Here is a 72,089-nt window from a genome sequence, read left to right as displayed (position 1 = left end):
CTGTTGTTATCAGACACAAATATAAATGTGCCAAATTCTAAATGTTGCACACAGGAAATATTTCTAAACCCACAGGACATTAGGAAAGAAAATGGGGCACTCAACATGTTGGCTGGACTAAATAAATAAAGTTGAAGTCTTTAGAAGTCCAAGGAGCTTGGAAAGAAAAGCAACTGGAATTTTCTTAGGACATCTCACGTCTCATCCGAGAAACTTCTTCAGTTCTAGACCAAATTGTCATGATCTGAGTGAGTGGTGGGTGTGCCTTCAAGGCTGGCTGTGTTTTCCCAGGATGCACCTGGAGGCAGATCCCAGGAGAATCTGTTTCACCTGTGTCTCATCAGCTGCAATCAGTAGGCTGCATATAAACCCAGGTGTTGTCTTCTCTCCTTTGAGAGTCTGTCAGCTACTAATGGTGGTATCAGGCCACATACCTCAGGTGTTTTCTTTGGGTTCATGTGCATTTGTCTTAACTCATCTCCTTGTGTTCACAGTCCTGGTTTTACCACTCGCCCCGACAGTAGTCTGCTGCCTCCAGCACAACACCACATCAACCGTCTAGCCTCGCTGTCTGAATTTAGGATTCTCTTCACCTCAGCTGCCTGCCCTCCTGCTCTCCAGTCAGCTCTGGAAGTTCTCCACCTCAGGACAGACAAACTCACTGCACAGCCAGCTACTCACTCTGTTTGCGATTCCCTCCTCTAGCCGGAGAACATCCTCCACTGCAAAGAAGCAACCTCTTACTCTCAAACATGTCCCAGACTCTGGGACTCCACCACTAATCCTGTTTTCCCTGCTTTCTAGCCATTCTCTGCTCCAGCTCCGTGACAAGTCAGTTACTTCTCTTCAGTCCCAGTGTTCAGTCTACCTCACCCCATTCATTTCCCACACATTCTTAGTGTTGTAAATAGTGTGTTCAGTAAGGATTTGTGAATCTGATCGCTGTTCCTGCATTGGTGTCTGCACTTCTCAAGGTGGCCTTCGGGCCGTATGACACAAATGGTGGAGAGTCCCAGATTTTAAGATGTGAAAAAGGGTGTGGTTCATTATCAGCAGAGAGGTTTTGGGTGAAACCATTATGAGACCTTGCCTCACCCTATCATGTGACTTGCTGAGGTCAACTGAGACAAGATGTGAGTGGGTGTTAAGGTGCCTGGGTAGGGATCTCAAAACTGGATTATAAGTGGCAGACAGCTGGTGTTTTAGGCCACCCCCTCTGTTCAAAGATGGTCATTCACAGTGGACAAAAAAGGCTTGTTTCACTCCTTTTTTCAAACTATCTGCCTTCTCTGTCCAAAATGTGAACACTGGCACCCTTGAAAGAGTGACCCTCCTTCCGACACATCTTCACTCTAACATGGGCACACATTCAGTCGATTAGAAAAACTTTTTTTTCCCCTCAGGAAACATGCACACCACCAAAAGTTCTTGAAATACTCCTAAAATTGATGGATTTTGTGATATTGAAATATTGTTTTGCTGAAACTTTCCTGAAACATAGATGAGTTTAGACCTTTTGTGATATACAAAAACAAGATTTATGGTGTGCACATAGCTAATAATTACACCAGCTGCTTCTGTAAATGTGTCACGTGGTGAGAGGAGGACGACCCAAATGCAGACACTGAGGTGTGAGTGAGTTCGATCAGAAGGTGAGCCGTTTTTTTGGGCTGATAAAGAGTGATAAAGGTGTGGATACGAGGAAACCTGGAGACATGGCGTGAACATAAGAGATGACCTGACAATCACTGAATGATAGCTACACACAAATACACATGAGGGTGATGAGGAAGGAAGGAAACACAGCTGGGATAAATGAGCGTAATGGGAAGGAGGAGGAAGCAAACTGGACACACTGAATATGGGACGCAAGACTGTCAAAATAAAACAGGAGACAATGGAACGCAAGACTGACACACGAGCTTGACACAGGAGTGGAGGAGAGGCAGACGAGAGGGAGCGAGGGGACACGAGAGAGAGAGGATGAAAGAGAAACATGGATGAAACCCACTGAGGGGAACACGGGAACAGAAGATGGAAAGCAAGACACAAGGAAATTCACAAGAACACACATAAAGACAGACACACAGAGAGGGACGTAGAGGACAGAGACACAAGCAAACCCAATAAACAGGGAACTAAACAGAGAATAGAAACTCAGAAAGCTGGGTGAAAAGGACCCAGAACCATGGCAAAATGTGTGTTCTTACATTGTTTGGATAAATAAAGAAATTAGCAAGTAAATGAAAAAAATAAACATTCATAATAAACAATCAGTTTACAGAAACAACAAGTGTGATATGTCCTGTTTAATGACCAACCAGGCACATTAGCCATTATATTCTGTTTGCAACCTCTGGCTTAGTGCGTCTTTTCTTTTTATTAAAAGTAACAGTGGAACAAACGAGTTCTGTACGAGAGCTCTGCTGCTGACAAACACCATGTGCACTAGCTGCATGTTAGCTGCATGCTGTGTGCTTTTGGTGCCCATAACAACAACTGTGGTTTTCTTGTTGTCCCTGCTAGCATATGTTGGAGCTTAAACTAATAACGCTCAATCAGTCATTTCGTTTTATGTCCACAGCTGGACTTCACATGGAACAGTCTCTGAAAAACGTTGCTGCCTCACATTGGTGAACCGTCGTCCTCTCAAAGTTCTCATAGTTTGGTTTCATGGGAGGCTAAGTCAGCCTCTGATTGTTGCTGTTTGGTTTTACTGAAAACATGAGGCTGAGGAGTAGCAAAAGATTGGGAACACGTTCCTACAGCTCACCGTCATTTTAACAAACTCCTTTAACAAATTTCCTGATGTATTTATTCTGCTCTGGATATCTTCAGACATCAGCTCCTCTTTCCTCTGTTCTGACATTCTTTTAGTGGTAAACTAGACATCTGTCCATTTTATGTAAATGACCTCTGAATAACTGCAGAATATTTCCTCTTTCTAAAAACGTCTTCTTACTTCTGCGTAATGTGTCTGTACTTTAGTTCTTGGTATTCTTCCTCCCCTGATATCACCTTCTTCAATCTGCAAGTCAAACAGCACATGTTCTCAAGCTCGCTGTAAACAAAATGGCCCAGGGCAGATTCAATACCAAGCTTCTGCAATAGCAATAGCTTTAATATCTTTATTAAATGATCTGTGTTGCTGCTTAGGTGTAACAATTAAGTTTAACATTCAGGCATCCATGAAAACAGAATTTATGAAATTTAACGGAGTTAGAAGTTAGCAGGAAGTTAGCGTGCTAGTTTCTACCTAAACATGATATACCATGTTCTGACTGAGAGATTTCTGAAAAAAATAAAACGTACAGCTCTGCTATCACTTCCAACATAACCCATATGGAAAATATATGTATAAATCTTATAAATTTTGTATCTGTCTTGTGTGAAACTTGTATGAAAAGCACACAAGAGTGAAAATAGATATAAGATCCCTTGAAAAATTCTATAAATGAAACTGGTATGTTTTGGATACTTACTAAAACAATATATGAAAGTAATGAGAAAGTGGCCACTTTCATGAGTTAATCATATAAGCCTTATATGACTCACTATATAAAGTAGGCCAAATCTGATGCAAGTCTTTTATAAGTTTTTCCTATTTCTTTTCCATATGGGAAATGAAGACAGAACACTAAACAGCAGTGACTTTTGTAGGGTTACTGAAGTCTGACTAGCTGGTATATAATGATGTGCTACATGATTGCTAGCGACACAGCTATGTTAGCATAGAAACACAGTGAAGCTGTAAAAGTTAGCATGAGGGTTTCTGGTGGTCAGGGACAAATGCAATCGCATGGCAGGATGCTGTAAACAGATCAAACTTCAGTCAGGAGAATAACTGAGATAATCCATCCACAAAACGAGGTAAGTCATTAATATACTGCAACAACATGGGAATAGAGCAGCTGCGAGAGAATTCAGCATTAATTAATTAATTACAGTGTGATAATGGGGCCACATCCTGAGCATCAAATCCAATCTGTCTTTATTTATAAAGCACTTTAAAATACAGGATGAAAGTGCTGTACAGTAAATAAGTTAAGAACAATGGAATAAAACAAAACAGTAAAAAATAAAACATAATACATAAAAATTAAAACAGCCCTATATTTAAAAACAAGATAAAACAGCATTGAATCAACTAAAACAACTGAAGTAAAACTAAAACTAAAAACCAACATCTCACAAGGAGTGAAAGGCCAGGGTGAATAGATGGGTTTTCAGGAGTGATTTAAAAACAGGCAGAGAAGGGGCCTGTCTTATCTCTAAAGGCAGCTCGTTCCACAGTTTTGGAGCTGCTACAGCAAAAGCACGATCTCCTCTAAGTTTACGCTCAGTCAGATGCATTTAGGAGCAGCTGATCAGCTGACCTGAGAGAGCGGGTGGGTGTATAAGGCTGCAGCAGCTCAGAGAGATAAGATGGGGCTAGGCCAGAGCTTCCCAAAGTGTGGGGGGGTGCAGAGCCATTGCAGGCTGCGGGGGGGGGGGGGGGGGGGTATGAAAAGGGGAAAAAAACAAAATCCTTGGACACTGCTAGCACGGGGCGCCTACACAAACGCAAAGCAGGAGATGAAGCATCGCTGAATATGTTTCCAAACCAACTTTGTTCCAAGCCAAAGACTAGAAAATATGGTGAAGCATATCTTCCCTTTGGTTTCACCTGCACAAGTGCTGAGGTAGGTCTCCCCTGCAGGATTGGTTTCCCTTCGTCGGGAGCAGCGCTGGGCTGTTCAAATCACGGACAAACAGTGTCCCACATTCTTGATTTTTAGTTCACAAACACTTGTTGTAATGACTAACTACTCCTGACATTTTGGAGATGTTAGCTCTTTATACAGTAAAGTTAGAGTGCGATACAAAAAATATCAGGCTGATCCTGCCACGATTTGTTCCCCCGGTTCAAATCACGGAATAACAATATCCCACAGTTTATGTTTTTAATCCCATTTTGCACAGAGAAGCATTATTTGAATAATGTATTGATAGCAATGCTGAATATTATTACACAATAAAAAAACAACTACATGTAAAATTACACCGTAGGGGTGTATGTCTAAGGAGCTCAATGAGGTAGCTTGGAGCTATATCGTTAATAATTCGGAAGGTGAGCAGCAGGATTTTGAATTAAATGCGATACTTAACAGGAAGCCAATGCAGGTCGGCAAGGACAGGGGTGATAGAGGCATTACATCGGTCTTTCCATCACATTTGTGGCTTCTTCTCCGCTGCTTCTAAGTGGAAATTGGTACATTTAACTTCCCACGTGTGGGACTAATAAAGGTTATCTTATCTTACTACAATTATCTGACATCTTTAGTTGTTTTTTTACAGATGAAGATTTGTGCTCATGAAACACATGAAGTACAATTTTGTTTCTGTAGTTGATCAATCAGTTATTTGACTTGCATGAATTTAGCAACTATTATTATATGTTTAATCTTTAAAAGTACTTACTGTTGATATTATTTTCTGTAAATTGTTCAAAATCATAAATGTGTGAGAAGCACTCAATCAGGGGCGACTCCAGCATCAAACCTTTAGGAGGGCTCAGCTCAGTCTTAATGTCATGCTTTTAGTGTTGCCTTCAAAAGAAATGTAATTTTTGGATGACCTACAGCAGTGTCTAAGAATAACAGATTTTAATATAATACATCAGCTTTACGGTGGTCACTTTAGTTTAAAACCCGATGCAATGGCACAGTCATGTTGACCAGTAAATTTCAAAAACAGTTTAAGAAAAAGCAGATCAGAGGAGAAACCTGCACGGCATTGTTTCAGTCTCTTAACCACATAGAGGCCAGTCCACCAAATCATCAAGTATTTAAAGTACCATTATACAATACAGACAGTTCAAAATCCCCCTGCGACTCCACCTGCACAAGAAGCAAACTGGTAATAGAGCTGGTTTTAAATGACAGCTTTTGAATTCATGCAAACCCAAACACTTTGTTGAGCAGACTCAGCACAGAGACTCGTGTACACCAATTCAGAGAGTGGAGAACAGATTTGTAGTCTGTCACATCAGTATAGTAGCATTCATCCTGTTCAAGTTTACAGTGATGTGAATGCTGCTAAATGCTATTATTCACATTAATAGCAGAGTGCTACTGAAAAGCACACAACGCATCCATTTAATGCATGTAGATTGTGTGAAAAATCCACCTGATCTCTGTTAGTTCCAGTCTCTCTGTCCGCGCTTCCTCTTTGTACTGACAATCACACACAAACATTTTATATTCAACTACAAAAATAACGAAAAAAATATTCTTGTAATAATTATTTTAAGAGCATCGTTTGATAAGAGCATAGCACCCTGCTTAGTTATGAGCGATCACCATAGATGAATGTGGGCAAAGCAGAAGTGACGTATATGTAGCCAGGTGGACGGTCTTTATTATCGGACATGTCCCTGACTTTGACTTCATGTCCACTCTTACCTGTTTCTTATATGTGCTGAGTTCCTCCATCTTTCTCCCTCTCTGTCATCCCCTCTCAGTCTTTGTGCAGTCACCCAAAGGTTAATTATAAAAGTATATCAGAGTTTACAACCGAATAAAAGGCATAAACTGGTCCATATCAGTTTGCTGCTGCTGGCGAGGGTGTTGCTAGGATCTTGAAGCATACAGGGCTTACAACAGCCCTGAAGTCTTTTGAGTTTTCACTCAATAACAGCACCTTTTAAAGTTATTTGTTTTTATTCATTTAAACATATAGTAAAATTAATATAAAGTGGTAAATGTTATGCACTACCTAAAGTGTGAAGTCACAGAATGATACTATTTAGTGCAGTTTTTAATCATTACCAGTCTTCATCTTAGAGCTTGTGCTCTTATTGTGCCATGATGTCTCCTTTTAAACTGTGTGGATGTTCACCTCTTCTTCATCCTTCCTGTTCCTTTCACCAAACTGCTCACTCTTGTTCTCCTCTGATCTCACTTCCTGTTCTGGTTATAAGAAGAATGCAGTCAGCATGTGTCAAAGACACTCCCTTAGACTAGATATTTAACATTTTATTTATCAACTATTTTATGCACTAAATCAATTATTAAACAAATATCATATTGTAGAAATGCAAATAATAATGCACTAAGCAGTTTCATGCCACAAGAGCTAAATGGTCACTTCACTGTATTTATTTCCCACAAACTACTATACCTAGGATCTTCAGGTTTCCCTATATTTCATTAATCTGCAGCGACTGTAGAACATAAAGTATATTGACCTCTATTGTTTTCTTTATGACTTGGCCTGAATACACACACATACACATCTTTGAATAGCACAACAAATGAGGTAATTTCCCATGTGTTTTAATAGGTTTTAGTGATTTATGGGTTTTATGTATGTGTGTGTATTTTGGTCTTCAGTGTAAATTTATACAAACTGTAATTTTTTCAGATGAAAGATCCGTTATTTAATGTTGCTTTATGTTGACTCTATGGAGAATAAAGCCTTACATGAGTGTTGCTATTTTTAATTGCGGAGTGGAAGACCTACTGTACTTGTTGTTTAGTCTGTGATCTGAATGATGAATTTAACCAAACTGAAAGCAAAGGTTACAGCTGGGATATTCCACACATTTGAAAGACTCATTGTGTAACTCAGATGTTTATGAGCTTTGATCACTCCAGCATAATAATTATCATGTAACTGCAAGAAGACTTAATGAAACTGAAACAATGCACCCTAACACAGGCATTTGAACTGTAGGCTAATGAGTACATGAAGTGTACCTCTACAGCTGAAAAGAGTTTGACTCTATAATTTCTGGATCTACTGATTTGTTTCTGATGTATCTCTTCTTTTATTTAGCCTGTATTTGTATAGCGCTTTACACAACCAGTCATCCACCCATTCACACACTGGTGATGGCAAGCTACAGTTGTAGCCACAGCCACCCAGGGGCGCACTGACAGAGGCGAGGCTGCCGGACACTGGCGCCACCAGTAGGCAACGGGGGAAGTATCTTGCCCAAGGACACAACGACCGCGGCCGTACAAGCCGGGGCTCGAACCAGCAACCTTCCAGTTACAAGGCAAACTCCCAACTCTTGAGCCACGATCGCCCCATTATGAACAGAAAGATGATGAAATCCTCTTTATTTGAGAAAATGTCCTTAAACTATTTTCCTCCTTCTTACTGAGTTTCCGAGCTACCTCTTTGTTAAGTGAATAAACTATTTGAACAAGAAAGATATCATGGCATTTATGATGATACAGAGTGTGTGTGTGTGTGTGTGTGTGTGTGTGTGTGTGTGTGTGTGTGTGTGTGTGTGTGTGTGTGTGTGTGTGTGTGTGTACACGCTCGGCAGAGGGGAGGTCAAGACAGGAGCTGAGTTGACCTGGTACATCAAGTTTGGATTTCCCCAGTTGTTGGTAAACAAAAAAGATTTAAACTCAAAAGATTTTGAGTTCATGCACACTGGAAAAAAATTCTCTTCATCACAATCATTTGTTTAAAAATATGGCTGTTTTACTGATCTATGGTTATTATTAAAGAGGAAGGAAAGAAGAAGAGGAAGCCTGAGCCCAGGTTCTGTCCATTTTCATAACAAGTGACAGCACAGACATCTGAGCTTTTTCGTCATAAAGATTGTGATGTGAAGCATCAGCAGGTAAAGTGTCGTTAAAGTGTCACTTCAATGATGCTGCTGGCAGAAAGAAGTGTTGACACATACTAGCTTTGAATAAAAGGCTTAAAACACAAACAGTCTAATCCTGGGTGTTGCTTTTAAGCTTAAAGAATATAATAGGGTTATATAATAAGGTTTAACATTGAAGGAGATTTGTTCCATAGTCACAGTTATACTTGTATTTCCTTTACTTACATCCAACACTACTATGTTCTGTTTCAAAACCGGGCCCTATTTCAGGAAGCCGGTTTAGAAAACTCAGAGTGAAAAACGATACTCAGGGTTGAGTAACCCCGAACTGTCCAACTCGGAATATTCGGTTTCAGAAAGGCTGATAACAATTAGTTCAATCAACGCGGAGTTGCTTTAACCCCAAGTTAAGCGCGCGCACGAGGATACATAAAGCCCTGATTAGTGGAGCACAGATTAAGCGAGTCACCATGAAGACGGAGGTCAATGTATTTTACATTGAGGCCGAAATTCTGATGGCAGCATATGCCGATAACATGCAAATTTTGCAGAAAAAAAGTAACACAGCCTCAGCTGCAAAACAAAGGGAGCATGCATGGCAAAACATAGCCGACAGAGTCAATGCGTGAGTGTTAATTTAAACATTGATCTAGGGATTTCCACCCATTTAACATGTTATTTTATTATATTTTATTTTATTTTTTTATTTTATACATTTTATGTTGTGATGTGATGTGAGCGCAGGTGCAACCCAACAGGCCCCAAATGTTCCTGGCAGCAAGTAAAAATGAAATATAAAAATATAGTCCAAACAGGTGAGGTGTAATTGTATTATGAGCCATGGTGCTTGGTCTGTTTGTCCCATGTAAATCAATTGCAGTTAGAGGCTACATTAATTTTCTTTCTGTAAGCACTTATTGAAATTATCTGAGCACATTACAAGTAAATATTTGCTTACTTTGTATGCTCAAATGTGACCCGTTATGGCCACTAGAAAAAAAGCGGAGGCCCGAAAAACAGGTGGGGGTCCTCCACCACCACCACTCACAGAGCCTGGCCACTTGGCTTCGACATTTGTGATAATGTTGGCAGCATCACATATGATCTTCACAGTGCAGAGAACACAAATTAGCATCCATATAATGAAAAAAAGTGCAGGGAACTATGTACCTGCACATTAATGCTGTGGAAAGACTTCCTGTTCACAGAGTCTCCTTCATTTACTGAAGGAGCAATGATTGGAATGTGAGTGCCATCTGTACAGCCAATCACGCCTGGGAACCGTGAAAATAAATGTAAAATTTAAGTAGTAGTTCAAATATCACCACATCATGAATTAAGTTTTGTTCATCCTGCTACCTGCAATTTTGTAGAATACCTCTTTGATAAATCTTGTGGGTCTGTGACCGGGGAACACCACAGATGAGTACAGGAGACGTTTCAGTGCAACTGTAACATTCCTGACTGCCTGACAGACGGTAGCCTTGGAAACGTGCTCAGCATCACCAATATTATACAGAAAGCTCCCGTTTGCAAAAAACCGAAGTGCAATACAAATAATATCAGAATCAGAATCAGAAAGGGTTTTATTGCCAAATGTTGAGCAGGTTTACAACATTAGGAAATTGCTGCGGTGCTTCAGTGCAAACATACTGTCATAAATTACGCTTAAATAGACATGAAAATAAAAATAAGAATAAGAATTAAAAGTGCTAAGTAGATAGATATATACATGAGTGCAGGTGGTGATCAGTGCCAAACATGGAATGATGCAGTAAACACAGCGTAGGGTCATGTGATAGTGGTGGGAACAGTCATACGGTTATTGTTCATGTGTCCGACAGCAGAGGGGAAGAAACTGTTCTTATGGCGAGAGGTTCTGGTGCAAATGGACCGGAGCCTCCTGCCTGAGGGGAGCAGGTCAAACAGACTGTGTCCAGAATCCATGTACTGAGAGAATGTCCGCGATGTGTCACTTGAGCAATATTAGGCCTGAGGATGTTATTCAAATAAACTATAGATTGTGCTGAAAAACGGTAACGTTCACACAGAAAATCATCAGGAAATGATAAAATGTCCAAACGCGCTCTAATCACTCTCTCCCGGCAGAGAGCTCTGCGGAGAATTTGGGCTTCAACATCTACTGGCTCTTCAAGGAAGGGGCACTTCCTACAGTCAGGTTTCCGACAAAGAGGCGGAGAACGTCAGGGTTAGTTGAAGTTCAATTCAATTCAATTCAATTCAATTTTATTTATATAGCGCCAAATCACAACAAAAGTCGCCTCAAGGCGCTTCATAGATACAGAGAAAAACCCAACAATCATATGACCCCCTATGAGCAAGCACTTTGGCGACAGTGGGAAGGAAAAACTCCCTTTTAACAGGAAGAAACCTCCGGCAGAACCAGGCTCAGGGAGGGGCGGCCATCTGCTGCGACCGGTTGGGGTGAGAGAAGGAAGACAGGATAAAGACATGCTGTGGAAGAGAGACAGAGGTTAATAACAGATATGATTCAATGCAGAGAGGTCTATTAATACATAGTGAGTGAGAAAGGTGACTGGAAAGGAAAAACTCAATGCATCATGGGAATCCCCCGGCAGCCTACATCTATTGCAGCATAACAAAGGGAGGATTCAGGGTCACCTGGTCCAGCCCTAACTATATGCTTTAGAAAAAAGGAAAGTTTTAAGCCTAATCTTAAAAGTAGAGATAGTGTCTGTCTCCCGAATCCAAACTGGAAGCTGGTTCCACAGAAGAGGGGGCTGAAAACTGAAGGCTCTCCCTCCCATTCTACTTTTAAATACTCTAGGAACAACAAGTAGGCCTGCAGAGCGAGAGCGGAGCGCTCTAATAGGGTGATATGGTACTACAAGGTCATTGAGATAAGATGGGGCCTGATTATTTAAGACCTTGTATGTGAGGAGCAGGATTTTGAATTCAATTCTGGATTTAACAGGAAGCCAATGAAGGGAAGCCAAAACAGGAGAAATATGCTCTCTCTTTCTAGTCCCTGTCAGGACTCTTGCTGCAGCATTTTGGATTAGCTGAAGGCTTTTCAGTGAGTTTTTTGGACATCCTGATAATAATGAATTACAGTAGTCCAGCCTGGAAGTAATAAATGCATGAACTAGTTTTTCCGCGTCACTCTGAGACAGGATATTTCTAATTTTAGAGATGTTGCGCAAATGGAAGAAAGCAGTCTTACATATTTGTTTAATATGTGCGTTGAAGGACATGTCCTGGTCAAAAATGACTCCAAGGTTCCTCACCGCGTTACTGGAGGCCAAGGTAATGCCATCCAGAGTAAGAATCTGATTAGATACCATATTTCTAAGATTTTCAGGGCCGAGTACAATAACCTCAGTTTTATCTGAATTAAGAAGCAGAAAGTTAGCGGCCATCCAGGTCTTTATGTCTTTAAGACATTCCTGCAGTTTAACTAATTGGTGTGTGTTATCTGGCTTCATGGACAGATAGAGCTGGGTGTCATCTGCATAGCAGTGAAAATGTATGCTATGTCTTCTAATGATACTGCCTAAGGGAAGCATGTATAATGTAAACAGAATTGGTCCTAGCACTGAACCCTGTGGAACTCCATAATTAACCTCAGTGTGTGAAGAGGACTCTCCATTTACATGCACGAATTGGAGTCTATTAGATAGATATGATACAAACCACTGCAGCGCAGTACTTGTAATACCTACAGCATGTTCTAATCGCTCTAATAGGATATTATGATCAACAGTATCGAACGCTGCACTGAGGTCTAGCAGGACAAGCACAGAGATGAGTCCACTGTCAGAGGCCATAAGAAGATCATTTGTAACCTTCACTAAAGCTGTTTCTGTGCTGTGATGAGCTCTGAAACCTGACTGAAACTCTTCAAATAAACCATTCCTCTGCAGATGATCTGTTAGCTGTTTGACAACTACTCTTTCAAGGATTTTTGATATGAAAGGAAGGTTGGAGATTGGCCTATAATTAGCTAAGACTGCTGGGTCTAGAGATGGCTTTTTGAGTAAAGGTTTAACTACAGCCAGCTTGAAGGCCTGTGGTACATAGCCGATTATTAGAGATAGGTTGATCATATTTAAGATCGAAGAATTAATTAATGGCAGGACTTCTTTGAGCAGTTTTGTAGGAATGGGGTCTAAAAGACACGTTGATGGTTTGGAGGAAGTAATTATTGAAGTTAACTCAGAAAGATCAATTGGAGAAAAAGAGTCTAACTTAATATCAATGGTACTAAGAGTAGCTGTAGATAATATTACATCTGTGGGATGATTATTGGTAATTTTTTCTCTAATGATAAAAATTTTATTTGTGAAGAAGTTCATGAAGTCATTACTAGTTAACGTTAAAGGGATGGTTGGCTCAAAAGAGCTCTGACTTTTTGTCAGCCTGGCTACAGTGCTGAAGAGAAACCTAGGGTTGTTCTTATTTTCTTCAATCAGTGATGAATAGTAAGATGTTCTGGCTTTGCGGAGGGCTTTCTTATAAAGCAGCAAACTATTTCTCCAGGCTAAATGATGATCCTCTAGATTTGTGACACGCCATTTCCTCTCCAGATTACGAGTCATCTGCTTTAGGGTACGTGTTTCAGAATTATACCACGGAGTCAGGTACTTCTGATTTGAGGCCTTAGTTTTCACAGGAGCTACAGTATCCAGAGTCGTACGTAGTGAGGAGGTGAAATTATTAACAAGATAATCGACCTCTGTTGGGGTAGCGTTCAGATAGCTGCTTTGCTCTGTGTTGGTACAGGGCATTGGAGATGATAACAGTGGGTGGATTATATTCTTAAACTTAGTTACAGTGCTTTCAGAAAGACATCTACTTTGATAAAGTCTACTCTTCACCGCTGTGTAATCAATTATTGTAAAAGTAAATGTTATCAGGAAATGATCAGACAGGAGAGGGTTTTCAGGAAACACTGTTAAATGTTCAGGTTCGATGCCATATGTTAAAAAGTAAACCTGCTAGGGAGCAGGTTAGCTTCACGGAGTGTGTCGTCATAGTAACTCACTCAGGATTAATCTAAACTCGCTTCGTGAAACTGAAAACCCAGAGTTTTCGTTAACTCAGGGTATACTTACTCAGTTTTTCCACTAAACCGGCTTCCTGAAACAGGGCCTTGGAGTTCGACACCTGTGGTTTAGATTAACTGATTCTTTAAAGCCTGAGGTGGATAAGCAGTTGAGAACAGATGAATCGATAATAAAGTGAGCACTGGGAATGAAAATCTGTAGCTGCAACACCAGAGGCCACAAGAGCACACTCAAACCTCATGATACTGACTCAAGACCACAAAGAAAATTCAATTTGTTTTATCTATTAAATCCATTACTTTTATCTTAAAATTCACTTTCACTTGAAGTAGTCATACAGATGGCAGTAGTGGTTTTCAGTATATTTTCAATCAAAATTTAAATTACAAGTTAATAATAATAATAAGAATTTTCCAAGACCTACTACCTAAAATTTGGAAGTGAACTCTTTTAGCCAGTTATTGGAGATTATGTAATGGAATTTCAGGAGCAGGACCACGCCTCCAACAGTGACTCCCACCTGTTCCTAAAGTTGAAAGAATATTTGTCCAGAAGGTGATTGTGTGGCGCAAGCAAGCGGGTACGACATGGGCATTGTAAAACTGCCACAGCATCTGCAAAAATGCAGCGAGTGAAATGGTGATTATGCAGAAAAATAAATAATTCTTCAACCTTTAAAATGATGTAAATATTTCTAAAACAATAGGTGACCTTACTTTTGAGATTGCCCTTGTAGGAAAAACCCCCCAAACCTTAAATACCCTGAATTAGTTTAGTTACTTAAAGTAGTCCTGAGTTTCTCTTTGTTGAGAAAAAAAAAGCTGTGTTCATGTTCTTCCAGTGTTCTTTGTTTCTTGTACATGTTGCTCCTTCTATCATCTCCACTTATTTATTTTTTATTCTCTTTTCTCTGGTTTCCTGTTAATCCTTCTCCTCATTTGTTCTCTCCTTCAGTGGTGGAATCTCTGCTGACCTGCAAGACAAGAGGAAAAAGTTCCAGAACAAGAGAAAGAACCAGATCACAGACTCGCCAAAACATACTGCTGGCTGTTCAGACGTTACTACATCAGAATCCAACAGCTTTCATGAGTATTTCTTTATTTTTGTCTTTCAGGGAAAAAACCCTTTTTGATCATCCGAGGCTTCACATCGCTGTTCAACATCTGTTCTGATGTCAGATTATCAGCAGTTAAATGCTGCTTCACTGATTATACACAAGATTTGTGGCACAAACACGAGGGCAGGACAGTAAGGATGATTGATTTTTATTATTAGCTGCTTCTTGATAAGTAGAAAAATCTAAGTATACACAACATGGCAGAAATGCAAAGATTATACTTTATTGCACGTATCACTTTGTCAAATCAAATCAAATCAAATCACTTTTATTGTCACATCACATGTGCAGGTACATTGGTACAGCACATGTGAGTGAAATTCTTGTGTGCGAGCTTCACAAGCAACAGAGTTGTGCAAAATACAATAATGTAAACAAGCAAAATACAAGAATGGCTACATCTGAAACTAATAAATATATGTACAATATATAATAGTATATGCATTTCTCGATGTGTATACTAAATATTTTTCTACGTGTGTGTGTGTGTGTGTGTGTGTGTGTGTGTGTGTGTGTGTGTCGCACATATTTTACAAATTAAATAGAGTAAACAATAAGTGGAATATTTAAAATAATAAAATAAAATATACAGAGTGAGACATGTGCAAAACAGTGGCGTTACTGTACAGTATGGAGTGCATAATGTTAAAGTTCCAGTAGTGAAGCTGAGGTGTCTATGACGTGTTCAGCAGTCTGATGGCCTGATGGAAAAAGCTGTCTCTCAGTCTGCTGGTACGGGACCAGATGCTGCAGAACCTCCTTCCCGATGGAAGCAGTCTGAACAGTTTATGGCTGGGGTGACTGGAGTCCTTGATGATCCTCCCCGCTTTCCTCAGGCACCGCTTCCTGTAGATGTCTTGGAGGGAGGGAAGCTCACCTCCAATTATCCGTTCAGAGCACCGCACTACTCGCTGGAGAGCTTTGCAGTTGTAGGCGGTGCTGTTGCCATACCAGGTGGTGATGCATACAGTGAGGATGCTCTCAATGGCACAGTGATAGAAGGTCCTGAGGATGCAGGGGCTCATGCCGAATCTTTTCAGTCTCCTGAGAAAGAAGAGGCGCTGCTGCGCCTTCTTCACTGTTTTGTTTGTGTGTACTGACCACGTAAGATCCTCAGCCAGATGTACTCCAAGGAACCGGAAGCTGCTCACTCAACAGCAGCGCCGTTGATGGTGATGGGGGTGTGTACTTCTCTGCACCTCCGGAAGTCCACTATCAACTCCTTTGTCTTTGCGACGTTGAGGGTGAGATGGTTGTCTTGACACCAGTGGGTCAGGGCGCTGACCTCCTCCCTGTAGGCCGTCTCATCACCGTTGGTGATAAGACCCACCACTGTAGTGTCGTCCGCAAACTTCACAATGATGTTGGAGTTGTTAGTGGCCGTGCAGTCGTAGGTGTAGAGTGAGTACAGGAGAGGGCTCAGTACACACCCCTGTGGAGCACCAGTGTTCAGTGTGATGGGGGATGAGGTGATGCTGCCCAGTCTGACCACCTGGCGTCTGTCAGACAGGAAGCTAAGGATCCAGCTGCAGAGGGAGCTGCTCAGTCCTAGATCCTGCAGTTTCCTGTCCAGCTTCGAGGGAACGATGGTATTGAATGCTGAGCTGTAATCTACAAACAGCATTCTCACATACGTGTCTCTCTTCTCCAGGTGTGACCGGGCAGTGTGTAGTGTCAGGGCTATGGCATCATCAGTGGACCTGTTGTGGCGGTATGCGAACTGTAGAGGGTCCAGTGAGTCGGGTAGTGCAGAGCGGATGAAGTCCCTGACCAGCTTCTCGAAGCATTTGCTCACGATGGGGGTCAGGGCTACAGGTCGCCAGTCGTTCAATGAGGAGATGGTGGAGGATTTGGGTACAGGGACGATGGTGGCCATTTTGAAGCAGGCTGGGACTACAGACAGAGAGAGGGAAAGGTTGAAGATGTGCGTGAACACTCCAGCCAGCTGAGCCGCGCATGACTTGAGGACGCGGCCGGGAATCCCGTCCGGACCAGTAGCTTTGCGCGCGTTCACCTTCCCGAAGCACCTCCGCACATCCTCCTCAGACACAGTGTGCGCACTGACGTCATCCACGGTGCGCACACTGTCCGGTCTCATGGTGTTCGCTGTGTCGAATCTAGCGTAGAATACGTTTAGATCCTCACACAGAGAGGCCGTGGTCTGCGGTGTGCTGGTTTTCCCTCTAAAGTCTGTGATCGTGTTTAGTCCCTGCCACATACTCCGAGGGTTGTCAAACTGTTGCTCCACCCTGTCCCTGTACTCACGTTTGGCTGCTTTGATCGTCTTCCGGAGTTGGTAATGTGCGTGTTTGTAGTCCGATGTGTTCGCGGAGGCAAAGGCGGTGCTCCGTGCCGCCAGTGCTGCGCGAACATCTCCGTTAATCCAGGGTTTTTGATTTGGGAAGGATTTAACTGTTCTGGATGGGACGACATCTTCCACGCATTTCCTGATAAATCCGCGTGGAAGATGTCGTGGGAGATGTGTGGGAGACTATATTCTGTTACTGCAACAGCACAAAAAACCCCCCCCACAAATATAAATGTTCTCAAAAATGTTAAAGGCAGCTTTAACGAATTCAATCTTATTCAGACATTCTGTATCAAAGGCTGAAGGCCTCCTGAAATGACTTTTGCCCAGGTCAGTCCGGGCTACAGCTGTGATCCGATTTTAAGTCGTAGGCAGCGTGAATACAACTTCTCATTCATCTTTTTCCCCCTAAAAATCCTCACTTTATTAAATCAGCAACGTAAACAAGCCACAGGAATGTCAATATACAATAATTCATCCTATAAAATCTCATGTGTGATTGGCTATCTAAGGTTGACTTTGAGAAGGAACGTTCGGATCTCCATTGGCCTTAAGGTCACCTCCCACGTGGACGGGTCTTGAAATGTCTTCAGCAGCGGCTTTTCTCCTGGAAAACAGACACATTACGTGAGCACAAACGACACAAAGTGTTTTTAGTTGGCTAATCTTTAAACACACCAGCCGTGACACGGGTCAGTGATCAGCAACCAAGTCTCCTCACAAGGAACAAAATAACATGTTGAGCTCCAGAAACACCTTGTAGTATACATTACATTATGAAGCATATCAATCTGTTTATGACTCTTTATAGCTCCCTGCTGGCTTAATTAGCACCTGCAGGGAAACTGTTAAGTCGATGACTACAATCAGAGATTTAAAAAGGCATCAGCAGATTTCTGTCAGCCCAGCGCTCCTTCAGTGCATGGTCACCTGCCAGATGTTGAAAAATCCAGATGTTGCCAGTCTTTATATTACTATATAAAATATTATAAATAATGTAATGAAATTGTGACAACACTAAACGAAGGCCAAAATCTGCAAATATCAGGGAATCCTCGCTATGGAAGTGTGATTGAAGAGCAGTGTACTACAAAGCCAGAATAACGGATTACTGAATAATGTTAAGTGCCGTATATGTTTGCAAATATGTTTCGTATTGAAGCCATACATTTAAAAAAAACACTGACTGAAGCGCAGACTGTGCACTTCATTGTCACTGGATTATAAATGTATTCAGTTGGTGTTTATGCAAATGAGATGCAAATGAGGAGACTTCACTCAGGCAAGTCTGCTGGACCAGACGGAGTGAGTCCCCTCGTCCTCAAGACCTGTGCCCCCCAGCTGTGTGGAGTCTTTCATAAACTGTTTATGCTGAGTCTGAGTCTGCAGAGGGTCCCGGTGATGTGGAAGACATCATGCCTCGTCCCTGTACCAAAGACGCCACGTCCCAGTGGCCCCCAGGATTACAGGCCCGTGGCACTGACCTCCCATATCATGAAGACCCTGGAAAGGCTCATCCTGGACCAGCTGCGACCCATAGTAAGACCACACCTGGATCCCCTTCAGTTCGCTTATCAGCCTCGTCTCGGAACTGAGGACGCCATCATCTACCTGCTCAATCGTGTCTACACCCATCTGGACCAGCCGGCGAGCACTGTGAGGGTCATGTTTTTTGACTTTTCCAGTGCTTTCAACACCATCAGGCCGACCGTCCTGGGTGATAAGTTAGCAGCGATGCAGGTGGATGCTTCTCTGGTGTCCTGGATTGTTGATTACCTGACAGGAAGACCACAATATGTACGTCTCCCACAGTGTGTGTCTGACAAGGTGATCAGCAACACAGGGGCACCACAGGGGACTGTCCTCTCCCCCTTCCTCTTCACCCTCTACACCACAGACTTCAGCCACTGCACAGAGACCTGCCATCTTCAGAAGTTTTCTGATGACTCTGCGGTGGTTGGATGCATCAGCAGGGATGATGAGACAGAGTACCGGGCTGTGGTCGACTCCTTTGTCACGTGGTGTGAGCAGAATCATCTGCAGCTCAACGTGGCAAAGACCAAGGAACTGATCGTGGACTTCAGGAAGACCAGGAAACACTTGACCCCTGTTTCAATCCAGGGGGTCAGTGTTGACATTGTGGAGGACTATAAATACCTTGGAGTACACATTGACAATAAACTGGACTGGGCTAAAAACACCACGGCACTTTACAGGAAGGGCCAGAGTCGTCTCTATTTTTTGAGGCGACTGAGGTCCTTCAACATCTGCCAGAAAATGCTGAGGATTTTCTACGAGTCTGTTGTGGCCAGTGCGATCCTCTATGCTGTTGCATGCTGGGGGAGCAGGCTGAGGGTCGCAGATGCCAACAGACTCGATAAACTGATCCGTAAGGCCAGCAATGTTGTGGGGATGGAGCTGGACTCCCTCAAGGTGGTGTCGGAGAGGCGGATGCTGTCCAAGATAAAGACTATGTTGGATAACACCTCCCACCCACTCCATGACATGCTGGTCAGTCACAGGAGCTCGTTCAGTGAGAGACTGAGATTACCGAAAAGCACCACTGAACGACACAGGAAATCTTTCCTGCCTGTGGCCATCTCCCTGTACAACGCATCCACTTAACACACTGTTTACTGCTACAACTACACATGTTTCTTTTTCAGCTATTTATTTATGAGTGACTTATGTTTGTATGTATATATATGTATATATTATACTATTCTTAGTTAGTGTATTGTCTGTCTTGTCTTAATGTTGGTTTATAATGGAGCACTGTAACAAAAAATTATTTCCCCCAGGGATCAATAAAGTATTCTGATTCTGATTTATATACTGCTGCTACATTTCCTTCACACAGCTGGAACTGCAGCTACGAGCGCACAGAACACGCATCATTTAATCTATTAAATTATTTTCACTTTGATCTGACAACAAACCAAAGTGATTTCCACAGAAGTTCATACCTGGTCTCTGAGATTTTACCACCGACCTCCAAAATGCACAAAGCTCAAAGCAGCTGAGTTGGAATCCATATTAAAATACGCCCGAGGAGACGACATTCATTGAAATTTAGCCAAATTTAAATCGAGTCAGACTGGAGAACACATCCAGCTTTGAATCTAGGGTGACGTTCAGAACTGCAGTGGTGAACTAACTGACACAACACTGGTGTCCTGTACCTTTCTCAGGAGTCCAGTCAAAACGTTTCATCTCATCTTTCCACTGATTGGCCGACAGGTTCAACTCAGCCACACCCAGAACCTCCAGAGTTGAAAACAGCTTCTGCACAGACAGGAAAGACGATGGGATTAGTTACAGCAAAACGACATTCCACTGGATTGCAAACGAGAAACGACTGAATGACAGATGATCGTACGGTCGCTTTGAGTGTAACAAGGTTTAAATTGTGTCTGACCTGCAGGTTGACTGTGACTGGCTGAGAGCTCACTTTGCTCTCTGAGCTCTGGTACTGATGCTCCAGTCTCAGCAGCACTGAGTCTTCATCCCACTGACTGAGTGTCAGCAGGTGGACAGCAGGGGGCAGTGCAGCCAGAAGCCCTGAGAACTAAAAGACAAAGACCCCTCACTCACAGAAACCATGCCTTTAAAAAAAAAAAAAAGATTTAATGTAATCCAACCACATTTTCTATAAAATTACTATATAAAGTTGATATGAATTTCAACCAATCACTGGCTCTGAAAACATGTCAGCAGCAGTTGCCGCTAAAGGCAACACAGCTTAGCTCAGTTCCCCTGAGAGCGAGTGAAACCATGTCTAAAAAATGCAAATATGTACACAGCAGGACAGAAATGGGTTATAACCAGCAGCATAGACAGTTGGAGACAATGACTCAAAACAAGCAGCAGACTCTCACAGGAACAGCCTGCAGTTTGTACAGTGCAGGTCACAGCACTGTACAAAGCTTTTCTTAAGCTTACACACAGGAGTTTAAGGTGTTTGAACAGGAACCTGCAAGATGGAGGCCAGCTGGTTCTTGCACTGCTAATATTTCAAACACAGATCACATCACCGTGACTTCTGAAACCCGATTAGTGAAGTGTGTTAATAACATGTCTTTAAAATACATGCAGTATTTGTACAAGTACTGTACGAATGTGCACGTGATTGGGTGAATGAGTAGAAAGGCGCTATACAAGTACCAATCCGTTTATCATTTACATACCTCCAGCTGAGTGTTTGGCTTCAGATCTCCATCAGTAAACGTAAGCAGCGGCTGCAACACCATCCCCTCTGCGAAGGGGCGGTGCGTGTCGGCAGCAGTCTGCGGGGGATCGAGGGTGAGCAGGAGGCGGCCGCGGACCACCAGCCCGTCTGGGAAGATGCCAGAGATCTCGTTGAGAGGTTCACCAACACCACGGAAATCATCGTGGCGCAGCCGGCGGTGGAGCTGAGGGTGAGGAGGTTGGATAGAGAGACTTTAATAAGAACTCCTTGTGTGCGCTTAGATGGGGTCAACATGCTAATGGTAATGAGCTACGACTTTATGCCTCACCATGATCTCCAGTGAACCATTCTGGATGCTGCCTCCACCCTGAGAGCGATCCGTTACCACAGTGAGTTGGTCCACATCATCCTGAAGACACACAAGTGAAAGGAAAACATCACTTGTGATAATTCATAGAACTGACAGTCAATGCTCTTTGTTGCTTGTCTCTCCAAATGGAAGCTAACAAACACACAAACCTTGATATAAGCGCGAGAGTTGATTGGGTAGTAGTTTCCAGCAATGGGCTCTGACTGTTGCAGGTTCCAGGTGGGCCGGAAGTCTTTCCTGTTTGGGGGGGATGGGACACACACACACTAAGTGTACAGAATTAGATTCTTTTAATGTAAAACTATCACATAACTGTACAGCTGTCTTACTTTGTATATAATCTGTAAAATACCATCCAAAACAACTGCAACAACTTTAAAAGGTTAAAATGCATTTTCCATCATCAAAAAACAAAAAGCAAACTCTTACTTCCTCTGCAGAACTTCTCTGCCGTTGGAATCAGTGTAGAAATATTCAGAGGTTTTGATGCTGGTGTCCAGACGAGTGATCACCTCCTTCCCCAGGCTGTCACTAAAAGGTCAAGACAGCAAGTGTGACGTGGGTTAAAGGTGGGTGGTGTGGGGAGCATTTTGGCCAGGATTCCTCACTTTTCCTTGAATTTATTTCTCTCGCTCACAAATAAAAAAATAAATAATTATGAGCTAAATCTATTCCCCAGTGGGTGTGCATGGAATCTTATGGTCTAAAATTCCCTCTTTCCATGTATTTATAATCTGACATGGGGAAAAAGATAACGGCGATCTAAGCCAATCACTTGCTATGATATGAGGAAATATTTAGAAGGGCAAAGCTCTGCCACAATATTGCCCCATATGAGGTTTTTCTCCCCTGAAAGATCAGTTGACATTAAGACACTGAGCTTTTAGAAAGGTTGAAGAGAACAGAAATTTCAACAACCACTTATCTCTAAAAACATCTCCATTACATATGTAGTGTGCACGTGTTAAACTCACTCTATCGGCACAGGTCCCACAGTCCACTCGAGCTCCAGAGCTCTGCTGTCAGCATAGAGACGAACCACCTGAGACACCCAGGGAGCAAACCACTGCCTCACCTCCTGCACCACTGACGTCTGAGGATGAGAGCATTGCAGTACAAAATTAGACGCTGCATATTAGCCTCTAAACAGGGAGGTAAAACATGTTGGCACGTTCATTCTGACACCCACACATATAAAATGACAGCAGCCTATAATTTAGAAGTAAACTGAATAACAGTGTAAAAACAAAGCTTTGCTATGAGGAATCTACGTCTGGATACGAGCAAACATCTCTACCTTAATGATCTCCGTCTTGGCCGTCCGGCTGATGATGAAAGGTGTGGAAGAGTTGGGTCTGAAGATGTAGGCTCCAGAAGGCTGCTTGCTCTCTCATACTTGCTGCTGGCACACATACTGACCTGGCAGTCCACCGCTTTGCCACTAGCATCTGACACGCTGTACACTGTTCCATTGACCGGCAGCTTGACGGGCCAAGTGACGGGCCGAGCGAGAGGGTTGTACACATTGACTGAGAACTGAATGACAGACAAAAAACAAGCGAGAGAGAGGCAGCGTGAGCATCCAGTCTTATCTGTAATTACACAGAATGTATTTACAATAACTGTAGCCCAGGTTTTTTAGGCTGTACACCTTGAATACACTGTTTGTTCCGAGGATAAATCTCAGAGGGTCAGAGTGTTCAGAATTACATTTAAGATGACATAATATGTTTTTTTTTATTATGTTACTGATGGATGGTTGTTTAACATGGTTTAAATGACAGGATCAGTACATGTACAAGTAAGACTTATGAGCAAAACCTTCAGATTTTAAAGCTGCGACTCTACCCGCTTGCTGTTCAAATGTGTTGATGCATCCTCAGTCATCCAGGTAAGGAACTTTTAAAAATTAATTCTATTCATCTGGACGTAGAGTTTTCAGTGGGACAAACATTTCGTCACTCATCCAAGTGACTTCTTCCATTTCAGCTGACCGCAGGTTTCACTGATCACATTAACTGGGTGGACCATCACATTAGGTTCACCTGGGAGGTTATGGCAGGTTAGCCTTCTTAGACTGTGAGATTTACACCAGTAAAGGGGGACATTTAAAGTTGATGTGCACTGTAAACAAATGCTCACGGGTGAGTATTTAAGGTTTGACTCTCATCATCCACTGGAGCACAAACTGGGTGTCATCAGGACGCTACAACAGACACAGCGGCCAGGGAAGTAGAAGAACATCACATCATGAAGGCCCTGAGTAAATATGGTTATCCCAGCTGGACTCTTGTCAAAGCTTGGAGGCGCCAATCAATTCAGGAGAGAAGCAAAACTGCTGCCTAAGCGAAAACCCTTAGTGATCCCGTATGTGTCAGGAGAAGCAGAACATTTGAGATACATTGTTTTTCTAAACACCGGGTCTCGGAGGCTTTTAAACACCAAAACACACAATGCAAAAATTGGTCCACCCCAAGGATCGGGTCCCCCGACACAAACAGAGTAACATAGTGTACGCTGTTAAGTGCCAGGAGGATTGCCAGGATTTATACATCGAGGAAACCAAACAACCTCTGGCGAAGCAGTTGACTCAACACAGAAGAGCCACCTTGTCAGGCCAGGACTCCGCAGTCTATTTACACCTACAGGCCAGTGGACACTCTTTCAATGATGTACACATCCTGGACAGGGAGGAACGCTGGTTTGAGCAAGCAGGCCAGGAGGGGGCCTAAGGGTACATCTTTCACCATCTTACAATGCTGTGACTGCAGCCATTCCCCAACTTTCAGTGAATGGTACTCATGGTCGTTGATCAGTGATTGTTGATCAATGGTCATGACAATTTGCATATTAATGATCAAGAAACTGACCTCACAGCAGATTGCACAATGACTGAAACCAGCCCACTGAAGGAACAAATGTACTGTTTATAAGGTTGGGGAAACCTGCGTCAGCTGAGTCTGAAGAATTCACTTGGATGAGTGACGAAACGTTTCTCCCACTGAAAACGTCACGTTCAGATGAACAGAATCAACCTTTTTGGGATTGCTGTTCAAACCTTTTACCAGTGGGTGGTAATCAGACAGATGACTTAAATAGGACTCTAAATTGGGCTGCACCAGTGCAAAGATTACTAAGGATTTCACTCTAAATCATGTAAATCTACTTTATTCAATTCCAAAAAATAAAGATGAGTTGGAAATGAGTAAAGCGGGTCCCCTTCAAAGTCTATTTTCTGTGTTTTTTACCTTCTTGCTGGATTCAGTGAGAGGACACACGCTGACGTTGAGGTTTTCACAGTAGATTCGCTCAGCAGACAAGCCGCTGAGAGCAGCCAGACTGTTACTGACTAAAACCTGAAAGAGAGACAACAGTTAGACAAGAAACCTGTGCAAGAAAGTTTGGACTGAAGAACACTTTCTGCTAAAGACATGATAATATATTTTCCTGTACAGAAAATGACAAATTTAGCACAAGTAACTTCTGTTGGGTAAGACAATGTACTGTGAAGCCTGGAGTACCTGACAGTGTTGCCAGCCGTTAGCAAGCTTCCTGGCGTAGTCATTTGCTACGTGTTGCTTTTCTGTGCCCGACACAGCGTCATGGTGCTGAGCCACAGCCATGGCTTTCTCTACCAACGAAAGCAGCCGTCACTCAATCTCTTGTCTGACATCCAATTGGTCTTAGTAACACAAATACAACTTTTAAAAAGTGTCCATATTCTCTACCGGTTCACCAATTCACAGTTGTGGGGAGGCTGGAGCCCATCCCAGCTCTCCTACATCCTGGACAGGTGCATCACAGGAGTAGCACATGAAGACAGCCAACCATTTATGGTCATGCTATTACATGTTAACCTAATACGTAAGTCTTTAGACTGTGGCAGGAAGCCAGAGTACCTACAGTATGCCTATGCAGAACCCACTAAGGAGACACAAAAAAGATTAAATCAAATCTTACTCATGGTCTGGCTTCTGGGTGTCTGAGAAATCTTTGAATTCCTCAGGGAGGTAAGCTTGCACTTCTTCACGTGTAAGCCAGATGCACTGAGACCCCAGTCCAGTGGCAAGAAAATTTGTCCATGTTGCAATAATGCGGCTCACTGTGGACTGGTGTATGTTAAATCGGTGTGCCATGTCCCGCTCCTTCAAACCAACTGACAGGAAAACCAGGAAAAGAGAAAAATCGTCAATTGGCTGTAGCAGCTGCCTCTGGAAGGTGAAAACAAAAGGGAAAATGTTACTCCTTAAGCTATGAACTAGTAAAATTATGCTTTTCTTGGCTAAATGTTTTGCAATGGTTAGGCATACCATACTGTACCATGGGGTAAACAATGAGGTGCTGTAGTGCACAGGTGTACATCTTTACAGTATCTGACAGAGGCCCTGGTTCAGAAGATCTTAAACTCCCAGTTTGAAGTGAAGACAGAGCTGAGTGTAAAAGCAAAGATCTCAATTTACTGTCTGAGCTACGTCCTTATCTTCACCTATGGTCATAAGCTTGATTTAAAGATTGAAAGAACGAGATCACGGATACAAGCAGCAGAAATAAACTTTCCCTGTCAATCTTTTCTGTTCTGCGAGAGCAGACATCTTTTTTTCTTTCTTTTTTTTTTTAAGTAGAGCAAATATAACTGTGCTTTAAAGAATATGATTGTTTCCTTGCATGACAAATGGAGATGAGTTCTCCGTCATAAATGGTGTGGTCACCTGCAGGTTGAAGGTCATTGCAACTCCAACCCACACCCACTGCTACTGTACTTAAAAGAAGTTAGGACAACATTAAAGACTTTGTTCAGGTAATTGCATTTGGATCACCTAAATCATGCCTGGACTGACAAACAAATCATCCTTATAGATGTTACAACATGCCAAGCTTCTGTTGTTGAATGCAGCAACCAGCAATGACACTGGACTGTCATTCCTACCGGAGAATTGTAGTCTGATTGCATTACCAGAAAGTAACCATTTCAAACATTGAGGACAGCTATAGTACTAGTACCTTGGAATCACACAGGCAAATGGCAACCATGAAGAGGCCGCTTGGCAAGCTGCAACCACCAAACACCTGCAGAGAGTAAGGCGACTTCTGAGGAGTCAGCCAAATGGGGAGGACAAGATCCAGGGCAACATCTACACCCTGCTGTTCGTCAGATACCCTGCTGGGACAAGAAGTTGGCCAAAGGAAGCAATAAAGCCACTGACCTAATCATGCATAGAGGGTTTCAAAGCAACAAACAGCCAAGTTTATAAGGGTGCAGGCTGACTGAGACTAACTGAAACAACAACAAAGCAGTTCGGTCAATATTAAGATATTTTATTCCCATACCATTTATACTTCAGGATTAAGCCAAATACAAAAAAATAAAAATACAAAATAATTTGTTCCTCCTGTCCGTGTTGTGCACATAGCAGCAGGGCGTCTGTTCCTTTATCTTTCACAGAGACGATTCATTCAAATACATCTTTCATGTCAGTTTTAAGATTTCATATTAATATCATATTTTATCAACAGACATGAGGCTAAATATTGCGTTTCAAGTCAGTATAAATAACTCAGAAAGGCATTCGATTACTACGGAAGGAAGAAAAGGTACAAATGTGGGTCCCACACATAAGGCAGAACTGGTTCAACATCACCACCATCTCAGCTGCACCTGAGAATACTGCTGATGCTCTGGTGGCAATTCAGGGTCCCTTTTATCACACAGCTTAATGGAAAAATTCAATGACTCGGGTGTATTTGTAAGTGTGTGTCAGAAGTGAATGTGATGAACAAGTGAGGAAAAAAGGGAAGGAAACACTCCAGATTTACCTCAACAAATCCAGAGGTAGATTGACCCACAGTGTAGGGGGAAGTGGAAACTTACATGACACTGTAACAGTCAGTTTACATTTCCCCAGTACAACCTTCAACTTCTTCATTGGTTCATATGTTAGAAGTAAACCTGATCAACCACAACAGGATCAGTGCTAAGGTCACATGATGCTACATAAAACACCTTTAAACAGGCTTTAGTAGGTCAGCTGTTTCCTGGGTTAGCTTTCCACATATTTAATACGTTTGTACTCATACTCAAACTGATTCATTCAGTTTGAACAGAGCACACCGACACACACACATTACAGTTTTTAGTCAGACATACAGCTCAGTAATCTCACTGCTCCATTCAAACACTCTTCACAGCCTCCATTTGTGATGTTCTTGTGCTTTTAGTTGTTCAGTAGTAATTTTGCCAGAGACTGGAGGACCTCCCTCTTCTCATACAGATACATCTGGGTCTCCCACAGCATGTCCACCAGGGCTGCGTCGCTCACCTCATCCAGCATCACCTCCTGAGATAGTTGGGGACTCAATCTGCACACAATGCAATGGACACAGTGATTAATAAACAAAATAATGATAACTAACTGTGCAGAGAGACATGCTAAAGATAGTAAAGAAAGACTAAATGCAAAAAAGGGATAAATAAAAACAACAGGAAAAATCACCATTGCTGCTGAAGAGCTTTTGGAGCTTCATGCTTCTTTTCCACTGTAGGCTTGCTTACAAGACAATGCTGAACCACATGGTACAACAGAAAAAGAGTGTGTGTGCTAAACTGATCGACTGCAGTGTAAACCTGTTATTTGGTACTTTATGAGTTTCTAACAGAAGTGAAACTACAGCATTTGGTCTCAGGTTCTCACGTGAGTACAGCGAAGAAGACGAGATGCAACATAACCTCATGACCTTGTGACACTTTACGATCCTTTTTATCACACAACTTAACGGAAACACTGACATCAAAATTTAGCGATTCAGTGCATTTAGACATGATCAAGATGAACTGCTGAAAATCAAACTGAGCATCAGAATGAGGAACAAACTTTATTTGAGCGACACAGATGTTGGTGCCAGACAGGCTGCTCTGAGCATTTCAGAAGCTGTTGATCTGCTGGGATTTTCCCACAAAACCGTCTCTAAGGTTTACAAGAGAATGGTCAACTTAGTATCAACTAAGGTAATTAAGAGCATTTCTAAACATAAAACATGTCAAACGCATGGGCTAAAGCAGCAGAAGACCACACCAGGTGTCCTTCTATCAGTTAAGAACAGCAAACTGAGGCTACAAGTCACCAAAAATTGACAACAGAAGATTAGAAAAACAGTACCTGGTCTGATAAGTTTCAAATTCTGCAGCAACATTTAGAGTGTTGGGTCAAAATGTGGCATAAAAAACACAAACGTCTGCACTGCTACTGGTCGTGCAATGGTTTCAAGGACACTTTCCCGGCACTCTTGGGCCCCTTAGTGCTAAATGACATCATTTAAACACCACAGTTACCCGACTATTGTTGCTGAGCGTGTCTATATTGTATGTCTATGTGGTTCTTTATCACCCCACTGTACCAATCTTTTGAAGGCTGTATCCAGCAGGATAATGTGCCATGTCTGGTTCCTTGAACATGACATCATTTATGTGCATCCAACCAATCTGCAGCAACTCTGTGAAATCACGTCAATATGGACCCAAATCTCTGAGGAATCCTTTCATCACCTTGTTGAATTTGTGCCACACAGAATTAGGGCAGGTCTAAAAGCAAAACAGAGTCCAACCCAGTACTAGCGATATATACCTAATAAAGTGGCCAGTGTGTGTATATATCAGTTTACTTTGCATTTAATGAATATTAAAGACACAGAAGAAGAGATATGACTCACATAATTTAACATTTTGACACACAATTACTTGGCTCACCTGTTCCAAGAGAGACCACTATACCCAGCTTCTTTAAGTCCTTCTCACGGCCCTAAGAGACACACGTGCAGAGAAGAAGTCACGAACAAATCCATGTGGCTTAACGTCCATTAAGTGCATAAAGGAAGGAAAGTGAATAGAGCTCCGGTTGCCTACCTCTGCTTTTAAGGCCTTATTGTACTGATGGACTTCTGTCATGGCATCTAGTGTCGGGTTAATGGCCAGCAGCCCTCCATCCAGAAAGCGCCCCATTGGTCGGAAGTAGGTGGGAGCAGCGCCGCTGGAGCGAGCAGCTCGCCATACAAGTTGTTCTGATATGAACACAAGGATATAAGTAAGAAAGTCATGCATAGTAAATGCAATTACACTGTTCTGAGTTCATAATTATCACTTCCGGTCTGTCTTTTTCACGACTTTCCAGGACTTGGTCCTGTACGCATACACACACCTTCATCTGTCACCTTCCTTATCTTTCTGGGTGGCTCTTCTGTGTATCCTACTATCAACACATCTTCATCCTCCCAGCCTGTAACAACAACACGGCTGGGACTCAAACAGCACAGGACACGACTCCTTCATGAACAGGACACAGTCTCAGTTTCAGTGTTGTGTTCAAACACAGGCTTAGTTTTCAGCTTTTATTGCCTCAGTGAAGTGAAAGAACATAACCCTCACATTAAAATATGAGCTCTGAAAATTCCTTTGGTGCCATCCAGTGGTATGTTCAGAGCACTTCACTATCCCATTTAATACATTTGACATTTGAGGGCTGGTGCTGTAGCCGACAAACACAGGTGATATCTGACGTGCCTTGTGGGATGGTGAGAGGCTTGAATGTGGCAGTGGTGGTGTATGGGGCCTCTCTGGAGACAGATGGAGGGTCATAGTTCCTGAATATATGAAGCTCGCCTGGATGTCTGTCTGCCAGAACACTGGTCACCATTACCCTGTAAAGAAAGAAAGAAGTGAAAGGATGTTTGCCTGTTCTCCTTAAACACCTGAAAATTTGAACAGCAGCATTTCAACCAAATTACAAAAATATTTTTAAAACCAATCTGGCTTCAGATGTATTATTTTAGTGTTAAGAGAGCCATGCTACACATATCTAAGCAAGTCAGTACCTTTTTTTAATTCTCAGGAATTGAACCTCGGAAAAAAATTAGGTGACTCAATTTAACACATCAGGGTAAAACCAGCTCAAAGTTTTAAAAACTGACCAATCACAGCAAAAGAGTGGGATATTTAAAGCTTTTATATGACACTGTTAGCACCAGCAGAAACTGGGGCGACTAAATTCTTAGTCGAGTAAATAAGGAAAAATCTTTGGCTAATTGATTAGTATAAAACCTAAGAAACACTGAGGTCTGAACAATGACAGACTTAAAAGAAGATCCAGGCTGCATTAACAAATTTCTGGTGCTTTTCTATAGCAATGGAAAAGCTGCAGCGCCATCTTGTGGCAGAGGGCTGCATAACATTTAGAACGCAACAATTTGTCATTCTCTCTGTAAGCGTGACAGGTCGAAAAGTTATGAATGAATTATAATAAAACTTTGTAGGAGTGTAGAGTGGGTTCATGTTAATCACATTTGACCTCTGACCTCGCCTTCAATGTAAAACTCAAGGTTAAAGTGATAATAATTCTATTTAGAGCTATTTATAACTGTTTATTACCGCCATTGTCAGTATTGACAACATATAAATATATAGGGAATGGTATATGGGGATTGTAAATATCATGTTACTGTCTCTGACGTCTTCTTCGAGGTCAGATAAGTTCAAACTTTCATAAAATGTCAATTTTCTTAAAATGGTGTTTAAAATTCTGCTGCCTTCGTTTGTATTGGCATTACTTAGGAAATGATTCTGCTATATGGGGATTCTAAATGTCACACTATAGTTACCATTTAAATATCATGTCACATTTGACCTCTGACCTCACTTTTACGTATCACATCTGCCTTTGTTTCACTTTGTTTCACACGATGATGAATGAGCTGCTAGTTGGTTAGAAATAAACTGCATTATAATATTATATAATAAGCTCAAGTTATTTCAGCTATTTACAAATCAATACCTATTATCTATTGCCTGCTTGTACACAATGTTTTAATAGAAGATACATTACTCTTTGCTTAAAAGTAAATGCTGCCCAGATGACGAGCAGCTTGGGCAGAGGTCTGCAATTCTTTTGAATTTTAGCTTTTTCTTGGCATTTTTCTGCCTATTATCACATTCAGATATCTACCTGGGGAACTTTATGTCAGTCATCTTGGTGTTTTCTCCAAACTCTGTTTTGAGGAAGTCCTCTAGCGGTGCTGATTCATAGGGTCTTGATCCTTTGAACACCTGCTCCTTCATCCTAAAGTACAGGCAGCGCAGGTACTCCATGGATTTACCTACACATAGAAGAAGTGTCATTGTTGTTCTGGTGCTATGTGATGAAAACTCAGCACTGGAAAAGAGAACACAAACACATCGTGGATTATGGGCATCTTTCATGTCAGTTTTAAGATTTCATATTAATATCATATTTTATCAAACTGACCTATTTCAGACTTACAGTTCAATACTATACAATATAGCAAACCTCCAACTGGACAGTGTTAAATAAAATTATTTCCTTTTAAACTTGAAGCTTTGAACATACATCTTTTTGCATTGGGACAGAAATTAATATGAAAAAGGCTCTTTTCAAATTTGTTTGGGTGAATGGAAAATATTTTTTGTGGTATCGTAAAAAAATATTTGTTATATAAATATATTGGTATGGAAAACATTTATTATTCATAGATACAGATACATAGATACAAGCTCATGTTATTCATCTGAAGAAACAGACAGATAGAATGAGTGTGATAAAGGACATAGTGTGTTGTTACACTGGTAATGCCAGGAGAGGCAGTATCAGTTCTGTAAGAAAGTGGAAGAAGAGAGCGTCCTGCAGGAGGCAGTGAACGGACACTGATGTTATGAACATGTGGCTAAGAGAAGGTTCAGTAAACAAGTAGCAGCAATATTCCTGTGTGAGGCTCAGTCATTTCATTTTTATTTTTTGAAGATGCAACATCCTAAAGGTGTATGTAGAAAACATGTTGATCCTGAAGCATTTATTGAAGCTTCTCAGCTATTTGTGTAATCTTCTCCTGAAGTTCTCGGGTAGATTTGGCCTTTCGATTGGGAATTTACCATCTCGTACAAAGTTAAAGACTTTTATTTAAGTTTGGTAGAATTCTATTTCAAAGAAAAACAAGACTCTGCTAAGCTGATGACATCACATTTTGCATTCTAAGTGGATGACATCACACTCCATTTGCACTCCCTGACATCACACTCCAGGTCTATAAATAGGACACCAGCGTGCTCTCAGTATGTCTCAGAACTGTGCAACTGTATAGGAACACACCACGAGCCAACCTTTAGACAAGGATTTGACACGTTAAGTGTATGCAACAAACCCAAACCCCGATCGAATAGAACAAATATCATTCGACATTGTAAGACAAAAGACAAGAAAAATGCAACATATGCAGCAAAACCTTGATCCCCAGGAAGGGACCTCATCGGCCGCTGTTCGCCCTAAGCAGCAAAACCCAAACCCAAGAGGGAAAAACAAGGCACCAAATGAGGGGACTCCATCTGATGCTGCCAAACCAAAGGGTGCAAACAAGAAGAAGATGCAGGAAAATGCAAACCCAAACCCCAGAGCCAGAAACCCTGGACCCAATCGAGGGCCTGTGCCACATCAGCCCAATGCCCATTTTAAACCCAATAATGGGCCTGGGCAACACTGGCCAAATCCACAGTTTTTGCCAAAACGAGGGCCTGTGCCACATCAGCCCCATCCTGACCATAACAACAACGATGGGCCACCTCAGCTACAGCCTCACTTAACACCAAATGATGGCAGTCGTCCATACAATGAGACTGATGAACTGGGTGCGCTGAGATTCCACCTGCAGGAGGCTCAGCACACGTGCAAAACCAATCTGTATAAAATGACAGCTGCAAACCACAAAGCTGCTGCAGCTAAAACTCAGAATGATTGGGTTCGTCTGCAGCTACAGTGCCACAGACAAAACGCTCAAAAAACCATCCTTGAGCTCCAAAAACAGCTGGAAGAGGCTCGTAGAAAGACACCCGAGGAGAACTTCACCCCTGAGGTGAGTGAGGCTCCTGTTGAAGACAGCAACACAGCTGTCACAGCTGCAGAGCTGAGTGTGGACGCTTCAACACAAACTGCAGAAGCTTCACACACAGACTCTACAGACGTAAAAACTGTTCGGGAAGCTGAGTTGGAGGTCCAGTGCAAAAAACAGCAAGAAGAGATCGAACAACTCCGTGAGCAGCTCCTCAAAACTCAAAAGAATCTTGAAGAGGAAGTTGCAAAGCGCAAAGATCAGGAACAAAGAGCCAACTGTGAGCTCGCTGAGCTGAAAGACAAACTCAGCACCAGTGAGGCTCTTTGTGAAAAAAATGATTTGAAGGCGCAAAACTTAAAAGAAGAGCTGGAGAAAACCAAAGCTTCCCACCAGGAAATCGTGGAGCAAAAGCTGGAGAACACAACAATCCGCAACCAACTCGGGCAAACAGAGGAAGAAAAGATCACACTTCAGGAGTTTTTGCTGTCTCTGGAAGAGACAATAAAACAGCAAGAAGACCAGTCCAACGTTGCCAATCCTGAAAATTCTCCAGCCCGAAACGAGACACTCCAGGACAATCAGCTAGAAAAAGAGGAGGCCAGCGCTACCAAACCAGAAAGGCCAGAGGCCCGAGATGACCAAGTGCCAAAAGAAAAACCAAAAAAGAAAAAGAAGCGCAACTGGTTTTGGAGACTATTCACTTAAGTGACTTCCACTCCGTCTCCTATAAAATCACAGTAATATACAACTAAATATTATCAGTCACTTCCAGTGCCAAAATACCCATTTAAAAGCTTATTTGCTTTAATATTTAGTTGTGTATAACTTTGTCATCGGCTCCACCCCCCAACCGGTCGCGGCAGATGGCCACCCCTCCCTGAGCCTGGTTCTGCCGGAGGTTTCTACCTTTTGAAAGGTAGTTTTTCCTCCCCACTGTCGCCAAGTGCTTGCTCATAGGGGATTGTTGGGTTTTTTCTTTAGTTCAGTTCAATTCAATTCATTTGTATGTAAGTACTGTTGGATTGAATTGAACTGAATTAAAGAAGATTTTTAGGAGACGGAGTAATCACTGAGTGAACCAGGGTATTATAACATCTTACCCATGAAAAACTACCATCAACCAATCAAATAAACAATTGGATTTAACAAAACATCTGAAGTGTGAACATTTTGTCTCACTGAAAACATGTGAAAATGTCCAATTATAACAACCTAAGAGCAGAAATAAAAATGTTTACATCCTGGTTGAAAACATTGTTCTGTGAATGATATCCACTGTGTCTGTGCTGTTGATGCCTTTTGAAAAAAAAGTCTAAAGTATTGTAGTTGAGTACAGCTCCAGGTTTTGTACAGAGCACTTTCCATTTGCTGTAACTTTACTCTGCTATCTCATCAATAATGGATTTGATCATCATCTGTTCCCTGAATGCAATTGACACCCTCTTCTCAACGAGAAGCCTGGGCTCGGGTGGGCCTGAGTGTCCTGGAGGTACTTTCCCTGCCGGATACACGGGTGGCCAGGTCGTGTGCCTGCCGGGACTGTCGAAAAGTTAATAGCTATATTTGCAAAGCCCTTTATTAAAATATGCTTTCATGACATTATTGTTTGTCGGACGGTGGTCAGAGCTATCAGTGGCTGATGAGTGGGACATGAAATGTCACCTCTCGGGACACTGGGGAGGGAGCCCGAGTTAGTGTCTTGGGTTGAGAGATACTGACCTCAATAAACAGCTTGAGGATCTGCGGCTGTATGGTCTGGACACTCAGGTGAGGAGAGGAGCTGAGCTGGAGACATCTGACAGAGGCCCTGGTTCAGAAGATCTTAAACTCCCAGTTTGAAGTGAAGACAGAGCTGAGTGTAAAAGCAAAGATCTCAATTTACTGTCTGAGCTACGTCCTTATCTTCACCTATGGTCATAAGCTTGATTTAAAGATTGAAAGAACGAGATCACGGATACAAGCAGCAGAAATAAACTTTCCCTGTCAATCTTTTCTGTTCTGCGAGAGCAGACATCTTTTTTTCTTTCTTTTTTTTTTTAAGTAGAGCAAATATAACTGTGCTTTAAAGAATATGATTGTTTCCTTGCATGACACATGGAGATGAGTTCTCCGTCATAAATGGTGTGGTCACCTGCAGGTTGAAGGTCATTGCAACTCCAACCCACACCCACTGCTACTGTACTTAAAAGAAGTTAGGACAACATTAAAGACTTTGTTCAGGTAATTGCATTTGGATCACCTAAATCATGCCTGGACTGACAAACAAATCATCCTTATAGATGTTACAACATGCCAAGCTTCTGTTGTTGAATGCAGCAACCAGCAATGACACTGGACTGTCATTCCTACCGGAGAATTGTAGTCTGATTGCATTACCAGAAAGTAACCATTTCAAACATTGAGGACAGCTATAGTACTAGTACCTTGGAATCACACAGGCAAATGGCAACCATGAAGAGGCCGCTTGGCAAGCTGCAACCACCAAACACCTGCAGAGAGTAAGGTGACTTCTGAGGAGTCAGCCAAATGGGGAGGACAAGATCCAGGGCAACATCTACACCCTGCTGTTCGTCAGATACCCTGCTGGGACAAGAAGTTGGCCAAAGGAAGCAATAAAGCCACTGACCTTATCATGCATAGAGGGTTTCAAAGCAACAAACAGCCAAGTTTATAAGGGTGCAGGCTGACTGAGACTAACTGAAACAACAACAAAGCAGTTCGGTCAATATTAAGATATTTTATTCCCATACCATTTATACTTCAGGATTAAGCCAAATACAAAAAAATAAAAATACAAAATAATTTGTTCCTCCTGTCCGTGTTGTGCACATAGCAGCAGGGCGTCTGTTCCTTTATCTTTCACAGAGATGATTCATTCAAATACATCTTTCATGTCAGTTTTAAGATTTCATATTAATATCATTGTGCTGTCCTCGCCCTGAGTCTCTTAGATTCACCAGCTAGACAGCGAGATAACGATGCTCCAATAACCAGACTTATTTTCCTTTTTGCGCTGATTTATTGAAGAATGGCCTCTGACCATTGCCTTCTCTTTGACCATCGTAAAACTGAAAGTACAAAATACTGTATTAGCTAACTAACATTGTAAACTAGCTTGTTACCCTCTTACTGCAAGCTAACAAGATAAAACTTTCAAATGTACAAATTATCGTACCATTTTTACACAAAACAAAAGATAATAATTATTTTATCGACACTCATACTTACAGACATATCTTGTCCAAGGCAACAACATTTTAAGGTCCGTATCAGCTTAGAACGATAACATTACGGTATCACTTTCCGCCATCTTTTATTTCTTCTTCACGTTCTCATTTTTTCCTTTCCCAAAGTAACCGAACCCAAAGTAGCCACTAGAGGGAGCTCTAGGGCAGCTTACAACTATAATATCCGATTTAAGTTACAAAAGGCAGAACACTCCCCGCCTGGTACAATATAATTGTGCCACTAGAAGAAACTTCTCTAATAAACATTTTGAACAGTTTAGGGCTATTTCAAACACTTATTTATCACTTGATAAAAGCAAAACCATATCAGCGATGGGTCTCAAAAACACTTTTTCATTTCCATCTTTCACAGTCTTTACTTCTGCTTTTCGAACCTTATTGTCCTTGCTCTCAAATGTTCTTACAACTTTTCCCATGGACCAGTCATTTCTGTGTGCGAGAGCATCTTTCAATAGCACAACATCACCAACTTTTATGTTTGTTTTATCATCAGTCCATTTTCTCCTTGGCTGTAGTGTTGAAAGATATTCACTTTTCCACTGTTTCCAAAAAGAGTCTGCCAAACACTGTACTTGCTTCCATTGCTTTGAGTAGAGGTCTGGCGGTCCAAAGCTTCCTGTTGGTGCAGATAATGCATTGACCTTTTGTGTAAGGAGCATTGCTGGAGTGAGAAGGTTTGGTTTGTCTGGATCTGTTGAGACTGGTACAAGTGGTCTTGCATTCATTATTGCCATTACTTCTGCCATGAATGTACTTAACACTTCATGCGTTAGTTGGACATGTACGGCTTTCAACAGAACGTGCCCGCAGGCTCTGCCGGCAGCCGGCTGTGCCAGAGAGGACCGAGCCTCAGGCCCAGAGGCCAGAGGCCTGAGAGCATCCCACCCCCCGGAAGGGGCCCAGCCGAGCCACAGGCGCCAGGCCCCGCCAATCAGCCACCAAGAGTGAGGCGGTACATATATGAGCACCCAGCCCCAGACACCAAGAGCCACCAACACACCAATGTCTGAGGGCATCAGTCACCGGCATGGAGTGTGGTGAGGGGAGATAAGTCTCTATACCCCGGAGAGCCTGAGATGTTCCCGGAGGGGTGGAGTCTAAGACCCAACCTGACATATAGACACAGATGAACAGGCGCACGCAGACACAAACGTGCCTTTCCACCCCCATATACACAAACAAATACTCGGCGTTCACCTGACGTGGAGACAGACACAAATAGAAAATGTACACACATTCACACTCCCCAAACATACTCTATATCCCAGGTCCCGGTACCCTGCCCCCAGAGGGGCAAACCGTACCTAGACCCAGGAGATGTAACCCTTCTCTCAAGCAGACCGCCTCGTTGCAGTAGAAGGGAATTTTGCGAGCCCTGTATAGGGTGAATCTCAGTGTCTGAAATGTCACTCAGCAGTGAGCTGCTGACTCGGAGATAATCCAGGCAAGAGTAGGAGTGATGGACATGTGAAAAGAAAGTATATTCAATACTGTTGGGGTGAAGGGAGCGCCATGCATCGCAAGACCAAGGTTGCTTATATACTGTTTGATTATATTTGTGGATTGCCAATTGCACTGAGTTCCTGCTGTATTGAGCCTATCGATTTCTTCATTTAACCCCAGGTTAAGGTCGGCCCCAAGAACAAGTGTGCAATCTAGGTGTTGAGAGAGTGCACTAAAAAATCTGTGGAAGAATGAGGGGTCATCAACATTTGAACCATATACACTTACAATACATAGCTTTTGATTAAATATAGATAGTTTAAGGATTAGGAATCTGCCCTCGGGATCTATAACTGTATCAAATGTTGTGAAATTAATATTTTTCTGTATTAAAATGGCTACTCCTTTTTGTCTAGAATTATAACAGGCTGAAAACACATTAGGAAACTCAGGTGTTTTAAGTTCATTCAAACCTGTGACAGGCCAGTGAGTCTCTTGTAATAAAACAATGTCTGCCTGTAGGTTTTTAAGTTGGTTAAATATTTTTAACCTTTTTTCTTGGAAACATTCAAATTAAGGCATTGACGGAGAGTGACGGTGATGTTATACTGAAGTAGCAAACTGATATTACATAGTTAAGCAAAAGTTAATACATGAGAGTGTGAGCGAAGAGAATAGTGTATCGGATTCTTATCTGGTGTGCGGTCAATACAGCCATGGAGTGATGCCGGGGTCGCGGTAGAGCTGTCCCTCCACGTAGAGCTACGGCGGATTGGGAACAGGACCTTGCGTCGTTCCAGGATCTCTCTGGGGAACTGGTCATTCACGCTGAAATCCGTTCCTTTCAGCTCTCTGCCGCGACACTTCACCTTCTCCTTCTGCTTGAAGTGGCCGAATTTGGCCACAATAGGCCGTGGTCTCCCACTTCCTGTCTTCGGAGCCCCAATGCGATGCACCCTTTCAAACCCTATGTTTTTCACCGTGTCCTCCGGCAGCTTCAGGTGGGTTTTAATGAAGCTTCTCACGGTGGTTTCCGGGTCCTCTCTGGCAGACTCTGGAATACCAGAAAACACAAGATTATCTCTCATGCTACAGGCTTGTCGATTGATAACGGTCTCTTTTATTTATTTTTTTATTTTCTATGTTTTTTAAACTGGAAGGAAATACAGGGTCTTTGCCTGGTGGTGTTTTCCACAGCAAGTGTTTCCACCTGCTGCTGGCTGAACTCCAGGGATTCTTTCAGATATTTAAATTCCCGGTGTAAGATCTCCACCAGGGACAGCCTCGCATCAAAACTGGACAATCGCTAATCGATTGACTCCAGAATGTCCACACTGTCTTTGCCGGCAGGTGATGTTGTGCCAGGGCAGTCTGCCAGGTGACATCTTTTAGATGACGGCATCTCAACTTGGGCCGGGGAAGACTGGCTCTGGGCCTTCTTCATTACTACACTCAGAAAAATAAAGGTGCCAACTGGAACCAAAAGTGGTTCTTTAGACTGATGCCATAGAAGAACCTTTTTTGGTGCCACAAAGAACCTTTCAAACAATGGTTCTTTAAAACTATTTCTTTCAGTGGTTCATTGAAGAACCATTAAAGGTGCCCCATAGAACCATCAAGAAATGGGTCCTTCAAATGGCTCTTTAAAAAACATTTTAAAGAACCTTTTTTTTCAAAATGGTTCTTTAAAAGAAAAAGGGTCAATTATAAAGAAGAGAGAAAAGTGAAACCCTCCTCAGAAGGTCTGACTCGCATACCTGCAGTCGACCTGTGATGGACGTCATCCCAGCGGCGGCCGCACTACTTCGCTGTTGCCAGCAGCTGAGTCTGCAGGGTGCCCTGGAAGAGCAGAGTTAATGTTCGACTCCTCCTGGTCAGGCTCTCCAGCTGGATGAGCCGAGGTTTCCCCTCTCGCCGCCGCCTCTGAACACACAAACACAAATTGCATGTGAAGCAGGACGTGCAGATTTTTTTGCTATTCTTTTCTAAATCCAGGCTTGATCACGTGGAGGTATTTGGAAAACTTTTTTGGTCAGCGGACGACTGTTGTCTCGCAGAAAGTCAAATCAAACATATGCGATACACAATCATTTCACAAGAGCACATTATAAAAAACAAGTCCAGTTCTTGCCTGATTTCAACTGAATCCTGTATCAAAACATGGTAAAACGAGTGTTTGCAGCAAATGTGAGTGTCGCGGCCTTTTACGTTCCAAACACCAAAAAAGTCCAAGAAAAGGCCGTGGGTGGCAATGGGAGGTTTGTTTTAGAACGCACTTCTGACTCCATTGTTTAAAAATCATATGCCGTTTATTTCGTGGAACATTATAAACAGAAATCAGCAAAATAACTTCTTAAAACTTAAAATTAAACGAAAGTTAACTTAATTTGCTTTAACAACTTCAAAAGTGGTCAAAAAATCATTTTCTAACCCTCCCGTCTTCCTATCTGACATTTGGCAAACAAAAAACCTCTTTACCACACCCATCCAGGGTGCTCTTAATCTCTTGATTAATGGGAGGGTCCATAAGCTAATAAACCAATCACTTTCCAAAAGCTTCTCCAATAAAATTAATTACAAATTTACATAACAAAACCAGGTCAGTATATTCTTACACCTTTAAAGAAAAAACAAAAAATGAATACAAATTGCATTTTATAAACATTCAACAAAAATGGCCACAACATTCTGGCCCCTAATTCCTGTGTAACATGAATTATATCTGTCTAAGTGGCCATCACAAAATGCAATACCAATAATTTTCTTCAGTAGTCCATCCGTATAAGTCTTCTTAAAAACCAAACAAAAGGAAAGGTCAATGTTCTATGATTTCAAGTCTCTGTTGTTCATGTGTTTGCTTTGTGTGTATTCAAAAAAGGTGTATGTTGTATAATGGAGTGTAGAGCAAAGTGAGTGTCAGTGTAAATGTAGAGCCAGAGGTTCCAGAACTTGGCTCAGTTGGAGGCAAACATTCATTGTTTCCTCTAGATGGCCTCCACCAGGAGACATATTTTGTTGATTGGCCTCTCCAGCTCATTTGTTCGTGTCTTAACTCTAACACGGCGAACTACTCCGTGTGCATCGGCCATGGTTTCAGTGATGCGGCCAATGGGCCAAGAATTTCTTGGTGCAGCTCCATCACCAATGCAAAAGTTGGAAAAGGAAAAACTCAAAAAAAAGGAAAAACTCAATGCATCATGGGAATCCCCCGGCAGCCTATGTCTATTGCAGCATAACTAAGGGAGGATTCAGGGTCACCTGGTCCAGCCCTAACTATATGCTTTAGCAAAAAGGAAAGTTTTAAGCCTAATCTTAAAAGTAGAGATAGTGTCTGTCTCCCGAATCCAAACTGGAAGCTGGTTCCACAGAAGAGGGGGCTGAAAACTGAAGGCTCTCCCTCCCATTCTACTTTTAAATACTCTAGGAACAACAAGTAGGCCTGCAGAGCGAGAGCGAAGTGCTCTAATAGGGTGATATGGTACTACAAGGTCATTGAGATAAGATGGGGCCTGATTATTTAAGACCTTGTATGTGAGGAGCAGGATTTTGAATTCAATTCTGGATTTAACAGGAAGCCAATGAAGGGAAGCCAAAACAGGAGAAATATGCTCTCTCTTTCTAGTCCCTGTCAGGACTCTTGCTGCAGCATTTTGGATTAGCTGAAGGCTTTTCAGTGAGTTTTTTGGACACAACACACAGCACACAAGTTTCATGTAGAGATGATTGTTTATTCTGAATGTTATTTTCCTTCAGTTATTTTCCATTACTTCATGGATTAATTTTCTGGTTTATCCAGTTCATGTAAGGACAGACATTCACAGTAACAGCTGGTCCAGTACAGGCACGTTTATAACCGCTACTGATTACCCCATAAATCATGTTGTTGTAAATCACTCCACCACCAGAATCACCCTGAGAGAGAAAAATATAATTTGTGTTTAAGTTTCTTCCAAAAGATCTAAAACATACACAGATGATATACAGTAATGTTAGCAGTCAACTTACCTCACGTGTATCTACATTAGGTTCTTTCAGACACAGCCTGTTGTTATACGGCACATGTGCATCACATTGAGAGTTTCTGGTAGGTCCACAGTCAACAACATGCATGTCTGCACACTTTAGATGAGGTGGTTGGCCAGTGACTAGAGAAAAAAAAAAAAAGAAAAGAACAAAAGTCATTCATAACCTTTCAAAAGCTAAAATCTTAAGGAAAATGATCTTTTCCTTTATTTCTACAAACAATTCAAATATTTTTCAAGCAAAATGTTTTCTTAAAAAAAAACTGCATCTAAAAAGGTGGGAACCTGGCATATAATATATACACTGTAAAAAAAAAAAGAGACAAAAAAACAACAACTTTTTTTTCATACAAAATTAAATATAACTATAATAACACACAAAGCAAAATCAGATTTTAAAATAAACTGACCTAATCAAGAAAATTATTCTTACTTTCATTGTTGTTCTTATCTACCTGGTAATTCCCAAAGCCTGCCACCTGAACGACGTCATTTCTAGAAACAGAAAAAATTGTCACAAATTAATTCCACATCCACACGTGTCTTGTGAACACAGAATAAAATAATAAATCATAATGATGTACACTGCATGCTGGGGATTTCCAGTCCAGCTACAGCTACTAACTCTGAGTAACTGAGGGTTCAGATATCACACATCACTGTCTGCCACACGTGTTTCATTGTCATTCACTGCGTGTCATGGATGTAACTCCTAAAATCAAAACAAGGAATCTTAACTCTTGATCCAGGCTCAGTGATATTATCGTTGATGTCAGTCAGGTGGAGATGCAGGTATAATGTCAGTCATGGGTTTGAAACTTCACAAGTATGATGTCATCCTGTTGATGGACTACTGCCCTGACCTGCGTGATAACCATCTTCTCCTGCTGCATTAACTTGTTTGAACCTTTCTAAGTCCCGTTCTGAAAACCGTTCCATGGTTGGATACATTTTTTGCTTCACTGAGCCTCGTGTTATCAGTTAGAGCAACAAACACTGTAAGTGGCTTTCATGGTTTCATTTATAATATTATATCAAATTATATTTTCTTATTACCCTGCTTATTAGTTGTGGGTAATGGATTCCATGACTTCCCTACAAGATGATCTTATATACAATCTCAAAGCTTATTCACTGTTTTTTAAATTCACATTTGTTAAAGGACACCTCTATGAAGACAGATTAGAAGTTCAATATGTTGTATGATTTTCACTTTAGTCAAGCAGCCTTAAAAGGAATCACATTTCTTTCAGTAATGACTTATTTACCCGTTACTCTCATAATGCACTGTGTGACAGGCAGATCCAATATCCAGGACTAAACTCAAAAGCAGCTTTAAATATAGAGTACTTGGCAATGCTAGCTCGGCTATTGCAACAGACAAACAGGACACAGCCAGAAAGAGATCCAGACAAACAAAAGTACAAAACAAAGGACTTAAATGCACACAAAGTAATCAGGCAGATGGGACACATGAGGTAACACACGTGAACTCAATCAGGCAAACAACAGGGGGAGCAAAACTGAACACAACACACACCGAGACTACCAAAATAAGAAGGGAAACAGAGCCAGAGGTTAAACTCCAGACATACAAACCTGGGAAGGACAAAAACCTGCTGCCTGTTACAAACAGACTACACAGTACAGAGTTATTCTTTAGAGGGAATGAATGAAAATGATAATCATTTATTTTAAACTGGTATTAGTATGTTTATTATTACTATATTATATTATTTTTCTTAAATGGTCCTATTTTATATTCATTCATGTTTCATATTCCACTTGCTGAATGAAATTCACTGTCTAAAAGACATAGAAATACTATTTTTAATGTTGTTAATGATGTTAATGTGTACAGTATAACGTGTCACGGTTCTGGGTCATTTTGACCCAGCATTTTCAGTTTGTTATATTTTTATGTATTATGGTTTTTATGTATTCTGATTGTCTTGTTTTAATTCCATGTTTCAGTTTATTCTGGTTTAGGGTTTTGTTCTTAGGTTTTATGTCTTGTGCCCTCGTACTTTGTGTAGGTTTAGTTCAGTGTCAAATCTGCGCCTTTGTGGATTGTTTCCTGTTTTACTTTGGAGGTCCATGTCTTATGTCAGTGTATTCAGTTTTGCTTCCCCCTGTCTCGTTACTAGGGGTGGGTATCGAAAACCGGTTCTTGTTGAGAACCGGTTCCCACTGTTTCAATTCCTTGGAATTGTTTGCCATTTTTGCAAACGATTCCCTTATCGATTCCAGTCGCCCTGAATGACGTCACCACGTTGCGGAGCGTCATTTACCTGGCAGGAAACATGGCGGCTCAAACGCTCAAAAGTTTGGTTATACTTTACGAGAACGGATGACAACGGGGCAACTTGCAAAGTAGACATTTCATTTAAGGGAGGAAACACTACGAATATGCAAAAGCATTTGCTCACAAAACACACGATAACGTTAAATGAATGTCGCTTCTTTAATTCCGCTCCAGACTCGTGAATCTCAACCCAGCAGCAGCGGTAACGCTTGCACGTCCTCTCCCGTTAATGCGGCAGGTAAATAATCAACTAACAGCACATATTATGTTAGCGCGATCGGCCTTATTACAAAACCTGCCATTACTGTGCATTTAGGTGACCATGATGAGAGAGACAGACAGAGTCTGGCTCAGATGCTGGCAGTTCTCGCTGAAGTCTACCGGTAGCGTCTCCTTTCAGGCCAGGATAGACGAATGTCACCGAGCAGTGACTAAGTTTGTGGTAAAAGGCTTGCACCCATTTGCCACAGTAGATGCCCCCGATTTTCGGTAAGTGAATGTGTTTAATTGTAGGCAGAGACATTACTGGATATTCTTGTGTAATTGCTACAGAATAATTTATGTTATACTTTGTTATTGCTACAGAAGAATATTTGTTTTATTATTTTACATTTACAATTTTTTTTCCTGGGGACCCTGTGACACACCACTGAAGAGCCGTAGGCTGTGGATCTCTTAAGATCTCACTGTTAGGTTTGTAAGGCCATGTTACTCCTAAATTTCTATCTTGTTCAAAGAGAAGATATAAAACAAAGTTCTAAGCTAATTGACTTTAGTGTTCTCCTTTTTTAAAAAGAATCGATAAGAGAATCGATAAAGAATCGAATCGTTAAACAGAATCGAAAATGGAATCGGAATCGTGAAAATCTTATCAATACCCATCCCTACTCGTTACCCCTAATTTCTCCCAGCTGCGTCTCCCTCCTGTTTCCCATTCCCTGATTACGCCTCTGTGTATATAAGCCCTGTGTTTTCCTTTGCTCGCTGTCGTGTTGTATCCTCAGAATTGCCTATGTGTTCTTGTCATACCATTCTCAGTTTGGTTTATGTTTTGTTTCATGCCAGCAATAAAGCTGAGGTTCTTTAATTTGCCACTCATTCTCTATGAGTCCTGTATTTTGCGTCCTCATCCCTGCCTGAGGCACCTCAGGCCTGCCACAGAGCCCTGACATAAAGAAAAGTTGGAAGGATTGTACTTGTTATTGAATAGTGGTGCAATCCCACAAAAACATTATGCTTGCTGAGGGAGTTTGTCATTGCTGTTGTTTATGTTTAAACTCCTTCTTTAGTGTAATGTAAGTTTTTACTGTGATATTGTGTTGATTGAGCTGTCCCATATGGAAAAGAAATAGTGAAAACTTATAAAAGACTGGCAGATTTGGCCTATTTCATATAGTGAATCATATAAGGCTGATATGGTTTACTCATGAAAGTGGCCACTTTCATATATTGTTTTAGTAAGTATCCAAACCATACAAGTTTCATTTATATTCAACATTGTGAATAAAGAAATATCATAATACAAATAAATAAAAATAAAAAAGTGGAAAAGTCAGAAAGGATTCAGACTTATTAGGTAAGCGCACAACTTACATTTTGGGAGGATTTGCACAGTCTGGTAAGGCAACGGTTTTCCTGCCTGGTTGTGAAGGAATTTCCAGTAGCATGATGTCATCAATTGTATTTATGCCCACAAAAAATGATCCACTTGTGATTTTGACCTTTTTTTTTTATCTGAAGATCGTTGAAATAATAACTTTATCCATGATGGATGAACTCCTAAAGTTGCATACATATCCCTGCACAAGGGGAAATGAGTGTAAGCAACTCTAATTACAAAACATGAGCATTTGAAATACTGTCCTAACTTTTAAATTCTATTAAAAACATTTATAAGTGAAACTGTTGTTTTCTCACCATCCAGGTTCATTTTCCCAGCAGTGGGCTGCAGTCAGAATCCACCGTTCATGGATCAGTGAGCCACCACAGAGACTTTCATGTGTTGCATTGGTTGCCTTTAGTTTCACGTGATACTGACGCTCAGTGTCTGGACACTTTTGGCCTCCATAGATCCTTTTGTGCAAATCTACTCCTGTGCTGACTGTGATGCCTGAAAAAGAAAATAATTTACTCACAACTGGTTGTTTCTTCCATCTGAAGAACAACATATTCTTTCTAGTTAATATAGTTGCAGAAATGTGTCTGCAAATTGATGAAAAGAAGAAAAAGTACAATCATACTGTAGAGACAGTGTTCCTGATACTGTAACATTCTGACAAATGTATAATAACTGATATCAAAGCAGAGACAAAGAAGAACAAAAACAGTATCTGGTGGTTTAGTGAAAACCTAAATAATCCTTTAGTAACACAGAATTTGTCGCAACCTGAGAAATAAGTGCAATATTTCACTCACCAACACACAGAAGAAGAAGAAGCTTCAGATGAGCCATTGCTGTAATTCAGCTTGCAGTGAATGCTGTGCTGGGACCTTTTTAAGCCTCATTTTTTAGTTAGTGATGGATCCACCAATCAAACAGCCTAATGTTATCAACAAACCCCATTGGTTCGTTGGGACAGTTTTCATGCAAATGTTGAACATCTCTTCATCTTAACAAAAAAGTGTCCTCATTATTTGTAGTCTTTGTCATCCATATACTCCAGGAAATGATACTGCATTTGTTAAAATAAGTTGTTTTTTAACAGAATAATTTCAAAGTTGAAGTTAATTTATACACACACAACTTTTTAGGGTGTGTGTATATCTTTTTCTAAGAGTAGCATAAAGGAAAAACTATAAAACATCTGTTCTTCAATTAGCAAGATATTGACTGACTTCATTTAACAATGTATTTATTTTCTTTTTTGTTTGTATTTTGTATCACACTTTCCTGTATTTTAATAAGTGATACTGCTGAACAACTACGTCTGGCTCACTGAGCACAAAACTCGGGGCCTTAGAATTTCCTGTTCAGTTCGATACTTGCTTATGAGAAGCAACATTTTCAAGAAGCAACACATATCAGTTGTGGTAACAGCCTTAAAACCTTTCTCTGTGCCTCTTTCAGTGGGCAGCTGCAACTTTCTAAGTTTTTGTTGGTATTTCTTATTCTTTCAGCGCAGCTTAGTCATTCATGTTCGCATGGATAAATAATAATACTCATAATCAAATATAAATCAATTTTTGGATAAAAAGTTGTTTGACATCCTCCCGGATCATATTCTTAGCTTTTTAATAACAGCACAATTTTAATAATAATCAGTTTGTTTCTTTGATTTTTCATCATATTTTTCTGATATTCACTCTGTGCTGTTTCAGATCAGTTTGTGATGTGTCCAGGTGACAAAGCCTTTTGGGTCAAATTTGTGATATTTTGCTAAGTAAATTAAAGTGGCCTTTGTCTTGACTGTTGTCACATATGATGATGTTTCAAAGGTTCTGCTATGGGCTCAGATGGTGCAACAGAAGATTAAATTTTTTAGTTTTATGTTTTTTCTTACCCGGACTAAAAACATATGCAGCAGTTTTTCTCAACTAGTCTGTAACACTTTCTGACACGTTCTTTAGACGGACTCAGGCGCACAACAGGAATTCCTTGTGAAAGAAGACAGTGCGTTTATTTAGTGAGAAAACACCAGGTGAATACATGTACAGAGTGCCAGTGAAAAGGCAGTCCGGGGCTCCAGGGTCCGAAGGAAACAGGGAAAGGGTCCAACATGCTCCACTCTCTCACAGAAAAGTCCAATTCCTCTCCTCCGCTGCTCCTCTCGCTCACATACTCAAACTGTGGCCACAAGTTTGCATCATGGCGCTGATCCAGAATCCTTCCCTTATTGTTAATTCCTAGTGCTATAATAAAAAAGCGATAAGAATAAAAAAATGAAGTAATAAATATACAATAATGTATGTATGATGATTCAATTTGTTTGACTATCCACTCTGTGCAGGCACAACGTTTATGTATTATTGTATAAAATACAATCATGTATTTTCTTTAAAATGTGTTTTTTGACTATCATAATTACAATAATCCAATCCATAATTGTGTTTTCTTGTCATTGTCTTTTCAAAGCAAACAGGAGTTTAAACCACAGCAGTGAAATATGAGCTGAGTCAACTGAAGGTGAACAAGAATGAGCCTGACACAGCTGTTGTGTTGTGCAGTTTCACCTGCAGTATATAACATATCAGACTAGAGTTATGTCCTACAGCTTTGGTTCCTGAGAGTGTGAAACGTTAACATGGTCCTTGTGTGTGTGTGTGCACAATGTTTCTTTACAAGTGAAACTAGAACCACTAGATATGTGGTTCTAGGTTGGCTCTGTTGGCTCTGCTGCTGCTTTGTTTGCTTTACTTCCAAACTTTCTGCATTTAGCAAATAGCCTCTTTTGCTGTTAGCTAATCAAACAGAGGCAAGCAGAGCGAGTCTGTCACCTTCCTCCCTAAACTTGATTAAATATTACCACAGTGTAATAGTGTACATATAGTTCAGGACAGAGAGACAAAACAGGTGAGATGAGGAAGTGAAGAGAGAATTATGCAGTTTTCCCACTCCCACCTGATAAAACCATCTGTTTTGTTTCTCATGACACTTCTTTCTCTCTGATTCTTTCACTGTCTGTTAACACAGAAGACTTTATTCATAGAGTTGTTGTTTTTCAACGTTTTTATTTTGTTCTGTTCCATTTTGGCATTTTGTTTTGCACAGTATGAGTGCTGCACACTTTGGAGGAAGAATGAAATAGTTGCTAATAGTATTTTTGTTAGACTGTGCCATGTATGTATCATGGTCCTGGGCCATGTTGGCCCAGTATTCTTAGTTTTCTTGTATGTTTGTATTTTGTTCCCTATTTAGGCCATGTTTCCTGAGTTGCCCTGTTGTGTTGTTCCCTGAGTGTTTTCCCTTCATGGCTTTTACCCCCTGTGTGCCCCTCTGTGTATCTGTGAGCCCTCGTCCCTCCTTGTTTCATTCCATGTTTCCCCAGCCCACTATGCCCGCGCTCTCTCTCTCTCCTCCTGTTTGCACCTCTGTGTACTTCCTGTTTTACTTTGACAGTCTCCCGTCAGTGTTGTTTACTCCTGCCATGTCATGTTATGTTTATCTGTGTCAGCTGTGTTCCCATGTGTGGCCACTTCCCCTGATCATCCCTCTTGTGTATTTAGTCTCTGTGTTTCATGTAGTCTGTGTCGCGTCGTCTGTGTTACCACCCCCTGTGTTCCGTATCTCCAGCCATAGCTTTTCCTTAGTTTATGTCCAGTTTAGGTTTCTGTTTGAACTATTACTCTTATGCTGCCCTCACTCTGTTTTGTTCCTTTCATCAGCCAGAATAAAGGCTCGCTTTTGTTTAACTCCACTCCTGCATCCTCGCTTGTGTTCGCTCCTGGGTCCTCCACACACATTTCCGCACGGTCTGCCTCCGCAGGCCGTGACAGTACGACGCGACCATGCCGGACCCAGCGACACACGAGAGGAAGATCATCCAGACGGTGGAGTCACTATGTACTAAATGGCTGCAGTGTTCCGGAGTGGAGGAACGGGAGGAGTTAGCCCGGCAAGTGGGAGTATGCGCGTCTGTATTTCCCTGGTTATGGGAGGCACTACACCCACTGATCGTTGACTTTCTCGTCACCACTCTCCAACTCCATCCGCAGCCGCAGCGGCCCGGTGTGCGTGTGCCTTCGCCAGAGCCATGCTGTTGCGATGTTACCCCACTGCCTCATGAGCCAGTGGCAGTCAGAGTCGGAACGGTGAGGCTCACCACCGACACACCGTTGGCTCCCGCTTCATCGGCTTCCGCATCTTCGCCACCGCCTGACTGCACGGAGATGCCCGAGGCTGTGGACTTCGGTGAGGAGGAGCGGCAGCAGGTGTTGCGGGCGTATCGGGAGGACAAGCTACGCTGGAAGCCCTGGCTTATCTCTGAGGAGGAGCTCCCGCTAGCCGTCCCGCCTCGGACCGGCCGCCCGCCCTCGCCGCCTCGGTCGGACTACTTTTCTCCCGCTTATTATCTGGCGCGGATGTGGTCGGAAGACGAGGAGCCGGTCGCCACAGAGATCCACGATTCGCCCACCACCACTTCAAGGAAAAAGCGGCATTCTCGCCGCCATCGCGCACCGCTACGTCCCGCCTCGCAGCCACCCTCAGTTCAGTTAGCTCCCTCGCAGCCACCCTCAGTTCAGTTAGCTCCCTCGCAGCCACCCTCAGTTCAGTTAGCTCCCTCGCAGCCACCCTCAGTTCAGTCAGCTACCCTCCTGGAAGCCCCCGCTGCCTGGTATTCTCAGCATCGGCATCTTTTCCCGTCAAGATTTATCGCTAAATCATTTGATCCTCCCTTAGGAGAGAGACTGCATCCTCGCTGCCTTCACCCCAGTACACCAGTGTCACCTACCCCGCAGCCACTTTCAGCTCAGTTTCCAGAGCCACCTGTTTCAGTTCAGGCCCCAGTAGCTCCAGTGCCGCCTGTAGCGCAGGCCCCAGTAGCTCCAGTGCCGCCTGTAGCGCAGGCCCCAGTAGCTCCAGTGCCGCCTGTAGCGCAGACCCCAGTAGCTCCAGTGCCGCCTGTAGCGCAGGCCCCAGTAGCTCCAGTGCCGCCTGTAGCGCAGGCCCCAGTAGCTCCAGTGCCGCCTGTAGCGCAGGCCCCAGTAGCTCAGCTCCCCGCGTCTCCAGTGGCCCAGTCCCCGATGGCAGTACGGTCCGCTGGTCAGCTTAACATTCAGCCAGGGGTCCCAAATCTCTCTGGCTCTGCATCGGCTCCTGCTGGGAGCTCGGACGAGCTCATCCAGGACTCCGCGGCTCCCACGCCGCCATCTACCTCGTCAGCTGGGGGGCCCGAGGAGCCCGTTCAGCCTCCTGTCTCCGCTGGAGGGTCCGAGGGGCCCGTTCAGCCTCCTGTCTCCGCTGGAGGGTCCGAGGGGCCCGTTCAGCCTCCTGTCTCCGCTAGAGGGTCCGAGGGGCCCGTTCAGCCTCCTGTCTCCGCTGGAGGGTCCGAGGGGCCCGTTCAGCCTCCTGTCTCCGCTGGAGGGTCCGAGGGGCCCGTTCAGCCTCCTGTCTCCGCTGGAGGGTCCGAGGGGCCCGTTCAGCCTCCTGTCTCCGCTGGAGGGTCCGAGGGGCCCGTTCAGCCTCCTGTGTTAGGGAAAATATTCTAAAACACTTCTTCAGTAAAGACTCAGAGAAGAGAAACACACAGAGTTCTTGCTAGCAAGGGCAGCCTCCAGACTGAGACTCGCCCTGAGCTTTGCCCTGGTCTTTATTTATACTTCAGTGGTGTGTGTGTGTGTGTGTGTGTGTGTGTGTGTGTGTGTGTGTGTGTGTGTGTGTGTGTGTGTGTGTGTGTGTGTGTGTGTGTGTGTGTGTGTGTGATGTGATCAAAGGGTCATATACATGAAAGAACAAAGGGTACATCCTTGGTCATAAAGAGGGTAGTCTCCCCCACCCTAGATGGCACGGTGAGGAAGTCCAGCAGTTAAAGCACTTAGACTAAAACAGACATAGCTACGTTAAAACAATAAAACAAGGTACGACCTCTCCCACGCTCCCAGGATGTGGGGGTGAACCAAGCCTGCTAAAAATCACACATCCTGTCACTACCAAATAACTACAAACAGCATCCTACCATAAGCAAACTTATATCACTAAAAGATTATACTGACTACTAAATACAATTTTCCATTGACACCTGTCTCCGCTGGAGGGCCCGAGGAGCCCATCCAGCCACCGTCTGCTGCAGCTCCAGCCTGTGCTTCGTCTGCTGCAGCCTCAGAGCCTTCGTCTGCTGCAGCCTCAGAGCCTTCGTCTGCTGCAGCCTCAGAGCCTTCGTCTGCTGCAGCTCCAGCCTGTGCTTCGTCTGCTGCAGCTCCAGCCTGTGCTTCGTCTGCTGCAGCCTCAGAGCCTTCGTCTGCTGCAGCCTCAGAGCCTTCGTCTGCTGCAGCCTCAGAGCCTTCGTCTGCTGCAGCTCCAGCCTGTGCTTCGTCTGCTGCAGCTCCAGCCTGTCCTTCGTCTGCTGCAGCCTCAGAGCCTTCGTCTGCTGCAGCCTCAGAGCCTTCGTCTGCTGCAGCCTCAGAGCCTTCGTCTGCTGCAGCCTCCGAGTCTTCGTCTGCTGCAGCTCCAGCCTCCGAGTCTTCGTCTGCTGCAGCTCCAGCCTCCGAGTCTTCGTCTGCTGCAGCTCCAGCCTCCGAGTCTTCGTCTGGCCCAGCCTCCGAGTCTTCGTCTGGCCCAGCCTCCGAGTCTTCGTCTGGCCCAGCCTCCGAGTCCTCGTCTGGCCCAGCCTCTGAGTCCTCGTCTGGCCCAGCCTCCGAGTCTTCGTCCTCGTCTGGCCCAGCCTCCGAGTCTTCGTCCTCGTCTGGCCCAGCCTCCGAGTCTTCGTCCTCGTCTGGTCCTGCCTCGTCTGGTCCTGCCTCGTCTGGTCCTGCCTCGACTGGTCCTGTGCCCACCAGGCCATGGCCAGCACGCCTGAGACTGGAGAGCCGCCGCTGCCTTCCGCGCGGCCGGCCCCCTGAACTGCTCCGTCGTCTCCTCCGCCGTTGCCTTCCGCGCGGCCGGCCTCCGGACCAGCTCTGTCACCTGTGCCACCCGCCCGGTCGCCCCCCCGACCGTGTGACCCGTGAACTTTTGTGCCGGTGGGCTCTGGGTCGGCCCCCTGAACTTTATTTGAACTATGGTCTTGTGCTCCTGTGTTTTCTGTTGCTCGTTTTTGTTTTCTGTTCCGGGCCCTCCGTCCTGGGCCCCCGCCGCCCTGGGTCGTTTCTGTTTGGTTTTTGTTTTCCTGTGTTTGGGCTGTCTGGAGCCAGCCCTTATGGGGGGGGGTGATGTCATGGTCCTGATGTCATGTTGGCCCAGTATTCTTAGTTTTCTTGTATGTTTGTATTTTGTTCCCTATTTAGGCCATGTTTCCTGAGTTGCCCTGTTGTGTTGTTCCCTGAGTGTTTTCCCTTCATGGCTTTTACCCCCTGTGTGCCCCTCTGTGTATCTGTGAGCCCTCGTCCCTCCTTGTTTCATTCCATGTTTCCCCAGCCCACTATGCCCGCGCTCTCTCTCTCTCCTCCTGTTTGCACCTGTGTACTTCCTGTTTTACTTTAACAGTCTCCCGTCAGTGTTGTTTACTCCTGCCATGTCATGTTATGTTTATCTGTGTCAGCTGTGTTCCCATGTGTGGCCACTTCCCCTGATCATCCCTCTTGTGTATTTAGTCTCTGTGTTTCATGTAGTCTGTGTCGCGTCGTCTGTGTTACCACCCCCTGTGTTCCGTATCTCCAGCCATAGCTTTTCCTTAGTTTATGTCCAGTTTAGGTTTCTGTTTGAACTATTACTCTTATGCTGCCCTCACTCTGTTTTGTTCCTTTCATCAGCCAGAATAAAGGCTCGCTTTTGTTTAACTCCACTCCTGCATCCTCGCTTGTGTTCGCTCCTGGGTCCTCCACACACATTTCCGCACGGTCTGCCTCCGCAGACCGTGACAGTATGTCACCATAAATTCACTCAACAGTCGTGTTTACCGTTCTAAAAGTGCTCTACATGTACTATGGTCCAGTGGGTGCTGCACAGTCTCCTGTTCTAACATTTAATCAGTCTCTTGGTGCTACATGACTCGTGCACATGAGCAACTAACAGATGATCACTCGAAACAGGAAGTATCTGTGCTCAATTTTCAGTGTCATGGCAAACGCTGTGGAGTATATTTTATGATCACTGACCATGATTTCAAAATACTTATTTGAGAAGTGGTTGTAATATTAACTTTGAGCCTTTTATTTTTGATGACAGATCATATTGACTGATTGTTCTGAGAGGCTGTGGCTGAGAATATTAAAAGATGGAATCAGAAAAAGGAAGATGAAAAAGGAATAGAGAAGGACACGGGGAAAAGAAAAGAAAAATATAAAGTGCGATGATGCAGAGTAGAGAGAGTAGATGTGAGATGAATCAGTAAAGAAGTAAGAAAAGAACAGCCTGCAATAGTCCACTGTTAGTATAACGTACAGTGGGATGCAAAAGTTTGGGCAACATTGTTAATAGTCATTATACAAGGCTGTGTGATGAGCCCTTTCCTCTACTCCCTCTTCACCCACGACTGCAGACCTGCTGATGGTTCCAACACCATCATTAAGTTTGCAGATGACACCACGGTGATTGGCCTCATCACTGACAACGATGAGGCCGCCTACAGGGAGGAGGTGGATCGTCTGGCTGAGTGGTGCGACAGAAACAACCTGCTGCTTAACACCGAGAAGACCAAGGAGCTCATCGTCAACTACAGGAGGAATGCTGACCCACATCCACCCATCCACATTAAGGGGACGGCTGTGGAGCGTGTGAGCAGCTTCAAGTTCCTGGGAGTCCACATCTCCGAGGATCTCACCTGGACGACCAACTGCTCCAAGCTGGTCAAGAAGGCTCACCAGCACCTCTTCTTCTTGAGGACTCTGAGGAAGAAACACCTGTCCTCAGACATCCTGGTGAACTTCTATCGTTGCACCATCGAGAGCATCCTGACCAACTGTATAACAGTCTGGTACGGGAACTGCTCTGCCTCGGACCGGAAGGCGTTGCAGAGGGTCGTGAAAACTGCCCAGCGCATCGCCGGAGCACCACTTCCTGCCATAAAAGACATCTACAGGAAGCGGTGTCTGAAAAGGGCTGGGAAAATCATCAAAGACCCCAGTCACCCATCACATGGACTCTTCACCCTCCTGCCCTCTGGGAGGCGCTACAAGAGCCTCCGGACTAAGACCACCAGGTACCGGAACAGCTTCTTCCCCACAGCTGTCAGATTCCTGAACTCTGCCTCCTGACATCTGACCCACGTTAACACATGGACTGAACATACACACACCCACAATGGACAACCGTACCCTCAAACACACAATAATAACATGGACTGAACCACCACTCACAACCACTAGCACTTTATATAGCCTCTGTAGAAACTATCTACACCCTCACTTATCTTAACTGCACTACTGTATAGCTCTGTAATAATCATTCTGTACATTCGATAATCTTTAATCCTACAACTGTTTATAACTTGCATAGTTCCCATTTCTGTATAACTGTATATCTCAGATTTCTGTAAAGTTATTTATTTCATATTCTGTATAGTTTTTCATATTTATATCCTGTTCATGTCACGGTCTGGCTGGGGCAGACCGTATGTGTTGCAGAGGAGGACTCAAACGCAGACCAAAACGTAGTGTGGATAAACAAAACAAGCCATTTATTGAGGCTAGCAATGAGGGTAAAAATAATCGGGCATCGGTGAAAACTAAACAATAACCTAAACTGGGTGAACTAATAACAAAACATGAAAAACCTTAACCATAGTGAACTGACATGGGTACCTGGGGATGAGACATGGATGAGCAGACGACCTGACAACAAATGACTGAAAGCACACGGACTAAATACACACAGGATGATGAGGGAAGTGGGAACACATGGGGAAACAGCTGGCACACACGAACATAATGACGTCACCGTGGGAGAGTAAAACTGAACACGATGAACACAGAAACACCAGACCTCTTCACAATAAAACAGGAAACATAAAGAGACATAGACATGACAACCCGAACTGACAATGTAAGACACAGACATGAAACGCATGAAGAGCAGGGGAGATTTAACATAGTTGGAAACACGAAGGGGAAATAATAAGAACTAGAAACACCTAGGCATGATAACAAATGAACTTAGGAAACCTGACGGGCTTACATAAACTAAAACTCAAAACGCTGGGTCAACAGACCCAGGATCATGACAGTTCATAGCCTGTACATAGCTTGTACTCACTACAGCCTGTACATACCTATAGTTATAGAATATTCACAACATACTTCATACCGTGTACATTATAACATACCATAATAGACCCATTTCTGTAATATACTCACATATCTATACTATTGCTAATGTATATTGTAATATATCTATATCACTAAAGCACTTCTGGATGGATGCAAACTGCATTTCGTTGCCCTGTACCTGTGCATGTGCAATGACAATAAAGTTGAATTCTATTCTATTCTATTCTATTCTATTTTCCTGTATAAATCGTTGGTTGTTACAATAAAAAATGTCAGTTAAACATAACACATGGGAGACACACACAGTGATATTTGAGAAGTGAAATGAAGTTTATTGGATTTACAGAAAGTGTGCAATAATTGTTTAAACAAAATTGAACTCACTAACAACCTTGGAAGAGATTTTTATTTGTTTATTTTGCATAGGCTATTAGTATTAGGGACCCACTAATCCAATAGTTTGATTAGATATCAGTCCCATATTTACAAAAAAACCTTGGTCAGATATTGGTGACAATGAGCTGATCTATTATTCACTTCTGGTTTTACTTCAACATGCCACAGGAGGGCTAACGTAGCATGGAAGCAGCTAAGAGCACAGCAACAGTAGTGTGGGCGTGTTTTGCCCCACCCACAAGTTAATTATTGTAATTATTACATGACTTTAAAAGAATCAACCTTTTGGGATTTACTTACCTGGATGACTGAGCATGCATCATCTGGACGTAGCGTTTTCAGTGAGAGAAACGTTTCGTCACTCATCCAAGTGACTTCTTCAGTCTCAGCTGACTGCAGGTTTCCCCAGTCTTATAAACAGTACATTTGCAAAATGACTGAAACTAGCACCACTGATCCCATTGATCAATGGCCTTTGATCAGTAGTTGTTCATCAATGGTCATGAGAATCTGTATATTAATTACCAAGGAACTGACCTCCCAGACCATTGTTCATTCAGTGGTGCTAGTTCAAATTCAAATGTTCCTTGTTGATTGATATGAATTTTATTTCACGTGAATAATCAGTAATGACTTATCAAAAGCACTATGTCCAGGTCATTCACTGTCATACAGGTTCTGCTGTGTTGATATATATTGGGCAGCCAGATGTGCCTTCTTCACCTCCAGAAGTGTTTTTAATTTTGAGATGTTGCTTAACTGGTTAAAATTGGGAGCTGAATTGGAAAAATGTTTCTTCAAAAGACCAAAGCTCAACCAGTAACAGCACGAGGTGGAGGAGAAGTGAGAGACAGACTTCTTTTCTTTGGCAGTTAATGTTGCTGTGCCCACAGTTCCTGATAGTGGTGAAAGATAAGTAAGCACTGAAGCAACTGCTACTTAGACAGAACTCCTTAATGCCATTTCAAGTCAAATTCACCTTTTTGGCTGATACGAGGACACAGGAGCATTTTCATCTTCATGATGTTTTATTGCTGTTTTACTGCTCTTGGAAATATCAGCATCAGTCCCACAGTAAAAAATTTGCTGCTTATCAATGCAAGCATGGCCATTTGTACTCAATGCAAACTACAGCCGAGGAAGGCAAATCTGACACATCAATGGTTATTCATACACTTCCTCTCATAATACCCATTGTGTTGTCTATTGTCTATTCTCTGCTCTGCTGACTATATACTGGGCTGGACTGGGACAAAAAATCAGCCCAGGCATTTTGACTAGTGACCGGCCCACCATGGTATTATAGGAAAAGTCATAAAGTCTTTATAATAAACTTAAACCTACACCACCCTCCCTATTCTGGTATTCTAAACGGTCTTTAGCAAAAATATAAAACAACCTAATTTATAATTACATATACCTAACTAATAGGGTTGCCACCACTCCCCCACCCTCTGTTTCAAGATGCTTAATTGACAAAACTGATTTTACTTTAATACATGTATCAAACAAATGCACAGAAATCTATTATTTTTCTCCTGTAATCAAATAGATTCAACATCTTTCTTCAACAGAATTGCAGACTGCACAGATGGTACCTTCCCAAAGGAAAGAACACTATAACTTACTAGGGTATATACTAGACTTAATATTTACTGAATACAATAATGTATTTCTATACATTTTACATCAGATGAAAACTTTGGTTGTAAGATTCAGATAAATATTTATTAAAAGCGAGACATTTTAAATGAGAATATGAAAGAAACGTAAGGATCCTGATGTTATTTGTCTGTCAGAAACAGTTCATAACTTCCCTTCAACTCATTCATGTCACCTAAAAGGTGAACCTGTTTCTCCATCACCTGTTCAGCTCTGATGATTCAGTAAGGACATCTCCTGGTTTCATCTTCATGTTTCCCTCTCACCACATATCCAAACCGATATCATGACCAGCAGCTTTACAGCCGTGGCTCCAGCCAACATCAGCTGATACTAGAAATTAACATTAAATAAATTCTACCGACAGCTGATCAAGCTTAAACGTGCTGCTGTTGTTTAGCACGACATCTGCTGGTTCCCTCTTTCTGGCGCAGAGAGAAAAGCTGATCAGCTGATCATTGATCAGTTTCATGATTGAATTAGCATCTTTCTAGCTGAAGTAGTTATGAAATCGCGTTCCTTTTCACCTCAACTTTAAAGTTCGACCTCCTCTGCTGTAACTGGTCAAGCCCAGAGTCGATCATGACCAACTGGCCAATCCACCACCATTTATTTATATCGTTAAAAAAGAAAAGAAATAAAACCCCATCGGCCCATAAAAACGAAAAATCACGAGCGGCCCATCGGGCAAATGCCCAGTATGCCCGATGGCCAGTCCAGCCCTGACTATATACAATATTTTGAAAGAGAAGAGACGTCCATGCATTTTGCAATCACTACTGGAGCTACTGCGAAGTTGGCACTCAATTCCAGCTGTAAGTCAGAGCTGTGGTCAAGACATGATACCAGGAGAATTCGTGTCAAGCACGTTCATTAATGCAGCAGAAAGAAAAAAGTGTGCACAGTATGTGTTTTGTGGTTTGAGGATACTCACTGTTTCTGCACTCAAAGCTCACAGACTAACAAAAACAACAGTTTACAAGTGAAGTTAAATTTAGTCTCTTTACATTTTTGTGCCACTTATATAAAAAGGTAAAACAGTGGCAAGTTTTGGGTTTGCAGGAGTTTTACTTCCAGTCTGCCTGCAGATGGTTAGCAGCTGCTAACGTTTATCTCTGTTAGTAAAATGTCTTCTCCTGCCGTTGGCTTATCAAACAGAGGCGAGGTGGTGTTGTACTTTAACTTATACTCCCTCAGAGTGCGTTCGATTCAATTTGCATTGTTATAACAGTGAACACATTATTATAAGCTGCTCTTTTTATGACTGGGATTTTGCACACAAACACAATAATTTACTTTGACTACAAACATGTGGCCACATAATTTTATTTAACCCATTTTTAAAAGCTTGACTCTGATCCCTGGATTGTCTTGCAAAATACTACAAAAGGTATTTTGTAAGTTCTTCTTATATAAACTTTCAGGATTTTATTGGTGATGACAGATTATGACAAACAATACAACTAACAAGTTGTAAAATTAAAAGAATGGGGATGATAAAACTGCAATTATGCCTCGAGGAGAACTCAGTCAGCTATATTGACTGATTGTTCTGGAAGGACAGACAAATAAAAACTGGAGGATGCTGAGTAGAGAGAGTGTGTGTGAGATGAGGCAGTAAGAAAGTAGGTGGATGATAGAAACTAATAATAAGATCATCAAGAGTTAATTCATTTGATTAGTTTCATTATTTTTATTTTAATGGGGGTTTTTTTTGGTGAAGGGATGATTAAAATTACACTTTCAGCAGCGACTAGTGAAGAAAATGAGAAGCTGTTGTGTTTCAGTGTGACCACACAGGGGCAGTGCTGCATAAATGTTGTGTTATCTTACCAGGCATGGTCTCTATAAATGCCCAACAGAGCAACAAAATGACTTTAATTATATGCTCTGTGGTCAGTTGTCAGTTTGGTTTACTTGATACAAACCGTCTCCTCTCAGATCTCAGAGGACTGATGTCTCATAATGGGTCCCTGCATTAGTGTGATGGAGTGTCTGTAGTCGAACTCAACTGATTGATTTTTTTCTTCTTCAAAAAACAGAAACTTCTGACTGACTGATGGCTGATCTTCTCTGTTCCCCACAGATTTGCCAACTACTCAGCTAATGTGATGGTGGACAGGAAACCTGGGCTCTAATGTCAATTATTTGTTTTCAAATCATATAATATATTCAAAGCACTTGAGTTATTCCTAAGAGATCGAACTTAGAGATAGATCCACCTTTTTCCTCATCACCACATCATAAACTTCATGTAAAACACTGACTATAGCTGACACATATTCTCAGCACAGTCAGACATTTAAGACTAAACAGCACAAGGTGGAGGAGAAGTGAGAGTCAAACATTTGAGTAAAAGTATCTTGTATTTGAAATTTCTGTGTTTGCAGTGCTGTGTTTACTCAGTGGATCTAGATCAGGGGTGTCCAACTCAAATCCTCGAGGGCCGGTGTTCTGAAACTTTTATATGTGTCCCTGCTGCAACACATCTGAATACAATTAGAAGGTCATTAGCAAGACTGTATAGATTAGATTAGATAGATTAGATAGAACTTTATTAATCCCTCGGGTGGGTTCCTCTGGGAAATTCGATTTCCAAAAAAGCACAGCACCGACATAAGTTACAGAGTAACAGGATATTATATATATATATATATATATATGTATATATATATATATATATATATATATATATATATATATATATATATATATATATATATACACACACACACACATATATATAAATACAGAGACAATATAAATAAAATATACGAAGGGGATAAATAGAATAAATAGGAATAAAAATACAAGTGAATTGCACATTTCAAGTATTGAGGTCTATTGCACCGTTGACTATTTACAAAGTATTGCACAAAAGGTATTGCACAGTGAGGTGAAGAGGCACTACAGCTTAGTTGTTCCCCCCTCCTTTGTCCTCCTGTTTCCCCTCCCTCTCCCCTCCAGGGAGGAGTTAAACAGCCTGATGGCGTGTGGGACAAAGGAGTTTTTAAGTCTGTTAGTTCTTGTCTTTGGGAGAAGCAACCTGTCACTGAACAGACTCTTCTGATTGTTAATGGCCGTGTGCAGAGGATGCCATGGTATAGAACAGGGGTGGGCAATTCCAGGCTTCGAGGGCCGGTGTCCTGCGGGTTTTAGATCTCACCTTGGGTCAACACACCTGAATCACATGATTAGTTCATTACCAGGCCTCTGGAGAACTTCAGGACATGTTGAGAGGCTAATTTAGCCATTTAAATCAGCTGTGTTGGTTCAAGGACACATCTAAAACCTGCAGGGACACCGGCCCTCGAGGCCTGGAGTTGCCCACCCCTGGTATTGAACCTGACCTGAACACCTCAGCGTGCAGTCAAGTTCTATAGTCTTGCTAATGACATCACTTCCCTCCCTCTTTTTAAGTCCAGACTCAAAACTCACCTATCCACATTAGCCTGTTCCACATCAATTTTTCCATCCCGCTACTTTAATTTATTTTATTTATTTACTCAACTTTTCTAATAACTTGTCGTTATTATTTTGTAAATTGTTATGTTTGTTGTTGTTATTGCTTGTGTGCAGTGTCCTTGAGTGTTTTGAAAGGCGCTTTCTTAAATAAAATGTATTATTATTAGTAGTAGTAGTAGTTTTAGTAGTATTAGTATTATGTTATTTCAGGACACCAGCCTTCAAGTTTTGATGCCTTTTTTTGTCACCTGCATTCCAGATGGTCAAATTCTGTGTTTTCTAATATGTAGAGTGTCTCTGTTCTCTGTCACACTCTGGGATTAATCACAGCTTCCATTATTACTTTACAGTTTGTGTTTCTCATTAAACTTTGCATTATTTAGCACCTTTTTCTATTTCTAAGCTATATCACAATATCTGTTCATTTAACCATCTTTGCACTAAAATGCTGTTATACAAGAATCCATTTCAAGCCTGGGAGACCTTAGAGAATATGACAAACATTGTTGTGTTTTTGTCTGCATCTTTTTGGAGCATCTCAAGATTTTGTGATCTTTTCCGATGCCATAATACTTGAAAGATGGTGTGCATGTTTCTTCAGGAAAAACAAGCTTTAAAACAGACTGAATGTGCTGATGTTACAGTGATGATGTGTCCTCAGTCATATTGTTCAACAATGTCTCCCTCAGCTGGACTGGTGAAAATTAGCAGACAGGAAATAAGTGTCCCCTTCAGTCTGGGCAGAATGAAGTGTTTAAATGAACTGGTTAAATATTGATGTTGAATTTCTTATTGACTTTTCGTAGTGGTGTATCCATTTGTCTTTTTTTTATCTCTGCTTGTTCTGTTTAGGATCATAAGAATAAATCATTTTGACCAATGATGTTGTGTGACATTGTGAGCTAAAAAGTTCAGCACTTTTTTAAAGCACTCTTACTATTTTGTTAGTTATACTCCAAAACATTGTTTGAATTTATGAACTTATGATGTTTTCAGTGCTTTGGATCAGGTCAGCTGAGAAAAGTTCAGACAAGTCGATGACGATGTGAAATCATGTTTGAGATTTCAAATCAATATTTCAGGTCATGTATCAAGTAAAAAGTCACTAAAGGCAGTTCAAGTCTGTTTGGTGCTTCATCCCCAAGATTTTATCTTCAGTTATTTTCTTGAACTGAAACTCTTATTGTTGTAAACTGCTGTGTTGGCCTCTACTTTATGTTGCAGGTTTAGAACCTGATCGCAACTAGTCTGAAGTTTACTCTGTTCTCTGTTGTGATTAATGCCAATAAAAAGTAACAATTACAAGCCTGTGTTCACTAACAGTCTGTTCAATACTTCTAGAAGATATCATCTTTCATTTCCTCACTGAGGAAAATGAATGAAGAGAGAATAAAACAGGTTTGGTTGAGAGAGCAAGTGGATGAAGAGGAAAGGGAGTGAGGAAGAAAAATAGTTAATAGTTTGTGGTGGATTTTTGTATGATATGTATAACTATCTAACTATATACACTATATGCCTATCTGCACTGAACATATATACTCTAATTTTCACTGTAACGTAGAGTCTTAAGCACAGGGTTTTCGGGAGGAGCCGTGCTGCTCTCTGATAGGAAGCAGGACCATGCTCTCCTGTGTTTTAAATGCACTTTAGAACAGCACACAGCAACACTACATATGAGCGGACTACAGCTTTCTTGGCTGCTGCCTCAAAGCACATTGTGCGCTGTCTATCTTGCGTGCTGCACAATAGCGTTTAATATTTAGTATCTACTGTTATCTACTGCTAGCTAGTTTATTGTGATGGTGCTGTATTTATCATTTTTTGTTTTTGTTTGTTTTCTCTTCTGTTTCTTTTTTTCTCTCCATACAGGTGATCCAGGTGTTTTGTCTGTTTTTCTTTCTTTCTTGCCCCCCTTCTCACCGTCTCTTCTCCCCTCTGTTTTTCTTTCTCTCCCTCTCTTTCTTTCATTCTTTCTCCCTGTCCTATCCCCCAGTCATGTCTGTCCCGTTTGTAGCAACCGAAAATAAAATAAATACATAATTATAATAAAGGTCAATCAAATGGACCAATATGGCAAGGCCATGATGATCCACTTGGTAAAATAAATCCGCTTGGCATCTTTCTTGGCCTTAAGACAACAATTCTGATGGCTAAAGATCCAAACGGGACAAAAAAAAAAGAGTCTTATTAAGCACAAGACATTTTGCTTTACTGTGGTTTATTAAGGTTTTACATTAACAGGGCAGTTAATGCTGTCGAAAGTTTGCCTGAATAACTCATCTCCAGCTCCGGTAACTAACCTTCCCTAATACACACTCAACGTCTTTCATGCAGCACAACCAAAACAGTAACATTGTAACAGAGCACGATTAAAATATCATACAATATAATCACGCACACACACACACACACACACACACACACACACACACACACACACACACACACACACACACACACACCGCTGATTGGCTGAAGTAGGGTTCAATAAAACTTGTTGGTTGTTGGTTTGTGCACTGCTCACCTCCACATTAAATAAACTGCTGCTCATGTGTGTTTGTAGGTTCTCAGTCATCCAGGTCATGGTTGTCTAAGGAGCCTGGAAAGAAAGCGACCTTACTTCTTTAAGGTTCTGGATGATGTTTAACCAAGAAACGTCTTCATGAGCTTCCTTTGCTCATGTTATACCTCCGCACAGTTTAATTTAATGACCATGCAGTGCAGTGCTCTCAAACACACAGCAGAGGGCGCTATGCACATTCCCTGACGTTACAAGTGGAGGAGGAAACAAACAGCAGCATTGAAAGAGAAAACTGAGGAGTTCAAAACAAGTTAATTTAGTCTCTTATTGTAATAATAAACAATATTTAAACATCACTTTGCTGCTTCACGTTAAAAGAGCTCTGTGTGCTTTTACTGCTCAGTAGGAAAATATTGATGCAATTTAAAAGACGTTGTTTTAATTAGCATTTAATGATATCTACTTTGAAATGTTTTCACTACTTCACAGGAAATTTGAATGTGCTGCCTAATATGGAAAATGAATCATGATGAAATCCTGAAATCTATTCTCATATTAATTTTCTTTTAATGTTCTACAGGTCTAAAAATAAAAACCTCCAGTGATAGTAGGCAATATAAATATATATTTTTTAAAAAACTATATGTTATAGAGCTTTGATGAGGTGAAACACATTCTCAGTTTATTGGTTATGAGAATAGTTATGACAGTGTTTACGCGAGAAGCATTAGAGTGAAATAGTTTTGTGTAACAGCGACATCTGGTTTGAGTAATAGTGTCCATGAGCTTTGTGAATATTAAAAGATTAGTTTTCACTTTGGTTTTAGAAGTATAAAAATGCAGGACTGAAGATAAGATGGAAACAATGTATTATGAGATATAAAATACATATGTTCATATGTATTATGATTTTATTTTATTTATGTTCTGTTTTGGGGGGTGATTAGAGTTCGGACAAAACAATGGACAGTTTCAAAAAATGCATTATATCAGCAAAACTTATTTTGATAGTTACTGTATTTATTTTAATGCCCTGTATAGTGAAGTGATTAAAAGAAAAGTTTATCTGCCACCAATGAGCAAACAGCCTCCACGTAAACATTTTCAGCCTTTGGACAGTTTCAAGAAATGTATTTTATCAACAAAACTTATTTTGATGGTTACTGTATTTATTTTAATGCCCTCAGTGCACGGAGGCCAACAGCCTCCATGTGAACATTTTCAGCCTCAACAATCAGCTCTGATTCATGAAGTTTATCATGTTCATGCCCTGCAGCTGATTGGTGGCATGTCTGATCAGAAAGCCTTTCTGCATCTTCACAGTGTGAGTCTGAGAGTTTCTGAACAACAGGATGAGCTGCTACACACCTGACACCACATTCAAACACACAAGCTGCAAATCTGACACAATATTTTAGACCAAACAAAAAGGTTCACAATTTGCAGTTAACATGAAGATATTCTAGAGTAGAAACAACACACAGCACACAAGTTTCATGTAGAGATGATTGTTTATTCTGGATGTTATTTTCATCCAGTTATTTTCCATTACTTTTTGGATAAATTGTCTGGTTTATCCATTTCATGTAAGGACAAACATTCACAGTAACAGCTGGTACAGTACAGACACATTCACCACTGCCACTGATTACACCATAAATCATGTTGTTGTAAATCACTCCACCACCAGAATCACCCTGAGAGAGAAAAATATAATTTGTGTTTAAGTTTCTTCCAAAAGATCTAAAACATACAGAGATGATATACAGTAATGTTAGCAGTCAACTTACCTTACGTGTATCTACATTAGGTTCTTCCAGACACAGCCTGTTGTTATACGGCACATCTGAAAAACATGGAGAGTTTCTGGTAGGCTCACAGTCAACAACATGCATGTTTGCACACTGGAGATTAAATGGCTCATCATCAACTAGAGAAAAAAGCCAAAGAGCAAAAGTCATTCATAACCTTTCAAAAACTAAAATCTTGAGGAGATTGATGTTTTGTCTTTTTTCTGGATGTTTCCAAATGATTTTTAAACAAGGAACCTGGCATACAGTATATCTACTATAAAATTTAAAATCTTTGTTTATATTACAGTAGTCAAATAAAACGTGAATGTAACTGTAAAACAGACACAGAAACCAAAGTAAAGTCTAGCATAAACTGTGAAATAATTCATCAAAAAACTTTCTTACGTGTGTGGCCTGTCGCATTTACCCTATACCCACCAAGTCCTGCAACCTGAACGACGTCTCCTCTAGAAACAGACCAATAAATAATAATCAATTACTTTCAGGTCCATCCATGTGTTTTAAACATCAAATAAATTAATAAATCTCAAAATTTCAACTTTATTCTCAAAATGATCTATACTATGTTTTTTTTTCTGGTCACCAAGTCGCTTCCACACAGCTTTACTAAGAAGCTTATAAACATGTTTGATTCACAAGGAAAATTCTGACACTTTCTGCTGCATTAACAACTCACTGTCATTTACCTGCTACTGCCTCATGGCTTGGCTCCTTTTGTATGGGCTCAAACTGTGGTCATAAATACTTTGTACTTGTAAAGCAAATAAGATAAGATAAGATAAGATAACCTTTATTAGTCCCACACGTGGGAAATTTGTAGTTGTGAACTGAGTTTTGTAACCTTATGAACCAAAATCTCTGAAAATTTTATGTTTGTGCATCTATAGATGAGATTTTTTGTGTGTGTAAAAAAGATTTACACAAGATACAATTTTTTTAGTCAAGGTCTGCTTATAACACAAGAATGAACAAATTGAGAGCTGTTTTTTTACAGTCTTGGGATTTGGTCATCTTGATGAGCAAACAGTTCTCAAGCAATGCAGAATCCATGAATTAGGCGCAATCCTCTCAGCCATAGACTGTCAGCATTAGTCAGACAGGGAAAATTAGTATGATCGCAAAAATGGGTTGACGTCAGCAGAAACCCAGCAAACATCTACTCAAAATGTAAAAATACACTCAAAATAAAAGTTGAAGAGATGTTGCAGATCTTGCTACGATGTTGCTTTGAGTTATGTCTTTATGTCTAATGTGTTAAGTTGTGTTAAGCATATTAGATGGTGTTTAAAAAAACAAAACAAAGATACATGTGGTTACAGAGGCTCTTAACCTTCCTGCGATTTTATTTTAAGTGTTCGAGATGTTGCCTTCCCATCAACTCAAAGCGGGCTGGCCATTCTGATATCTGGCACTGACGAAGCATTTTCATCCAGAAAACTGCGACTCACTGGATATTTTACTTTTTCATGCCACTTTCTGTATACCCTAGAGATGGTTGTGTGTGTGTGTGTGTGCTATAAATAATATAAAAATATATAACAGCAAAATACAACACTGGTGTTGCAAATCAAAGAAAAGTTGCAGAAACATTATGATTTGATCATCACTGTGCTATTGGTGCTGCTGTTTTTAATCTAACATGACAGCCACACATTGGAGATCTGAAACTTTAAACGGCGTACATTTAAAACAGGTCACTCACTGTTTTCAATGCCCATAGCTTAATAAAGAAGGCCAGGAAGTCACTTTATTTTGGCTCCAGATCAAATTGAAATTTGTAGATTGAACAGCTGATAAATAGTTTACAAATGTTACTGATACATTTTCTAATCTGTGTTGTATTAGCTGTAGTTCTAGCAGTGTGAAGCAGAGCAGATTCAAACCAAACCTGTTTGCTCCTAAACTGATGGTGTTAGTAATGTATGTCTTAACAAGTTGCTTATATAAAACTTATTAGTTCAGCAGACAATCTATGTCATGTTTAAAGCATACTATAAATTAAATAACTAATGAAAATTTGATGCTTCCTGCTCATTTTACACAAAAACTCTGAACATAATCTCAACAGGAGCATATTTCCATGGTGATCTTACCAGGTAACAAGAGAGCCACCTGAAACACTGAAAACTTAGAAATTAGGCTCAGCGTGCATCACTAACAGATTAACCTTGCTTCACTGTCCACCACTCTGAAGCCAGTCGCCCAGAAGAGGGAGACTAAATTCTGAAAAGGCTGCCGACCCAGTACTTCATAATAATATGCTAATGTAACCAACTTTAAGGTATAAAGGTGAATTACAGCGCAATAATTACTTGGGCTCGTAATAAGACCCTGGCCAGAATCAGAAGACACCAAATTCGTATGGAGCCAAAGTATTGAGCAGCAATAATGACCTGGACACAATGTTAACTTTTGAGTAGCCACTCTTGTATTGTTACAAAGTATAACAGGTATTTGTCCAATTTGTACAGATAAAGTATAAAATAAAATAAATAGTGTGCACACTCAACAAAATAAAAGTACTCGTTGGGGCCCTTTAAGAATTTAGAGTTAAGCTGGTGATAGCCAACTTCAAAGGTCCTTGTGAATGTAACTGGAATGTATGAGTGTGTGGTGTGTATCTTCTTTGGGGTAGATCGTCCTCAAAGTGGTTGGCTCGCCATCTATCACAACCAGAATATCGTCCTGGTCCTTGGACTTTTCCGTCCTCTCCAAAAAACCTGACCTATAATCCAGGTCATAAAATGTACATTCTAATCAGTCTGTTTCAGATGCATTGTTTAAGGTTAAAATACAAAATCAAAATATTGCATCACCTCATATTCATTGCATCAACATCTTAAATCTTATCAAATCTCACAGTTCTGTTGTACAACATTCAATTTTCAAGCATATCAAATATGAGAACTAAACATCTAAGTTGCTCAAATATTTCTCTATTCATGTAAACATTAATTAAACAATACTTATGGTAAGTAACCATTGACACTCAAAATACAATACACCATAACAAATTCAGAACTATGTGCAAATAAGCAACAAAATATACATATGAGTTCAGTTCAGAGGCATTAAAGCAGTGTGCTTAATTTCTCCACACTATAGGCCTATTCGTGAGAGAGAAATGCACTAAAAATTACCCTCTAGATTACTTTAAACTCACAGTGAACTGACAAAAATTAGCTTTAGAGCAGCTAAGAACATGTTGCTCACCGTTGCTCTGTTTCACAAAAGCCCAACACACACTGGCGTTGGAATTGCAGCAGCTCTCCGGATGAAAGGTGAGTGGTTAGCCTGTGAGACACCGAGCTAGCATTAGCATGATCGCGACGGTAAGTCTCTACAAGTTTTTTCCATCAGAATAACACTCGTCTTACCGACGTTGCCTCTCTCCTTTATCCAGCCACTCGACTCCGGACTTCCAGCAGGTAAGTACGCTGGCTTTCCTTCCTCTCAATCCTGAGTTTTCCTCTCTTTTGTCCGTGGATTTCTCGGTTTGAGTAGTAGATGCCTCCACTCCTCTTGCTGAGATGAGAAAAAACCCGGGAGCATCATGCACCTTCACCCCACTTCCTGGCTGACAGGGTCAATGCGGCCTGGGTAGGCTCTGATTGGTTGCTGAGCTAGGTGCCCTCACGTGGGGTGAACTGAGAGGTGCATTCAATGGTCATAGGAAATACGACGCTTGTTGATGTGGACAGTTAATATAAAGAGAATAAGTATGATATTTTTCATCTGGGCTACACCCTCCCCTCCTGAACTCATGCACGTCCCTGTGCATGGTAGACAGTTAAATGATGATTATTTGACGGGTCAAGGAAGAGGGCGAAGCAGGCTCTTCACCATCACTGATGACATCGGCCCAAGCTGAAGACAGTCCTTGCAAGAATGATTTTGCTGCAGTGATCAGAGGATTGCCTAGCTCCGTATAGTCAAGCCGTCGTGGCGGACGACGGTTTCTCTCAGATCTCCTTACAGGATCATTTGTATCCATGTTTTCCCTTGTATCCACTGGGACTATCTCCTCCACTCTCTCCTCAGAATTCGCACCTCTGGTGCCAGCCTCCTGAAATGGAAGTTGCTTTTCTTGGACGTCTGGGTCATCAACAGGTGAGTCAGTTTCAGTTAAGGTTATTTCATCCACTTGTTCAGTCGGTGTGACTCCATTGGTAGATAAGTACTCAGTATCATCTGTAGTACTGTTAGGCATATCAGGTATGTTGCCAAAATCAGATTGGCTGTCAAAAACAGGTGGGTTGTCAATATCAGGAACATTTACAGGACTCTCACTCACTGTGTGGACAGGGGAACTCAACCAAACAGGAATGAGCAAATCATCTTCTTCGTCTGAGGAGTTCTCTTCCTCTAGCGCTGGATTTGCACGGGTTCTTGGCCTGCGTGACACTGGCTTCTGTACATGCTCACTGCTTTCCTCCACAGGTAGGTAGCCACATGGTAGCAACAGATCCCGGTGTAGTGTCCTTAGGGGACCATCTTTGTTTTCAGGCTTAACTGTATATACTGGGAGGTTGCCTGCCCTTCTCACCACTACATGCACAGTGTGTTCCCACTTGTCTGAAATCTTATGTTTGCCCCGGATACGGACATTCCTGACCAATACCCGATCTCCAGCTTCCAAGTCTGATGCAGTTACATGTCTGTCAAACCTCATTTTGTTCTTGTGAGCCATCTTTGCAGCCTTGTCCATAGCTAACTTGTAGCTTTCTTTGAGACGTGACTTGAGTTTTTGCACATATTCAGAGTGAGATGAGTGTTGTTCCTCTTGCACTGGCAGGTTGAATGCAAGGTCAACTGGCAACCGAGGTTGGCGTCCGAACATCAGTTCGTACGGGGAGAAACCAGTCACTTCATTCCTGGTGCAGTTATAAGCGTGGACCAGGGGTCTTACATGGTCACGCCAACAGGACTTATCTTGATCACGGAGAGTTCCCAACATATCAAGCAAGGTACGATTAAATCGTTCCACAGGATTGCCCCTAGGATGGTATGGGGTTGTCCTCACCTTGTGGATACCAGCCACCTGACAGAGCTCCTTGATTGTGCGGGACTCGAAATCTGGACCCTGGTCACTATGCAATTTTTCTGGGATGCCATAGTGTACCATAAAGTTCTCCCACAGACACCTTGCCACTGTGCGGGCCTTTTGATTAGGTGTTGGGATAGCAACTGCAAATTTAGTGAAGTGGTCCGTGATCACCAATATATCTTTGGTTCCACTCCTGTCAGCTTCCAGGGACAAGAAGTCCATGCACAAGAGTTCAAGAGGTCGTGTCGTATTAATGTTGACCAAGGGGGCCGCTCTTTCAGGCCGTGCCTTCCTCCGCACGCACCTGCCACACGTCTTCACTTTCCTTTCCACGTCCAAAGCCATCCTTGGCCAATAAAATCTTGACCTTACAAGGTCCAGTGTACGGTCGACTCCCATGTGACCCATATGGTCATGCAGGCTGGTGAGAACTGTGTTGCGAAGCTCAGCTGGAAGTACAAGCTGGTAGGTTTTCTGGGACCTCTCTTGGCGTCGCCGGTACAAGACATTGTTGCGGAGCTCAAGACGGTTAAGCTCTCGGAGGAGCAGTGGAAGCTCAGGGAACTGTGTGCGCACGGTTGGAGGTGGTGTGTCCCCATATTCGATCTGAGAAATAACATGCTTTATACACTGATCGGCTCTTTGCTCGTCTGCCAGCTCTGCCTCAGTTAGATGGGGAATGGTTGGCAGACCTCCAAACTGTTCCTCTTGCCCATAGCTATCAGGTACAGCACTAGGAGACACAGCAAGCACCTCCACCAAGGCAACACAATCTGCATCTGCCTCTCTTTCATTGTCAGGACTGACGCTGTAGGTGAACTGCCTCTCACAGATTGCTTTCACC

General features: G+C 42.0%; 1 protein-coding gene and 1 pseudogene across 5 annotated transcripts; both read right to left on the bottom strand.

Annotated features, from left to right (window-relative positions):
• Positions 1-17,451: 17,451 nt before the first annotated feature.
• On the bottom strand, positions 17,452-26,258 carry LOC145429549 (lysosomal alpha-mannosidase-like; annotated as a pseudogene).
• Positions 26,259-26,935: 677 nt separating this feature from the next.
• LOC145429548 (85/88 kDa calcium-independent phospholipase A2-like) lies at positions 26,936-44,682 on the bottom strand. Of its 5 annotated transcripts, none has more exons than XR_013909790.1 (9): positions 43,505-44,682; positions 42,670-42,731; positions 39,972-42,359; positions 35,243-39,268; positions 31,630-31,836; positions 29,830-30,328; positions 29,538-29,692; positions 29,382-29,433; positions 26,936-27,997 (listed from the first exon to the last, which is right to left on the bottom strand). XR_013909790.1 is itself a non-coding variant. In XM_080303204.1 (9 exons), coding segments are annotated over exons 5-9 (339 nt in total). In that variant the 5' UTR covers positions 30,059-30,328; positions 31,630-31,836; positions 35,243-39,268; positions 39,972-42,359; positions 42,670-42,787; the 3' UTR covers positions 26,936-27,992. The 5 variants fall into 5 exon arrangements, 1 of the variants encoding a protein (XP_080159330.1); XR_013909792.1 differs by lacking the exon at positions 43,505-44,682 and having other exon boundaries at positions 35,243-36,106; positions 36,752-39,268; positions 42,670-42,790; XR_013909793.1 differs by lacking the exon at positions 43,505-44,682 and having other exon boundaries at positions 39,972-42,126; positions 42,220-42,359; positions 42,670-42,790.
• Positions 44,683-72,089: the final 27,407 nt, after the last annotated feature.

Source organism: Astatotilapia calliptera, chromosome 6, assembly GCF_964374335.1.
Source record: "Astatotilapia calliptera chromosome 6, fAstCal68.1, whole genome shotgun sequence".
Lineage (NCBI taxonomy): Eukaryota > Metazoa > Chordata > Actinopteri > Cichliformes > Cichlidae > Astatotilapia > Astatotilapia calliptera.
This window is presented reverse-complemented; position numbering and strand designations above follow the sequence as displayed.

Excerpts from the sequence above, each read along its gene's own strand:
- LOC145429548 (XM_080303204.1), bottom strand. Across the intron at positions 29,693-29,829 it reads AAGGAAGGTGACAGATGAAG|AACAACTTGTATGGCGAGCT; the intron begins GTGTGTGTATGC and ends TGTTCATATCAG. Across the intron at positions 29,434-29,537 it reads ATAAGGCCTTAAAAGCAGAG|GGCCGTGAGAAGGACTTAAA; the intron begins GTAGGCAACCGG and ends TGTGTCTCTTAG.